General features: G+C 40.9%; 5 protein-coding genes across 6 annotated transcripts; 1 reads left to right on the forward strand and 4 right to left on the reverse strand.

Annotated features, from left to right (window-relative positions):
- The first annotated feature begins 25185 nt into the window (after positions 1-25185).
- Positions 25186-36318, forward strand: LOC141596544 (eukaryotic translation initiation factor 4G-like). Of its 2 annotated transcripts, XM_074416748.1 has the most exons (12): positions 25186-25450; positions 26289-26476; positions 26663-26799; positions 26991-27137; positions 27555-27622; positions 27702-27758; positions 28577-29576; positions 29667-29725; positions 30457-30667; positions 30757-32971; positions 35234-35428; positions 35713-36318. In XM_074416748.1, exons 2-12 carry the CDS (start codon positions 26304-26306, stop codon positions 36041-36043), a joined length of 4593 nt encoding a protein of 1530 aa, XP_074272849.1. In that variant the 5' UTR covers positions 25186-25450; positions 26289-26303; the 3' UTR covers positions 36044-36318. The 2 variants fall into 2 exon arrangements, with proteins under 2 accessions (XP_074272849.1, XP_074272848.1); XM_074416747.1 differs by having other exon boundaries at positions 25193-25450; positions 28577-29725.
- A 909-nt stretch (positions 36319-37227) lies between these two features.
- Positions 37228-40520, reverse strand: LOC141596545 (signal recognition particle 9 kDa protein). Its single transcript, XM_074416749.1, has 4 exons — positions 40369-40520; positions 40161-40229; positions 38209-38302; positions 37228-37553 (listed from the first exon to the last, which is right to left on the reverse strand). The coding sequence occupies exons 1-4, from the start codon at positions 40438-40440 to the stop codon at positions 37477-37479; spliced, it is 312 nt and encodes a 103-aa protein (XP_074272850.1). The 5' UTR covers positions 40441-40520; the 3' UTR covers positions 37228-37476.
- A 1640-nt stretch (positions 40521-42160) lies between these two features.
- LOC141596546 (phragmoplastin DRP1E-like) lies at positions 42161-49490 on the reverse strand. The gene is made up of 15 exons (XM_074416750.1): positions 49183-49490; positions 48354-48417; positions 47987-48094; positions 46987-47085; positions 46804-46854; positions 46648-46709; positions 46382-46472; positions 46216-46280; positions 45100-45294; positions 44903-45022; positions 44749-44819; positions 43721-43946; positions 43508-43558; positions 43044-43412; positions 42161-42499 (listed from the first exon to the last, which is right to left on the reverse strand). Exons 1-15 carry the CDS (start codon positions 49321-49323, stop codon positions 42371-42373), a joined length of 1842 nt encoding a protein of 613 aa, XP_074272851.1. The 5' UTR covers positions 49324-49490; the 3' UTR covers positions 42161-42370.
- A 2181-nt stretch (positions 49491-51671) lies between these two features.
- Positions 51672-53005, reverse strand: LOC141594184 (delta(8)-fatty-acid desaturase-like). The gene has a single exon (XM_074414354.1). The coding sequence runs from the start codon at positions 53003-53005 to the stop codon at positions 51680-51682; it is 1326 nt and encodes a 441-aa protein (XP_074270455.1). The 3' UTR covers positions 51672-51679.
- A 1654-nt stretch (positions 53006-54659) lies between these two features.
- On the reverse strand, positions 54660-56020 carry LOC141594808 (uncharacterized). Its single transcript, XM_074414798.1, has 6 exons — positions 55760-56020; positions 55537-55654; positions 55337-55446; positions 55036-55210; positions 54902-54926; positions 54660-54843 (listed from the first exon to the last, which is right to left on the reverse strand). Exons 1-6 carry the CDS (start codon positions 56018-56020, stop codon positions 54660-54662), a joined length of 873 nt encoding a protein of 290 aa, XP_074270899.1.
- Positions 56021-71554: the final 15534 nt, after the last annotated feature.

The raw sequence follows: 71554 nt of genomic DNA on the forward strand, positions 1-71554 counted from the left end.
TGTGTAGATTTCTCATAATGAAGCTTCAAAGACTGTCACGCAGGAATGCAATGCTGTTTTCTGAAATGACCTGTTGTCACTCAAACCTGCATAACTCAAGATTTAGCGGTTCTTTTTGAGTAATTCTTTTTGGCAGAGAAAGCTAACATCATTAGCTTTAATTTGATGTATGTTAGGTATTTTTAACATTCCTAAGCTATGAGATATGATTTTTCAAAGTCACTGCAGATGTGCAAGGGGGATGCTGAATGTTGGTTTCTGACCTGCTCTTAGTCAAAAAATTATATCTCAAGTTCCAGGCCCCCTCAAGGGCTAATTCCTTTTGGGAATAGAAGTTAACATCCTTAGCTTTCATTCAAGCCATCACAAGTCATTTATTTCAACCTGGATCAAGAGATACAAATTTTTGAAGACAAGACTGAATCCTAAATGTCCTGACAGCATCAATCTCTGAACTCATCAAAGGAGCTGGCCTGAATTTTCAAAGAAACTATCCAAATTATTTATTCAGCTTATTTTTCTCATCAATAAGAGCCTAAGCTACCAAGGAGTCCAGGGAAAGCGATACTAATTAAATTCAGAAGGTCCTCTAACAAGTGCATGAATTCAGAACAGTCCAGGGGCAAACAACTTGTTCTTGCTTTATTGATTCAATCTCCTTGCTCTATGTTTTTGAGTCCTAATATCTAAATAAGGATGTTGAGGGGGCCCTGAAGGTCCTTACCAAGGCAAAGGCAATTCTAAAAGAGAGCCACACACAGTCCTCAAGAAGACAGTAATTGTTTTGCCATTTCAGGAAAGGGACAAGGCTACTTTAATTTTCACTTGTCTGAATTTTTCAGTAGGCTGTTTTATGCTGTTGAGTTCGTCCTCATTAGGAGACTTTGCTAAAGTTTCTTAACTTATTTTGTAAGGCTTTTGAGCCCTAGATGCTAGCTTTAGTTTCAAGGGTCAAGATTAGATGTAGAGCTCTATATAAGGAGCCTTCTTTCCATTGTACAAATTAGAATTTGATAAAATGAAAAAATCTTGCTTTGTGCAAAAACCCGTCTTCCTTCGTGGAGCTTACTACCTTTGTGGAGTAACCTTAATCTCGACCTGTGTGGCTAGATTAAGTAGGAAGATTAAGTCTTTCATATCTTTACATTTACTTGTTCATTAAAATCAGAAAATCCGTCTCACAAAAACAATCTTTCTCCTTGTTTGTTTATTGTTCTTATGGACAAAAACTTCAGTTTTTATTGTTCATATTTATTCTGAATTTAATCCACTCAAATCATCGTAAGTTGCAAAATATATGCTCCAGATGAGATGATTGATTGATGAACAAATGATGAAAGAATGAACGAAGAAGATGACAATTTAGAGAGAAGAAATGGGAGCGAATTATTGTAGAAATGTAATGAATTTTATTCAGTCCAAAGTAAGTATCATGTTGTTACAATCATTGTATATATAGGCTAAGTAATCCAATCTCTAACTAACTACCCTAACCACTTTGTAACAACTTTCTAACCACCTTGATGGTTGTTAGAGTAACTAACTCTATAACAGATTATATTCCCATACCTATATTTGCCTTTATTCATGTTTTTTTTTTTTTTGCCAAAATCCACCCATGTTCACACCATTTCAACTGTTTGTGATAAAATAAAACCCCGCGCATTATAAGGCCAAGTATTTGAATGAAAAATAGCGTTAAAATGCCACTTCCATAACCACCAAGTAGTTGTAAAAACAATATTCCAAACTATGCCTTAAACTCTGGTCCCAACCTGCGACAAATTTTGCTCATATCACAAATGAAATTTCCAACATAAAAATTATTTTTATCGATTCGAACCAACAGCTGATCCCATATGCGAGTTAGCCTCATGGTACTCTAATAATATATATGGCGGATATCCTCCATAGGGCAGGAGCAAAAGATCAAGTTATTAGGTTATCCTATTCTAAGAATGTTACGAAGTCATTGTAGCATAAATGCCATGACATACTTTATTGATAAGATCAAGTTATTAGGTTATCCTATAATTTTGAATGTAAGGATATTTGAACATATTGAAATTTTCGATCTATTTCAAGCGTAAAATGGTCATACTCATTTTCGGTCTTCTCAAGGGTGCATCTATTGAAATCATATGTTGTTTGCTTTACTTCTATCATACCTAATTTTGGTTAATGGTTGTGATCCAGGTTTATCATACTATATTAGCTCATTTTAGATAATCGTTATTTTAAAGTAGTTATTTTGAATCAACTCAGAAAACTAATCAGTTAAAGTCAAGTAATTTCGGACAATTTGTTTTATTTAAGGTCAATATATACTTCGACATACACCAAGTTGGCCCAGGGTTATGCAATCTATTCCTGCTTGAGATCATACTAGGGTTAACATATTTGGTCTAATTTAGGTCTTGAAGTACACTATAAAAATGTCGGGTCAAAATCAACTCGATTCAGAATTTGACGTTGTTAATGTGAGCTTAATATGTCAGTTCAAACCACAAACCATGTCAGAACCCGTTGTTGACCTAAGTATGAAAAAGGCAAGTATATAGAATACAAAATTATCACTTACCCAGTTACAATATATTCCTATTCCTCCTTTGTTTTCACTATAATGTTTTTGTACCGAAGATGTCTTAGTTTAGTGGTTAAGACGGAGGTATCCTGGACAATAGGTTTCAGGTTCGATTCTCCCTCCCCTATTGTAATGCCGACTAAGTGCGTGCTTCGTTGAACCAAAAAAAATACTATAATGTTTTTGTTTGACTTTTTAAGGTTAAAGTTTTAAAATTTGAACGTAAAAATACTGAAAAATATAAATACTTTTAAGATGATACAAAAAATATTTACACATAAGATATAGAGTAATAGTTAGAAAATTATTCAAATTTGGATTCAATTCCGGATGGAAAACAAGTATGAGCCAAATAACAACCATGATACGACAAGCATAAAATGCGAAAGGATGACGGAAGATGCCGAAGATGTGAAGGCTAAACGCAGTAAGTAAACTATAAAACCAGTTGTACTGGTTGTATAGAGCAGAACTTGAGTTTTATAATGTGTTTAGTTGAGCTTAGATTTATAGATTATTACGAGCTTTATTTGAAAGAATCCGAGCTCCATTATAAAAATACTAAACTTAAAAAATTATAATAAAACTAAAAAATAATATATATGAGCTCAACTAGATTTTAATTTTTGATATCAAAAATTAAAATATTAATAAAAAATTATAGAAACTCGAAAAGAATACACATAAACTCAATTAGATTGGTTATGGTTGTACAATCCTCTTGCACAACCAGTTGTATAATACGGAGTAGTATTTGTGGGCTAAACGGGCCAAATAATATCTCACTTGTATAGATAGAACAAATATCTTGTTATTCCCTAGATATTTCACTTCTATCTTATTTAAAATATTTGACCGTCTTAAGCTTGAACGATTTTTTAAAATATGGATCAAAAATAAAGTATTTCTCGTTTTGGGTTAGTTTTGAAAATATTTGTGACAAATATCTTCAAAACCAACCCAAAACGACAAATACTTTATTTTTTAACATTATTTTTAAAAATGAGACTATTAAGCTTAAATGGATAATTCCGTCTTATATGAAAATTTGTGAGTTTTTAAAATGCAAAAGCGTGAATTTTGTAATTAATGGGCTGTAGTGACATTGTTACTCAAACCAAATTGTTCGGCCCAACATCTAAAATTTAAATTCATGTCTTCATCTCAACGTACCCTCCAACCATTTTACTCAATTTCATGTATAACACCAATCCAATCCATTAATACTTGATATTCGCCGTTTAGTTTAACAGTAATCAAGTTGGTTTCTTTGTGAGACGGTCTTATACCAGAATTGTGTTCATAAATAACTTGGTATATATGGCGATCAATTCCAACACCAATGGACAATCAAGTCTCTTGTACAACAATCTTTAGAGAAACTTAACTTACACACAAGTCGACGACACTTAAGAATGATATTTCTAAATCTACATTTCAAGGGAGGCCATGTGCTCTTCTTCGAGTGATATTTCTAAATCTACACTTCCGTTTCCTTCACATCCTGGGTGAGCAGTTATCCTCCCATCAGTCTTATTTTCAAGTCCCATACGAACAGCTACTGCCTTACGTACCGAGTCCAAATTCAAGGCCATAAATATCGAACCTAGCTGATCCACGCACCTATCACCACTCCATTTGGGCCTTTAATGTCGCCTTCTAAACTTGAAAAGCCGGTAGTAGAAAGTAGTTGTGCAATCAAGTTCAAAGTGGTACGGATGGACATATCATCTCGGGATTTTATACCGTCATTTAAACGCATTGCAGCCCAATTATAGTCATGACCCAACAACTCATCCACCTTGCTAATCACCTTCACTTGTGATATGTGATTTCCAAACACCTGGGGCAACTACATGGGTTAGCCTTGCCCCAGGACCCTTGTTACAGTCGATAAACACGCTACACGCATGTTCATCATCTGTACAAGTCTCGGTTACAGAGCGACCAACTAACGGGTAGAAATGAACAAGGGCGATTGAAAGAGATTCTTTTAGACTATATCAATAATGTTAAGGATTATGGAAGAAGTTGATTGCTCAAGGGTATAATTGTAAAGAAGACCTCTTTGTATGGGATGAATTCCTAACATACATATTTCAAGTGGGTTTAAGTAAATAGGCTCTTTTGCTGCTAATACATCATGCTTTGGTTTTACAAAATATTCTGAGATTAGCTCCATTTTTTTTTTGTTGTTGGTTTATTTGATTATGCAAATATTATGCTTTTCTTGGGAGATATATAAAGGCACAGCAATAATTGGAGCAACAGAAATAATTTGCACCCAACACTAGTACATCCTGTGAGTTGGCCACCACGTGGTTATTACACCAGGATAATAATTGATGCCAAAATGTAAGAGTTAGTCTTGCTGAAGACGGGTCGGAGCAAGTGATGGGTAATGCCTCTCACAAAATGGATAGGGGGGACAAGGTGGGGGCACCCTCATGTGCTTTCCTCTCTCCTCTATTTGGGTCATTTGTGAGAGGAAATGGTATCCGTCACTTCAAAGTGACGGATACGTGCCGTCTTCAATGAGATTTTGTGAAAATGTAAATACACAATAATTGAGCAACAACCCGGTTTTTTTGGTTAAAAGAAACTGAACTGAATTGAATGGAGTTGAGTTAACTGAACTGAATTGAATAGAGACGAAGTAAAAGTTTATTTGTGAAAAAATTAGCTAACTGAACCGACCGAATAAAGTCGAGCTGAACTGAAATGAGTTGAAATTCAGTAAGAGGATTATACATCTGATGTACTACCTCCAATTCTATAGTTTCTGAGCATTATAATAAAGTTTTTGAGTTTTGTTTTAAAGTTTCTGAGTTTCACTATGAAGTTTCTGAGTTTATTCACTTAAACATTAAGCTCTAAAAAATTACAATAAAACTCACAAACATTACATATAAGTTTAGTTAAATTTGAGTTTTGACGAAAAAATATTAAAATCTAACTTATAAACTTTATTATGCTCAAAAAAATACACATATGCTCAAAAACAAATAAAGTTTGAGATAATAAGCTCAAAAAAAAATACATATATGCTCAAAAAACAAAAAAGTTGGAGGTAGTACATCCGATGTATGTTCCTTTTTCTCGTTGAAATTAAGCCAGAAATAATAGGGCCTTAGTCTTTGTTTCGCGTAATAAGCTCAAAAAAAATACATATATACTCCTAGGACTGTTCATCGGTCCTAAGCACTAAGCAGACCGAAACCGGAATGACCAAAAATTATAAACGGGATTGGATCGGATTGAAAAATTTGGATCCAAGATTGGAGCGGACCGAAATTGGACTTACTTGCCTACTTACGTTAAATTTATAAGGGAAAAATTATTCATACCAACTCTCCATTTTCTTGATTTGGCCACAGTTCCCATATGCCCATATTAACGAATGGCATTTACCAGTTTCCATCATCTGTGACAGGAGACTCTCCACGTTTGTCAAAAAAAAAGACAGGAGACTCTCCAATGCTGCTTCCGAAGTAGCCGAAATATCTACAATTTGGGTATTATCCTTTGTTAGTCTATAAACTGTTAGTCATTAGATTATATCGTGTATATTCTCCGTATCTTCTTGCCTTGCTCGCTACTCTACATATCTTCCTTGTATCTATGTTTTCCTTATTTCCTTGTATAGTTTAGGTAATTAGGTTATTTACTTTCCAAGTCTTGTATTTGTATACACTATAAATATTGTAATTGCATATCAATGAAAGACACACAATTCATAACCAATACTTTGCATATCTTACATGGTATCAGAGCTTGTAAGATCTGTCTTCCCCAAATACAATCAAATTTTTTTCGGTCCTTCCTTTCCTTCAACCCGGCAACCACCATGGCTCCCCATGGCAACCTCATCCCTAATCCCAATGATCCACAAGCCCCTTTCATTGATGTTAACCTATCTCAATGTAAGGAACTCACTCCCCTCACATATTTCAACTGGAAAACACAATTATCTAACATCCTATTTGGCTACGACTTACTCAAGTTCGTAGATGGTACTCATCCCGCACCTCCTGCCACCATAACCGATGAAACAACAAAAACCACAAAAGCAAACCCGGCCCTCAACTCTTGGCAACGCCAAGACAGACTTATCCTCGGTTCTCTTATTGGGACCTTACCCACAAACATTGCTTCCCTCCTCACCAATGCAACTACCTCTCGCGAAGCCTGGTTAACCCTTGCCAACACCTATGCTAACCCTTCTCGCGGCCATATTCTCCAAGTTAAAGACACCCTCGATTCCTTTTCCAAAGGCAATCTCCCCATCTCCGATTACATGACCCAACTCAAATCATACACGGACAAACTCGCTGCCCTTGGCAAACCTATGGATGCCGAGGACATTATTGCTAAGGTTCTTCGCGGTCTCGATAGCTCGTATCAACCAGTTATCGATGCCGTAAGAGCCCGTGACACTACCATCTCCTTTGACTCCCTTCATGAAAAACTAATCAATCATGAACTTACCATAAAACAAACCAACACTACTTCTGTCCAGAATACACCCTTACCCGCCACTGCATTCGCAGCTCAAACCCGACCTCCCCATAACCGTAACTACTACCGTTCCCAACAACAACAACAACCACCACTCCTCCCTAACCCCACTGAACCTCCCTTCAACGACACCCAAACACCTTTCAAAGGCCGATGCCAATACTGTAAAAATCTTGGTCACTATCTCACTATTTGTCGCAAATTCAAGCGCGATTTTCCGAATGTCCAAATTCCCGACCTTCCCCCTCCAAAGTCCTCTCCTCGTCCCAACTCTCAACCTCAAGTGCACACTGCTGCATCCTCCCAACCATCGTCCTCTAGGCCGTGGATTGTTGACAGTGGCGCGAGTCACCATATCACCAACGATCTCACGACCCTTTCATTGCATTCACCTTATGATGGCTCTGGCGATGTGATCATCGGTGACGGTACCTCTCTTTCTATCTCAAATATAGGTTCTTTTAATATACATACTCCCACTGCTACTCTAAAATTTTCTAATGTCCTACATGTGCCCCGTATTTCTCGTAAAATCTTATCGGTTTCACAATTTTGTCGTGACAACAATGCTCAAATTGAATTCTTGTCTTCTTCCTTCTTAATTAAGGTCATTCCAATGGGTCAAACAATCCTCCACGGACAGCTTGAAGACGGCGTGTACCTGTGGTATCCGCCATCCCCTCAAGCACACTTCAGCACTCTCACTACCTCCGTCACATGGCATCACAAATTAGGGCATCCTTCCAAGTCTATTCTAGCTTATTTACGTAGTCAATTTTCTTTAAATATTCCTGCACTTTCTTATTCCAATTGTAATGCCTGTGACATTAATAAAAGTCATAAGTTAGTTTTTTCCGAGTCATCACTTTCTACCTCTCGCTCACTTGATTTAATATTCTCGGATGTATGGACATCACCCGTTCCATCCTATGATAAATTCAAATATTATGTTATCTTCGTTGATCATTACACTAAATATATATGGTTTTATCCTCTTAAAAATAAATCCGACACCGAACTTGTTTTCAAACGGTTTAAGGCACTTGTCGAAAAATTTTTTGATCGACCAATCTTACGTTTCTTCTCCGACAATGGTGGGGAATTCACTAAACTCACTCCCTTTTTATCTACTGACGGTGTCTCTCACCTTACATCTCCTCCGCATACACCGGAACACAACGGTTATGCAGAACGTCGCCATAGACACATCGTTGAAACCGGTCTTGCACTCTTATCTCACGCCCAACTCCCACTCCAATTCTGGCCTCACGCCTTTTCTACTGCAGTCTATCTCATTAATCGTCTTCCCACACCATCACTTGCCAATGCTTCCCCCTACCTAAAGCTATTCGAAAAACCTCCAAATTATTTCAAGTTACGAAGCTTCGGTTGTCTATGCTATCCGTGGCTTCGTCCATATGCCTCCCATAAGCTCGATGTTCGCTCAAAACCCTGCATATTCGTGGGTTACTCCGCCACTCAAAGTGCATACCATTGTTTAGACCCAACTACGAATCGTCTTTATACGTCTCGACATGTAAAATTTGTTGAAGACTCCTTCCCCTTCTCTCGTCTCACAAACACTACCCCTGTGTCTCCTTCTTCCACTGCTAAGTGGTGTGAAATAATGCTCCCACTTCTCCCTTCCCCTCCCACAACTGAACCCGGCATTCCCACCTCCCCTGACTCCACCACACCATCTACTCCTATCTCGCCAACACCCTCTTCCCCTGTTTCTCCCACAAATGCTTCCCCTGGCTCCCCTCTGGATACACCGCCTGCCTCACCTACACCCAATAACCCGACTGTCTCCCCTTCCCCTGCCCCTTCGACCCCCTTCACTCCTCCTCCACCACCTCCTCCTCCTCCCCCTCCTCCCCCTTCTCGTACAGTAACCACGCGTCTCCAAAACAATATCCGTAAGCCTAACCCTCGGTATGCTAAAACCGCTACCCTCTCAGACCTTCACTCCTTACCTACCTCCGCCAAACAAGCCCTTGCTATCCCTCATTGGCGTGCAGCTATGGAAGAGGAGTTCACAGCTCTCTCTAACAATAAAACTTGGACCCTCGTCCCACCAAAATCTGACCGGAATTTAATTGGTTGTAAATGGGTTTTTCGGATTAAATACAATCCCGATAATACAATTCACAAATATAAAGCGCGTCTTGTTGCAAAGGGCTTCACTCAACGGCCAGGTATAGATTATTCCGCTACTTTTAGTCCGGTTGTCAAACCGGCTACGGTTCGTCTTCTACTCTCTCTTGCAGTTTGTAACAATTGGTCTCTTCAGCAATTAGATGTTAATAATGCTTTTCTCCAAGGTTCTCTTACTGACACGGTTTACATGGCGCAACCTCCGGGGTTCGTTGATGCATCGTGTTCGTCTCATCACTGTCTACTGTCCAAAGCTATCTACGGTCTCAAACAAGCACCCCGTGCTTGGTACAATGAGCTAAAGACGGCCTTACTGGCCTACGGTTTTCGTGTATCACCTGCAGACCCTTCTCTGTTTCTTTGCACTACTTCTTCGTCTCCTATATACTTACTTGTCTATGTTGATGATATTATCGTTACAAGTCCGTCTTCGGATTGTCTCTTGTCCTTTATTTCTACTCTTGCAGCACGGTTTTCCCTGAAGGACTTAGGTCCTCTATCTTATTTTTTGGGTATCGAAGTCACCCCTAACAAAGCAGGTCTTCTTCTTACTCAAAAGAAATATGTTCTTGATCTTCTTGAGCGATACAAAATGCACGAATCCAAGCCTCTCCCTACTCCGGTTGTCTCGCATCCACCACTACTGCGTACTCTTGGCTCTCCTATTTCTAATGTCTCTGATTATAGGGCTATTATTGGCAGTCTCCAGTACCTTGCAATTACTCGTCCTGACATCTCCTTCACAGTGAACAAATTAGCGCAATTTATGTCTTCTCCTACTGACATTCATTGGCTAGCGGTTAAACGGTTGCTTCGTTATCTACATGGGTCTATCGACATTGGGTTGCAATTGTATCGTGACTCTCCTCTTCATCTTCATGCTTTTTGTGATGCGGATCATGGTGGGGATAAGGCTGATTATGTCTCCACATCTGGTTATATTATCTATCTTGGTCGTAATCCCATCACTTGGTCTTCTCGGAAACAGCGCACTCTTGCTCGTTCTACTACTGAGGCCGAATTTCGTGCCATCGCGGACACCACGGCTGATCTTGAATGGGTGCATGCTTTACTTCTTGATCTTGGTGTCACTCTGTCTGCTACTCCAGTTATTTACTGTGACAATCTTGGTGCTACGCATTACTCGGAAAATCCCATTTTTCATTCTCGTATGAAGCACGTTGCCATTGCTTTTCATTTTGTTCGGGAGCGCATCAAGTCTCAAAAGCTTCGTGTTCAGCATATCTCGGGCACTGACCAGCTCGCTGACCTTCTTACTAAACCTCTGTCTCGTCTGTGTTTTGCTACACTCTGCTCCAAGATTGGTCTCTCCTCCGGATCGTCCATCTTGCGGGGGCGTGTTAGTCATTAGATTATATCGTGTATATTCTCCGTATCTTCTTGCCTTGCTCGCTACTCTACATATCTTCCTTGTATCTATGTTTTCCTTATTTCCTTGTATAGTTTAGGTAATTAGGTTATTTACTTTCCAAGTCTTGTATTTGTATACACTATAAATATTGTAATTGCATATCAATGAAAGACACACAATTCATAACCAATACTTTGCATATCTTACATAAACTTCATCCAAAATTACAATCTAAGTACTTAAGGGCCAATCACAATTTCCGACAAATGGGCTGAAATCTTTCTCGAGCACTGAAGTCAAACTAATGGGAAGACCCTACTCAAGTTTGAAGTTTTTAATTCGCAAGAGTTATGAGTCGATACCTAATCACTTGTGTAGGAAATACGAACTTTTATCACTCGCAACAAACAACTTTGTTAGACACGGCTTCAAACTACCCTCAGCCCCTTAGGTCTTAAGCTTCAAAAACATAATGGCAAAATGTGATGGCAGTTTGTTTTCTTTCCTAACACTTCCATTCATATCGGCCTTGAGTCTCGATCATTTATTTACCTTTGATTAAAATACTCCTAGACAAAACAGAAAAAGTCGATAAACAACAGCGAATGAGCGACTGACCTTAAGAGCAGACTCCCATCTGTAATGTCATATCTTTCCCAACACTTCCATTCTTTGATTTTGTGTGGGATGTGCAGATTTCTGTTAGTTATCTTCATTCTTTACATATGCGAGGAAGTGAGGCCTGAACAAATATAGTCATATCGAGTTCGGTACTAGGGCCCTAGCTAGTACCAAAACGGACATAGACACTGATACTGATACGACACGGATACGTGACACGACATCCCATAAAATTTACGACACGAGACACATTATTTAAATTTAATAAAATATAGTATGTGTTTATAGTTGTAGACTTTCTGTTTTATTTTTGTAAAAATATGTGATGTTCAATTTAAATTAGTGAATGTAAAACTTAGCTTTCATTCTCATTTCCCACCCATACTCATCTTTTAATTAATAATCTCTTTCGACAGCTTATTTCTCATCTAAAAAACATCACACCCCAAATGTGTCAAAATACCATGAACATGTACCCAAATACCATGGACACGTGTTGGATACGTGACCAAGTAAATGAAGAAAATTAGACACAACTTTAAGGTGTCCGACATGTTAATGTTAGAGATGATACGTAATTGAGCTTCTCATTTTGTGCGTGAACAGGTTAACAAAGGGTTACTACGTGTGCAACATATATCGGCCAAAGATCAGCTTGCCGACGCTCTCACAAAGCCTCTTGCTCGTTCTAGCTTATATCCTACTTTGCACAAGATTGGTCTTTCCTTTGGAACGTCCGTCTTGCTGGAGCGTGTTAGAGATGATACGTAATCTATGATTATGATATTATTACGATATTGCATGCATGTAATATTTACTTCATATCTTTGTATTCTTAGTATATACCTTGTGTATCATATCTTTTATATACTTTGTATCTAAGTTTTCGTAGGTTAGTGTTCTCCTTAGCTTTGTATAAATACCTATTGTATTCTTCAATATTAATCAAGTTATTCTTATACACTTTCTACAGTTAAGGCGTATGTCCGACGAGTATCGATATCGAACACGGTGTTGAACACGGGACAACTGGTTAAGAGGAGTGTCTATGCTACCGAACTAGAGCCTAGAAATATGAGTTCAAACCACAACCCATGTTAGAACCCATTTCTGACTTAAGTATGAAAAGTGCGAAGTATATAGAATACAAAATTATCACTTACCCTATATTCCTAATCCTCCTTTGTTTTCACTATAATGTTTCACTTTGACTTTTTTAAGGTCAAAATTTTAAAATTTGAACGTAAAATATATTGGAAAATATAAAATTTTTAAGATGATACAAAAATATTTACACAAAAGATATAGAATAATTTTCGTAAAATTATATTTCCAATAATAAAATAAAATAAAATAATATCTAAATGCTAAAAAGCAGAATTAATGTGCTCTATCAAAAACTATAAAAAGTCGATAAAAACATCATGATGGTATTAGAACCAACTAGTATTGGTGCCCGGTCTCGCTCGGGCTACCTTTATTTAGCATTAAAATTTATTTCCAATTAAATAAAACTACGTACTTTAAAGTTGTGTAGCTCATAAATTTATCATTAATATACTTGATGGGGCATATTCTGCACCCGCTGACCGAGTCAACATATTGAGCAAGGTCAAAGCTAAAAGACAGCAAGTCAACATATTAACAGCCTAACCGACAAAACCTGTCGGCCTGTCACTTGGGTCTCGGTCTCGGCAACTAGCCGGCCGAGAGGCATATCCGCGTACTCGCATCCAGTCCCCTCGGCTTGGAGTCAACCAGGCCTGCCGGCCCGGCATGGGTCCCTCGGCCGAGGGTAAGATAGTCTTTCCACCTGCTAGCCACTTGGCCACTTGGCCACTACGTGACAAAAGGTGAAAGTCTATAAATACTCCACTTCTCTAATTGAGAAAAGGATCCAAAAATCATCTTAATCTGGTATAAACTCCCTTATCTCTCTACAATATACTTTGCCAAGTTAACACACAACTTATCTCTTTAAGTTTACTGACTTGAGCGTCGGAGTGAGTACGCTCGGTACCAAGCCGAGCCCTCAGTTTGTTCATCTTTACAGGAGAGAGCGAAAGGAAGAGACAAGCAACGACGTCATTCTACAAGCTTAAGTGGTCATAATTCTGCTCCGGAATTACACCCGGAACAATTGGCTCCGTCTGTGGGGAAAGATACTAAAAGCTAGTCACCTCCCTTACAAAAAAAAAACAAAAAAACTCATTCAGCAAGCTAAGAAGATGTCAAAGCAACAAGAAACTGTGAGTGAAGGAATGGCATTCTACCAGGATGACACGTTCCATAATTCCGAGATCGGGCAGTCCCCCACCGGCCAAGTCACTGAGCCGGCGTACGGGATGCCAAAAGAGCCAGAAACACCGCTGCCTACCGGCCAAGTCACTGTCATGGGACATGTGGTCGATGCAGCCAAACTAAAGCTATTCCTGGACACGATGGGTAGTACGCCGATCACCCCGTCACGACGACGGTGACGCAGCGCATCCACGAGGTGACCGGGGCCCATAAAGTGACTCGAACAACTTGACCGGAGCGATACATGGAGCTGGGCATGCTAGGACGCCAGCAGAGCCCGTGGTGCCAGTGGCAGACCTGAGTCCTTCCCCCACTCGCGGGAGGACATCGTCGCCGCGGCAACAACGAGGCCACCCCCGAAAGAATGAAAGAAGTCCGACTCACCAAAGTCGGACAACAAGAAGCCCTTCCCGCCAGAGGGAGAGAAGCCGGACTAAGGTTGCGAGGAGCCGATCGCCGCGTGTCATTCGACACGTGATCAGACAGCCCCTCAGTGCCTATGTCCTCGAAGTCCCTGTGCCGACTAAGCTGAAGCTGCCGCCCTTATCATACAAAGGGGATAGCGACCCAACCGACCATGCCGAGGCTTTCGAGTCGTACATGTCGGTATGGGAGCAGCCTGATGAGGTGTGGTGCCGAGTCTTCCCAACGACCCTGCATGAGATGGCTCCGAGTTGGTACAAGGGGCTACCTAATGGCTCGGTATACTGTTATGTCGACCTGAGAGACAATTTCATAGCCCAGTATGCTTGCAACAAGAGAAGGGCCGTGGAAACATCATATCTCCTCACTATCCGACAGGGAGAGGACGAGTCCCTCCGAAGCTACGTGAAGAGATTCGACGCTAAGGTTCAGCAGATCCGAGAGCTGATCACTGAACTGGCGGCCTTCACACTGATGAAAGGCCTCCCGAAAGGCGAGTTCAAAAACGAGCTGATCAAGTGCGAGGACCTCAACCTGGACTCCGCCAGAAAGATGGTCGACCGAGCCGTAAAGGTGGAGGACTATCACAAAACCTGGGTAGGCCACAGTGAAGCTGGGCACCCAGAGAGGAAGAACGTAGATGAAAGTAGCCGTGACGGGAATAGGTCACGGCCTGAGAGATTTAATAGGAAACAGCACTCGGCGGGCGCCGGGGGGAGTTCGGGACCGTACAACCGAAGCGGACAAAGAGTCTCACCCCCTGGTCACCTCTCCGGCCGAGGTCTTCACCCTAAGCAAGAATGATGGGATGAAGTGGGCAAGGCCCCCAAGGCGAGGGGACGGTGACGCAAACCAGTTTTGCGAATACCACGGCCACACCGGCCACAAAACTGACAACTGCCGACATCTGAGGACCGCCATCGAAGAGCTAATCCGAAAGGGGAGCCTCAGCAAGTATGTAGCTGGAGGCCCAGGAGCAAGCGCCGATGGGGCGAATAGAAAATCAGTATTCCAACGGATGGGAGTGATCCAGGTTGTCATCGGGGGAAACGAGAACGGTGGGTCAGCTAATGGGCACAAACGGCACCTAAATGAGTTGTACCAAGCCATCACCTTTGTGCCCAAAACAGCGATCCCCGCTTCCACCATCCCCGATATAACCATCGGAAGGAAGGACTATGAAGGAGTCGTCGCCCCGCACAGCGACCCGCTCATAGTCCACCTAGATATAGCCAACCACTTGGTCAAAAGGTGCCTGATTGACACAGGCGCCTACACGAACATCATGTTCAGGGAGTGCTTTCTTAATCTCGGTCTGAAGATTGGAGACCTGAGCCCTGCGCTAACCCGCTATACTGACTTCTGCGGGGCCGGCACTGGTACCCCGGGGGCCAATCGGGATCGCCGGTGATGTTCGGCCAAGCGGATGCGGCTAAAAATGTTTTATCTGAGTTCGTGGTTATTGATGGTTCGTCTGCCTACAATGTTCTCATAGGCCGAGTCACTTTGAGCGAGGCCGATGCGGTGATGTCCATCCGGGCCCTGACATTGATGTACGTCTCGGATCGGGGGGAAGCACAAAAGCTCGTCTCCAAGGACGAGAGAGATGAAATAGTCAATATCCAAGTGTCTGCCAGGGGGTGCAACATGCAATCCCTCAAAGTGGCGAAGAAATCGGAGAAGGGGAAGAGCCCATCCTTGCAGCAGGAGGGCGATCCGATGAACACTAACGTCGACATGGTCGAAGGAGCCGAGACCGAAGAAGTGGAAATTGACCCAGGGCGCGCCGTAACTGTCGGTGTCGGCCTGGAGCCAAAATTCAGAGCCGATCTCCTAGACCTACTGAGGAAGAACAAAGATGTCTTCGCATACTCAGCCGCCGAGATGCCAGGCGTGAGCCGGGAGGTGATCGTTCACAAGCTGAACGTACTCTCCACCGCTCGGCCTGTCAAGTAGAAGATGAGGAACTCCTCGGCCGAGGAGGATGAGGCCATCAAAGCTGAAGTAGACAAATTATTAGCGGCGGGCTTTATCATGCCTTGTACTTACCCTGAGTGGCTAGCAAATGTTGTAATGGTGAGGAAGTCGTCAGGGGCGTGGAGGATGTGTGTTGATTTTACCAATCTTAATAAAGCATGCCCTAAAGATTGTTATCCCTTGCCTCGAATAGATAGTTTAATTGACGCAACGGCAGGCTACACTATGCTAAGCCTGCTAGACGCCTTCTCAGGGTATCATCAGGTATTCATGGCCGAGTAAGATATGCCTAAATGCGCATTCATCACCATTCACGGCACATACATGTATAAAATGATGCCGTTCAGTTTGAAGAACGCTGGCGCAACTTACACTAGGCTGGTGGACAAAGTGTTTCAAAATCAAAAAGGGCGAAACATCGAGGCTTACGTCGACGATGCTATTGTAAAAAGCAAGTCTGACAGCGAGCACTTGGCCGATTTGAGCGACACATTTTGTTCACTAAGGAAATATGAAATGAAGCTTAACCCAAAGAAATGCAACTTCAGTGTCCGGGCCGGCAAGTTCCTCGGCGTGCTTGTCAGCGCCAGGGGAATTGATGCCAATCCAGAGAAAGTCCAAGCAATACTAGACCTACCGGAGCCGAGAAATCGAAAAGAGGTTATGACGCTGACCGGAAGGATGGCGGCTCTCGCCCGTTTCATCTATCGGTCGGCCGACAAGAGCACTCCGTTCTTTAAAGTGCTAAAAGGGAATAAAAACTTTAGCTGGGGGGAGGAGCAGAGCACGGCTTTCAAGCAACTGAAAGCCCACCTTCTGACACTACCGACCCTGTCCAGGCCGACGCTGGGGGAGACGCTATATCTATACTTAGCAGTTACCTCGGCCACAGTCAGTGTCGTAATCGTCAGGGAAGAAAATAAGCAGCAACACCCAATTTACTTTATCAGCCATACACTGCTGGCCGCCGAAAGAAATTACCCACTAATCGAAAAGGCAGCCCTCGCCGTCGTCGTTGCCGCAAGGAAACTGAAACCCTACTTCGATGCGCATCCCATGACGGTCTTAACCGACCAGCCATTGGAGAAAGCGTTAGAAAAATTCGAAAAATCCGGCAGACTTATCAAATGGGCAGTGGAGCTCTCTGGCTTTGGCATTCAGTACAAGCCGAGACCTTCGATAAAGGGGCAAGCACTTGCAGACTTCCTGGCCGAGTGCAACGTATCAAGAAGAATCACAACCCGGCGTGTGGGAAGTGTATACCGATGGGTCCTCCACGGCGAACAGCTCAGGAGCCGGCATCCTTATCATCAGCCCTAACGGAAACGAGTTTGAGTACGCCTTGAAGTTTTCCTTCTCGGCCTCAAATAACGAATCCGAATATGAGGCGGTGATAACTGGAGTCGAGTTAGCTAGAGCTGCCGGGGCGGAGCACATTGTGTTGAAAACAGACTCGCTCTTAGTAACTAATCAAATCAGAGGGGAGTATGAGGCTCGAGACGATGGGATGGTAAGGTACCTGGAAAGGGTAAAAACCGACACCTCAAAATTGAAAACTTTCCAAATATAGTGCATCCCCAGGTCTGAGAACAACCGAGCCGACGCTCTCTCAAAACTTGCCAGTTCAAGCATCAAGAATATCAGTCGAACCGTGCTGGTGGATATCAGAAATGCTAAAAGCATCACTGAGACCGTCGGCATGGTGGGCGACATCGAAGCCGAGACGACGTGGATGACTCCGATAATGAAATACAAGCTGACAAAAGAGTTCTTGGGAGGACCGCGATCTGTCTCGGAAGATAAGAAGGATCGCTGCAAGGTACTTAGTGTTCGAAGGAGAATTATACAGAAGGTCCGTAATAAGACCACTCTTGAAATGTGTCGGCCCAGCCGACGCGGAGCTTATACTGACAGAGATTCACGAAGGCATCTGCGGACACCACATGGGGGCGAGAACGCTAGCCCACAAAGCTCTCCGAGCCGGCTACTTCGGCCTACCATCTTTGAAAGATTCCGGGCAAAAACCAAGAAGTGCAAGAATTGCCGGATGCATGCTCCGTAATACATGCACCTTCCCGAGACCCGCAACCGACTTAGTCCCCTACCATTTGCACAGTGGAGGATGGATTTATTAGGACCATTTCCGACGGCCTCCGGAGGAAGGAAGTACCTGATTGTCGCCGTTGACTACTTCACCAAATGGGTCGAGGCTGTCGCGGTACCTGCCAAGACCACGGCGGCCGTAAGAAAGGTGATTTGGGAGAACGTTATAACTCGTTTTGGGTTACCCCAAGTCATTGTATTTGACCGCGGCCGAGAGTTTTGGAGCGACATGATAATGAATTGGTTGGAAGAGCTCGGTATCAAATTTGCATACTCCTCCGTCTGCCACCCTCAGAGCAACGGGCAGGCGGAGGCAGCTAATAAAACAATACTGAACGGGTTGAAGAATAAGGTTGAAGATCTAAAGGGAAGATGGGCTGATGAACTACCCGGCGTCCTGTGGTCACTTCGAACCACAGAAAAAGAAGCAATAGAGTACAGTCCATTCCACCTAGTCTATGGGTCTGAAGCCGTCCTGCCAATTGAAGCAGCGGTGCCGACATTCATAACACAAACCTTTGACCCAGTCGAAAATGAGGAAGGCCTGAGAGCCTCCCTAGACCTGGTCGAAGAAAGTCGAGACACGGCACGGCTCAACTTGGCAGTGTATCAAAACCGAATGAGAAGAGCATACAACCGTAGGGTCCACAAAAGGGACTTAAGAGTAGGAGATCTAGTCCTGAGAAAGTCGGCCACAACAAACAAAGGAAACATCCATGGTAAAATGACGGCCAACTGGGAAGGACCCTACAAGGTGGTTGAAGAAATGAGGGGGACATACCTGGTGACGGACATGGAGGGTGTGCCTCTAATGAACCACTGGAACACAGACAACCTTAGGAAGTATTTCGTATAGCGGCGGAGGTGTCCGAGACCGTTGTGGGCACCCCAACGCGTGATTATATCTTATGAAGAGTGATCCAAGTTTTCCATCGAAATGCTTGTCCCCTCCGTAGTCGTACCAAAGTAGACGCCACGGCCAAAGCCGGGCAGTCACTAGTAGACGCCACGCCAAAGCCGGCGATCACTACAATGGCGATTGATACTCGCGAAAGCGACCAACATGCTTAAGAACGTATAAGTACTGTTGAGAAACGCAAACCGATCGCCTCGGCCAATCCGGAGTGGCAGAGGAAGCGATCAATATGTCTATAGATACGAATGCAGTCGAGCCGTAACTTCGATTGCCTCGGCCAAAGCCGGGAGTGACGGGGAAACGACCGATATGCTAACATGTTTACAACAGCAGTTGGGAAGCGCAAATCTGACCGCCTCGGCCAAAGCCGGGAGTGGAGGAGGAAGCGATCGACATGCCAACATGTTGCTGAGCAAATTGGGGAACGTAAACCTTTGCCTCGCTACTGTTCAGTGCGGCAGGGGCACGACCAATATGCTAAAAACGTTTAAGTACAGTTGAGATACGCAATCTAACTGCCTCGGCCAAGCCGAAGGTAAAAACAAAAAAGCGCTCAATATGTTTAAAAACGTAAGAAGACAACTGAATGGAGGATGAGATCAAAGCCTCGGCCAAGCCGAAGGCAAATAAACAAACTTTATTAAAAATGTTTACAAGTGAGGCAAAACAAAGTCGACGGCCGTCCCCATAGGGATAGCCTAAACACAACCTACCAAAGTTTATCAAAAAAGAAGGAACAACAAAAGATTAAAACATTAAGACTTGAAGCGCCAAAAGGATGGCAGGGAGGAAAGGCTCAATAGTTGGCCCCCGAACAGCTGAAGCTATCCGAAGGGCCGGGTGAATCTGGTGACGACCGCCCGTCTCCCTATGTTTGTTGCTGCTCGCCACCCAGCGATGAGCAAAGCATCCCCAACGGTGGGCGGCCCAGAGGACGGCTTGGCAGCTTCACTTGCCTTTGCCCTCTCAGCCTCCTCTCTGGCCTCCTTCACCTTAGCATCACGGGCCGCCTTCTCCGCAGCCTCCTGAGCGGCCTTCGCCGCCTTCGCCTCGGCCGCGGCCTTGGCCTCCGCAGCAGCCGCCTTCTCATCCAGAAGCCTGTCAAAATCTTGCCACGGGAAGGTGCCTACAGGAAGGAGCTCTTTAATCGCATCCCTGGTAGCATCTTCAGCTTGGTCCCGTGCACGGCACACATGTCGGGATGATGACGGTTTCAAGCATCTCAATATCCTTCTCCCTCTGAGCAAGGATAGCCTTTGTGCCCTTGTGCTCCTTCGCCTCGGCCGAATGCAGGGACTTCCATCTTTCCCTCTGCTCAACCATGGCCTGATAGCCGCCCTCAAATTTGTTCCTCTCCTCCCGCAGCTTAGCGGCGTCCGCCAACGCAGACTCAACCTTAGCTCTCTCGGCCAGGACCCACTTCTCAGCTTCCTTCTTAAGCTTTCGCTCAGCGAGGAAGTCCTTCATGGTGGCCAGAAAGTCCTTCTTCGTCCTCTCGGCCTCCTTCTTAGCAGCGGCAAGCTCAAGCCTAAGCCGTTCAAGCGCAGGGGCAGTTTGAGCCATGAGCTTTTCTTGCTCGACAAGATGAGTGCCGGCTTGTTCAGCCCACTTCACCAGCCTCTTGGCCAACCTTAGGCCGTCCGCCCTGAGCTGAACGGGGGAAACCTTCTCGGATGAGGAGTCAGCGGTGACATTTTTATCGCCCGTCTGCACAGGCTGCTTCTCCAATTGCCGTTCAGTGAGAACGACAGCCGGCGACGGCTGATCTATAAAAAATCCAGACAAAGCGTCCATGTCAACATTCATCGACATATCAGAAAGCCTGTCATCAGGAATGCCTAAAGAACCTGCTAAATCCGAGCCATAGGTTAGATCCATACCAGTCTTAGCCTTCTTGGACAGAGGGCCGGCTGACCCCTTTTCTTTCCCTGCCTCGGTAACAGCAGCAGCAGGCGATGTTTCTTTCCTTTTACCAGAGGGAGGAGGACCCTCCAGAACGGTGACGTCTTCGTCAACATTGACGACCGCCTTATCCTTTTGGACTACGGGGATTGGAGATCGAGTGGGGGTTGACGTCGTAGCCGCCGTAGACGTTGTATTCTGTCTCCGGCGCGGCACGTTACCGCCAATCTCCGCTTGAGTCGCCGCTACATCCATTGCCTTCATCGCCTGCTCCATGAGTTCGTGCGGGGCCGGTCTTCGATCACGCGGCGCGGCCTTAGGGTGCATCTCAACAACTCTCCCGTCCTGGTCAAGTCCCAACTTGTTTAGGATGGAGACGGAGAGATCACGGCCAAATCGATCTGCAAGAAACAAAGTCAACAGTTAAGCAAAAGAAGTAAACCAAGGCTCAAATACAGAAGCATAAAAGCAAAGGTGGGCCTCACACCGACCCCACTCACCCTGGCTGAGGGCCGGTATGAGGCCGACGTGGCAAAGCGGCTCGTCTTGAAGGACGATATGCGTCAGAGGCATCCATCCCTTCGGCGTGCCATCCCTCTCAGCCTCGAACAGGCTCATTGCCCGCACTTCGTCGTCCTTAAGATAGACCTTCTTGGCGTCCATATTAATCTTATTACGAGAGACATATCTTTCATGCTCCCCCTGACTCTCACACCGCAAATTGACGCGGCGCTGGAAGGAGCGGGGCAGTGGATAGTCCTCCGGAACCTCGACATATACCCACCGCCCCTTCCAGTCCTTGCAAGATGTCAGCTTAGAGACGGTCAGTAACCCGGCTCGGTCTGTAAGCTGTACCACCCCGTGCCGCCTAGGGTAGTCTGCCGAAGATGGTGGAGCCGGCGGAAGAGGTTCACCGTTGGGGCCTCCCCTTTAAAAAGACATAGCCATACGAAGCCAATAATCGTCCTAATGGCCAACGGATGCAGTTGTGCCACGACGACATTTATGGCTTTGATTATGGCCGCGACGTGTTCATTAAGAGGAAATCGGAGCCCATACTCCAGATGTCTGATGTACACGCCGATACAGCTATCGGGAGGGCAACAGACCGCCTGATCACCCACAGGGATAATAATTCTATACCCCCTGCCGAAGGAGTAATGGTCTTCAAAAAGTTCAGGCCCGGAGACACTTGCGAACTTGTTCGTCCAAACACGATCGGGTTTAATCGAGCAGGCTTCGCCGTGCCACAAGAAACGCGGCCTCTCTGCATCAGAATGGGTCTTTTCGTCATCATCATCATCAAAACCCTCCAAAAATTTCTCATCAATTTCAGGAGAAGACGACAAGCGACCCCCGAACCCTATCGGGGTGACAACCAGTGGCTCCTGTTCATCAGGATGCGGCGGTTCACCCCCCGGAGTTGAGGTACTAGGCGGAGCATCAGCAGCAGACATGGTGACAACAATTAATTAACAAGTAAAAAGTTGGGGAAGAATTTGTTTGTTTACCTTGGAAGAAAGTGTTACGCCGAGTAACGCTTCGAAAATTAGAAAGAGAAAACGCTTCGAAAACAAGAGAGAAGAGAATTTTTTGAGAAAAGGAAGTTTGTAGGTCAAAATGAGTGGCATACTGCTATATTTATAGAGCAAAGCCCATTCAGTGGACCAATCAGAGCAAAGCCCATGAAGCGTCCACCAATCAGCACCAGGCCACGTGTCAAGCATGCAACCACGGAATGTCAATCGACATACAGTGACAAATCTTCTTCGAAACACTCCTTGGTATCTACTTGCTAACGGCCAGCTGATCAACAATGCTTGGCAGCACCGGCCGGGGGCAATCAAAAGCACACGGCACTCTCAACCTTGGTCTCGGCCAGCGCCATTTTCTTTTCCACATTGGATGTCCATTACACAACCATGTGGAGGGGGGATATGGTACGGCCCGAAGTAACCAAGCCGAGGAAGAAGTTCAACATGCGCAGAATACGCTCAACACTCATCGAAGGTCCATACCACGGCATAGACTACGCTGGGGGCAAATTGATGGGGCATATTCTGCACCCGCTGACCGAGTCAACATATTGAGCAAGGTCAAAGCTAAAAAAGACAAAGAAGTCAACATATTAATGACCTAATCGACAAAGCCCGCTTTATCACTGTCACTGGGTCTCGGTCTCGGCAACTAGCCGGCCGAGAGGCATATCCGCGTACTCGCATCCAGTCCCCTCGGCTTGGAGTCAACCAGGCATGCCGGCCCGACATGGGTCCCTCGGCCGAGGGTAAGATAGTCTTTCCACTTGCTAGCCACTTGGCCACTACGTGACAAAAGGTGAAAGTCTATAAATACTCCACTTCTCTCATTGAGAAAAGGATCCAAAAATCATCTTAATCTGGTATAAACTCCCTTATCTCTCTACAATATACTTTGCCAAGTTAACACACAACTTATCTCTTTAAGTTTACTGACTTGAGCGTCGGAGTGAGTACGCTCGGTACCAAGCCGAGCCCTCAGTTTGTTCATCTTTACAGGAGAGAGCGAAAGGAAGAGACAAGCAACGACGTCATTCTACAAGCTTAAGCGGTCATAATTCTGCTCCGGAATTACACCCGGAACAATACTTTTGTTACATTCGTTATTACTACTGTTACTTACACTATTCCCGCCGTAATTATTGTTACTTTCAATACTGTCGCATTAATATTGATAATTTTGCTTCTATTACTTTCACTACACCCGCTCGCTGCCAATATTGTTACTTTAACTATTCAAATGAGTGATTACTATCATATTACTATATCCAATGTTAATACAATTCTTTTCACTAATAATAGAGTTACTTTTACTATTTGGGCATGCAATTTTAAGAGATTTATATATTTATATAAATATATTACATATATGCATTAAATCAAATAGAAATAATCATGAAATATTAATTTTTTTGGAAATCTAGCTTGATTTATTTAACTTTTAATAGTTTCCAAAATATAACATCCTTTATATTATATTTATATATGTCAAATAATTAACATCTTTATACTAATTAATACTATAAGTGGATCATGTTTATTTTAAGGAAACCATATTCCGGTGTTATCTAAATTTATACTTCAACCAAAACTATATAATATTTACATTGAACTCATTTGGTCAGGTTTATCACACAGTGTTTTCGATTTAAAACTATATACTATAATTAATTTTAATTACACTGAAATCCCTTAATTTCTGAAATATATATATAGTATTGACTGATTATCACTAGTCATTTTTAAAGTTACAAACCAACTATATTTATCTAGCGATACACCATCATTCACATAATAAAATTGATAGAAATTTCCTTTGAATTAATGATGTGTCACAAGGAGAGTATAATGAGACACGAGATAAGATACAAAATGGGATAGAAAATCCGCCATCTTTACATATATATGACAAACTTCTTGTTAGTCCCCAAGCTATCTCTTTTTATCTTATCTACCATATTTGACCTGTTTTAAATTTAAGACGAATATTATCGCACAAATTCACATTTTTGAGCGTGAGATTAAGGGGCAAGTGAGAGGAGCAAGTGATCATCAGCTTGTGACCGTCATAAGAAAGACCGACTGATATTACCATCTTAAACAATAATTTGTCGAAGATGAAGTGTTGCTTGGCCCATAAGTTAGCTTGAATTAGGTGTTGGAATCCGAATCAAACACATACTCTTAATAGCGAATAGGGCCCATAAAGGGCGTGTGCAAAACTAGTACACGTAGTACATAAAAGCAAAAGCGAACCTTTTCAACTAAGTCGGTGTGTACGTTAACTAGGAGGCACCAACATACAACATACGACCTCAGATTTTTTTCATAGACCATCGTCATCATTCTCACGTGACGTCACTCTCATAATCTTTGCCATTTATACCGTAAATCTCTTGTAAAATCGTTTTATAATAACTGTTTTTCTAATAAGTTCACTAACGTTTTGTTCTTTTCAGCTAAACAGAGTTAAACTGAATTTTATAAAGCTAAAATAAAGTAAGAGGAGTTAATTTATGAAGGAATGGGCTGAACTAAAATGAACTGAAATTAAATCTAAAAAAACATGTCGTAACTAAAAAAATTACAAAAATATCTTTTTCACTTTTATCACACTCCTAAAAGTATCTTTAAAAAAAAAGACGATCCTACCCTAAAATTATTACCTAATATTTCCTATTCAACTAATTTATTAAGATTTCAATATTTTTTTTTTAAAATATTTATTATTTTTTTAATAATATTTTAAAGAAGGATGAATAGATCTCCTTAAGAAAACCCTCACTAAAAAGAGGGCTATTGACTCTCTCTACCTTTTACAACCCTTACTTTTCTCTTTTTTCCTTCCTCCAAATAACAACACCACATCACTCTCTTCTTTCTTTCTTTTCTCTCAAACAACAAACAGACAACACCCTTCTTCCTTCTCTGTCTTCTTTCTCTCTCTACAATTTTCTTGAACCATGGTTTTTTCCTCTTAATTCTTCTAACTAATTCTCCCACTTTCTAGTAATTTTCTCTATTCACGTCTTCACTTTCAGGTAATTTCAATTTCTATTTTAATTTCAGATTTTAATTTAATTGTTAATTGTCATTATAATTCTGTTTCTATTATGAATTGATTTTTTTTTTTATGTAATTTTCAGTTGAAAGATTTGATTTTGTTATCTGGGTATTGAAATTAATTTGATTTTGATAATTGGGTATTGATTTTTATTTAAGATTGCGTGTTCATTAAGTGTGTAGTAATATATTTAGCTATAAATTTATTATTAATTTTTTGATTTTGATGTAATTATGAGTTGAAAGATTCGATTTTGTTATCTGGGTATTGAAATTAATTTGATTTTGTTATCTGGGTATTGGTTTTTATTTAAGATTGCATGTAAAATATTACTCCCTCGGTTCGGTTGAATTCCATACGCTTGTTCAATATATGTGAGGTAGATTTTAATCAAACGTATCGAATTTAGTATTCAACCGAACGGAGGGAGTAATATTTAGTTGTGAATTTTATTTTTTTTGTTAGTGTTTTGGAAGTTTTGATTCTGTTGAATTACCTAAGAGAAGTAATTGACTTTTTCGTTCGAGGTATGAAATTTAATTGAATTTGCGTATTAGAGATGACAAAGTTTTGATTTTGCTAAGCACAAATTCATATTTAAGACGGTGGTATCCGTTTTAGCGGAAAAACGGGTTTAGTAGATAAGTGGATACTCTCTGTCTCAATTAGATTTAAATGACGGTCTAAAAGAATAAAAAAGGTAGACAAATAATTGAGACGGACGGAGTAATAACAGTTTTGTGACGGAAAAAAGTTTGAATTTCAGGCAAGTGTATTAATTTTGATGTTGTTTTTTGTGTGTGGTTGTTATAAAGAATTAGCAAGAATATATGTCCCAAAATCAATTAAAGGGTGATAAGAAGGAGTTGCAGTACAGAAAAACAGGTGTTGTTGGTGGTGGTCGACATAATAACAGCTCTGATTACCAACAGCGTCCTCTCTCCGGCGGCAGCGGCACCGGCACCGCCTCTTCTCTCTCGTCTAACGCTCCTGCCAGTCGCAGGTACTCTTAATTATTTAATACGAGTATGAAATATGGCTTCTCCCCTTATTCACGTCTTTTCTTATTTTGCATACATTGATTTTATTTCTGGCAGATTTTATTTTAGTGTTTGATTACAATGCAGTTTGTTAATTTGTAATATTTAGTAATGATTTGTAAATACGTTCTGTTTTTTTGTGTTTTTAGCTTCAAGAAGCCTAATAATGGACAAGGTGGGCATTCAAGAGGAAATTATGGACATCTGAATTCATCATCAGACCCTAATCCTACTACCGGGCCTCGACCTGTTGAGAATGGCAGTCATGTACAATCTTCATTATCTGGTAGGTATACAATTGGTTAAGGGGTACTCCCTCTGAGTCTATTGTGCGCTGTAATCGCACAATCTACAAGAGTCGTTTTGTTGTTTGATTTTTTTTCAAAGGTATGAAACCTTATATTCGATTATTCGTCATGGTCTTGGAGTCTTCAGATAATTCAATGTAGCGATAGTTATAAAAATAATTCTTGGCAGGGGTATCCCACAAACCAGCTCAGGCTGCCATCCCTAAGTCAGATGATACTTCAAGCCAAAAGAGCAGTCAACCCGTTCCAAAGACTCTGCCATCTCAGCCGTCCTCCATGACTTCAGATTCCACCTTGCCTTCAACCCCTTCTAAAGGTGTAAACTTATGCTTTGAATTGTGCTCTTTTTGTTTTGTTTCGTCTGGCAAGGAGACAGCATTTAAAAAAAAGGATGATAGTTGTTCATTCGTTTGGTAGTTCCATCCTCAATGCAGTCCAGGACTTGCAATTCTTTGGTTATAGAATATGAAGCAATAAAACAAAATGACGTGTTAAATAGTCGGTGTTTTTAGTGCCCTTTGGCTTGTAAATTGGCAGTCCTTCAATGCACAATTCGACGTAATTTTCATTATGGGTCGCTCGAAAGCGCCTCCATTGTTCAACGCACATGCAAGATTAAATACTCGTGACCTTACCTTATGATAGACGGGAGCCTTTTAAGGCATTGGGGTAATAATGTTAGTTGTTCTTATTCTTTCTTCTTATTGGTTTCATTGTCCTTCCACTCTATTAGGGGATGCAGGCAAGGGCTTCTCTCTTCAGTTTGGATCCATAAGTCCCGGTTTTATGAATGTCATGGCGGTATTTTACTTCCTGAAAATTAGACTCTACCTTTTTGTAACTTTCCTAATGGTGATTCTAAGCCTGGTTCCATCTGTAGGTACCAGCAAGAACCAGTTCCGCTCCACCAAAGTTGGATGAGCAACAGCAGAATCAGGTCTTTTTTTTTTTTTTTTTTTTTTTGTTTTGTTTGTTTTTGCTTCATTGTTGATCCGTAATCTTGCTTTCTAGCAGTGGTCAAATTGGCTTTTTTTTTTTTTTTTTTTTTTGTATAGCTAAAAGAGTTCAGGGTCCATGTAGTTCACTCCTAGAACTTAGTTGGTAGCCATTTTAATGTCGCTGCTATTTTTAAATGTGGGAAAGTACATTAGTAGGACAGCAGGACTTGCAAAATAAGTGAATATCTTACAAAATTCTTAGCAAGTACACAATTGCTAGGAATTAAAAAAGGTCATCATTCAAATGAATGCTAAATTTAACTGCACCTCCTTGTGGTTCTCTTAATAGACACCGCTTCATACCTGTTCAGTTGAGAGGACAAGAGAAACAACATTTTAAATGCCAGCGATAAGAGTGCATACTTTAGAGAATCCTCAAGGCCTTTTATACCTATGGTCAGTGGCGGACCCGTAATTCTTTTTTCCAGGCGTTCCCTTGAAAATATTGAAGATGTCATTAGACCAAAACTTTAGATTTTATTTTATCGTTGTCCATGGCACCCCAGTCCTTGTACGTAGATCCGCCAGTGCCTTGTGTTGGAGTCTGTTAAGAGGCTGGAGATCAGTTATGGAGTATGATTTCATTATTGAATTATATAAAATAGGTCGTCAAGAAGAGAGACAAAATTTTCAGATCATGGTGGTAGACTGGTATAATACGTCATGAACACCGGAAGTTAGCTTGCTTAACATCTTGTTTCTTGGCGTGGTAGCTATTGATCAGTTCTCTTAATTTTTTGAACTTAATGGCCTGCAGGCTATGCGGTCGGTTTCAAGGGCTTCAGCTGCAAATCCGGCACCTTCTGCTCCAAAGCAACAGACGCCTAACATGGATTGTTCTACTGAGAAACCAACTCCCCAAGAGCCTCGGGTAGTTTCAAAGGTCACAAGGGAGGTGCCTGTGGCTTCTGCGCCTTCTCCAGTTCAAACCCAGAAGCCCACTGTAGTCCCTGTGGCAGGGATTTCTATGCCTATGCCATTCACCCAACCTACTGGCCCCATCTCGTATGGTGGGCCCAATCCACAAATGCCTTCTGGCATGCGAGCTAATTCACATCAAATGCCAATTCAGATGCCATTGCCTATGGGAAACCCAACTCAGATTCAGCCGCCAGTCTTTGTGCCTGGGCTTCAGCCCCATCTTATGCCGAATCAGGGAATGATCCATCCAGGACAGAACTTTGGGTTCAGTCCCCAGCTGGCGCACCAGCTACCCCACCAACCCGGAAGTTTAGGGATGAACGTGCCACCTCAGGTAAATCAGCAAGCTGGGAAATTTGGCTCTGCTCGCAAAACTGTGAAGATAACCCATCCTGAGACCCACGAGGAGTTGACACTTGATGATAAGAATGGTGGATCGCCAGGCTCTCGGGTGACCCATGTTGCACATCCCCCTTACACGGCTGCACGTCCTGGTAGCTTCTATTCCAATTCTTATACCCCTGGCTCTCCTTTCACTCCACCACCAAGTTCTGTTCCGTTGACTAATACCTCTCTAGCTCCAAGGTTCAACTATACTGGTCAAGGCCCCCCTGTTATGCCATATGTAAACCAGGCTGGTTCTACTTCTATATCTATCAACATGGGCGTGGCTTCTATGCCTGGCCGTCCCGAGTCATTCAACTTGGACTCGGCTAGGAGTGCACCTCATGTTAGACCGTCAACCCACTCATTGTCTGCTACGGTACCAGTGACAATTAAACCAGCGGTTCCCTCTGCAGGAGACTCCAGTGTCATTGGAAAAGCTGATTCTGGGAGTAAGGATCTCAAACCAAATCCTGCTAGCTCTTCTCCACCGTTGAATTCTGGTTTTGACTCTACGAAACAATCTGATGTTTTTGTTCCAGTTTCACTCAATGTTCAGAAAGAGACCGTGATCGACAAAGAGACTCCAATGGCATCGCAGGTACTTCTTTTTTTCTCTCTATTAACTTGTCTGGTACTGTTCTTTTCTTATGGTAATAGACTAATAGTTCTAACAATAGTAATAAATAACTCCTGATAACCTTGCAACCCTCTTCCAACCTTTTGGACCCAAGTGTGATAGTTTACCCACAGACAGTTTCCAACACCCAAATAGGCAAGTATACATTCTGCTTGTTGAACGGGTGGTTTATTATGAGTACATAAGGAGCAACTTATTGTTGGGTACCTAGGGTTAATGTGAGGGCTGTATGAGATAATGGTGGAGGCTGATCTCCTGGCGCTTCTCTTGTTTGTGGGAGGAAAGTTATGTCCAGGTTGGTGAAGAGTGTGGTTAGTGGAAAGGATAAAGTTGAAAAAACCAACTCCATCTGCTTTTGTTTACCTGAAAAATTCGCCTTAAGTGATACATAAACTGTTGATCGACATAGGGAATGTTTGTTGGATTACCTTTTCTATTAATTTCCATGTTCTTGTATTCTTTAGTATTTTATGGGGCCCCAAAATATGCTCCTCTCTCTCTCTCTTCTTTTTAGTATGCATTTCATCTTTGTGTGCAATATGTGCTGAAATTATTATGATAAACATTTGATGCTATTGAATCAAAGGGTTACAAAATCAATAATCGTGGGTTGATATTTAAGCCGTTCAGTCTTAAATAAATTTATTTGCATTGTGCAATTCTGTGCACTGTCTGATCCGAGTGTGTTACAGGATCAACCTTCTACAGAAGTTGATAGCCATCTGCAGTCTGTGACCAAACAAGGTGAGACTAACCATTCCAAGGGTTTCCAGTCGGATAACCATTTGAAGGCAACAAATATCGTCACCAAGCCTGAACAACCCGATGAAAAGAAGAAAACTGACCGTGAAGCAAGTGCTCTGGAAGCTGCTGTGGTTGAGGCAACCACCGCTGTTGATGCTGGTAAGGCCTACAAACTTAGCCACTCCATTGAGGAAAAAAGAATCTCCCAGGTGAAAATAAATTGATTTCTGAAAATTTCACTTAACCAGGTATTGAAGAGGAAATCATGGAAGACGAGAAAAGAAATGTCAAGTATTCCGTGGAGCCAAATAAGGTGAAGAATAATAAGGGGAAGAAGAAGAGAAAAGAAATGTTTCAGAAGGCTGATGCTCTTGGGACAAATCCCGATCTATATGGGGCCTATAAGGGTCCCAAGGATCATAAAGAGACTGAGGAAAGTGTTCTCTACAATGATATGAAGGAAGTGCCTGGCGCTAAATTGGAAAATGGCCCGGTGAAGAAAATAGATGAGCAAAATAAACCGGAGCTTGAAAACTGGGAAGACGTTGCCGACGGATCTACGCCAAAGTTGAAGCCTTCTGACAATGGCAATGCGACACCTGGAGGCTTCTATAAAGATGATGATGATAATGGAGTAGCAATAAAAAAGTACTCTAGGGATTTTCTTCTTACTATATGCGAGCAATGTATTGATCTTCCAGAGGGTTTTCAAATAACACCTGATATTGCTGATGTCTTGATGGGTTTAAATGTTAATAATTCTCGTGACTATGCTCCTTCCGGGAGGATCGTTGACAGGTCTTCTGGGGTTGCCCGACATGATCGTCGTGGTAATGGTTCTATAGAAACGGATAGGTGGAGTAAACCAAACCCTCATATTGTGGCCCGTGATCCCGGGATGGATCTTGCCTATGGTACTAATATGATGGGTTTCCGGCCAGGCCAAGGACTCAATTATGGTGTAAGGCCTCGTGGACAAGGGCCTGTACAACATGTCGGTGGGAATTTACCTGGGCTGATGCATTCCATGAGTTTTCAGGGAACACAAAGGAATAACTTTGAGGGCGAACGTTGGCAACGTGCTACAAATTTCAATAAAGGTGGTTTGATGCCGTCTCCTCAACCGGTAATGCACAGAGCCGAGAACAAATATGAAGTGGGTAAAGTTAGTGATGAGGAACAGGCAAAGCAGAGGAGGTTAAAGGCTATTTTCAACAAGCTGACCCCACAAAACTTTGAAAAACTCTTTGAGCAAGTTAAAGAAGTTAAAATTGACAATGTGGTGACTCTAACTGGAGTCATATCCCAGATTTTCGACAAAGCTTTAATGGAACCAACATTCTGTGAAATGTATGCCAATTTCTGCCATCATTTGGCTTCAGAGTTGCCTGATCTCAGTGTTGATAATCAGAAAATCACTTTCAGACGGCTTTTACTCAATAAGTGTCAGGAGGAATTTGAGAGAGGAGAAAGAGAGGAAGAGGAAGTCAACAAGGATGAAGGTGAAACAAAACAATCTGACCAAGAAAGAGAAGAGAAAAGGTTGAAAGTACGAAGGCGTATGCTAGGTAACATTAGGCTGATTGGGGAGTTGTACAAAAAGAGAATGTTGACTGAAAGAATAATGCACGAATGTATAAAGAAATTGTTGGGTAACTATCAAAATGCGGATGAAGAGAATATTGAAGCCTTGTGCAAGTTGATGAGCACTATTGGTGATATGATTGATCATTCCAAAGCCAAGGAGCATATAGATGCATACTTCGACATCATGAGGCAGTTATCTAATGATATGAAACTATCTTCACGAGTAAGATTTATGTTGAAGGATACAATTGATCTTAGGAAGAACAAATGGCAGCAAAGGAGAAAAGTTGAAGGGCCTAAGAAGATCGAGGAAGTACACAAAGCTGCTGCCCAAGAAAGAATGGGGCAAGCTAGTCGGCTAAATCGTGGACCAAGCATGAATTCTTCACTGAGAAGGGGCCCACCTTTAGAGTATGCTCCAAGAGGTTCCACGGTGTCTTCTTCGATGGGCCAGGGTGGCGGCTACCGAGGTGTGGGCTCCCAGTTTCGTGGCCAGGATGCACGGATCGACGATAAGAGTGAATTTGAGAACAGGACACTTTCAGTGCCTTTGCTCCAACGCTCCTCTGGCGATGAGCCCATTATGCTCGGACCCCAAGGTGGGCTTGCAAAGGTAATGTCTGTTAGGGAGCAGCTATCAGTCTCAACTGGCACCACAGCTGATAATTCTTCATTTCATGGGGATGCCAGAAGAGGGGTGGCTGGTTTGAATGGTTTCAGTAACTTATCAGATCGTGGAACTAACCTCTCTCGGGGTGATAAGTCCAATGGCCAAGAACATAATTCAACTGCTGCACAAAAAATGACGGCTGAAAAGGTGTATCCCGAAGAGCGTTTACGAGAAATGTCAATGGCAGCAATAAAGGAGTACTACAGGTGAGCTCTTCCCTGCATTGGTTCTCTTTTTTATTATCTCAATTATTAAACATGTCTTTGTATTGGCAAACTATTCCTTGCCTTTAAACTGCGTTTGCTGGCTGAGATTGCCTGCTACTTGATGACTATCTATGATTAGCTACCATCAGATCAAAGGAATACTCCCTCCAACCCGATTTGTTCCTCCCATTTGGTTTAGGCACGGCTCTTAAGAAAATGAATTCATGATATCTTATTACAAACTCACCTTATATTAGACCACCAATCTCACCAACCTCAACCACACTCCTACCAAGTCACCCTCACACTCCCACCCCACCAGCTTCGATTGCACCGACCACCACGGGGATAGCAACGACGACCAAATAGATATGGACCAAAACTAAAATAAATAATTAAATTTGTTTTTGTAGTATGTATTGTTTAGGATGATAAATAAGTATTTTAATCCCTTAATTTTGCCATATAAGGAAGGTTCTCAAATGAGAGGACAAAAAGATATGGACCAAAATGGAATATGAGTGGAACAAATTGGATTGGAGGAAGTATATAAGTACACTAGGATGTCAGTTGATTAAGGTGCTGTTATATACTTGGTTTTAAAAAGTGTAAGGTGACGATGGCCCGACGCGAAGGTGCGGGCTTCAAAAGGCACGAGGAGTTTTGTTTTTGCACACAAATTTATATTTTCCAAATGAAATTGGTGCAACGATACCCTTATTGGAGTTCTAAGAGGGTCAACATGTAAGGAGTAAAACCTAGGAATAATGTGATATAGAAGTATGCCTTGCTAGTTGTGTGTTATTTGCACACCTAGGTGTTTTGGCTAATGCCTCACCACTAGTTTTTTTTTGTTAAGGACATTCCCCTTTTCCTTCCTGGTTTTCACTATTGGGCCGTACTATTTTGACTAGTGATTCTAAATCTGTTAAATGTGATAAAGGGTGCACCACTTTTGTACGAGTCTATGAGAAGAAACCTAATACAGGTACTGGAGAGTAAGAATGACCAATGATATAAAGCCAGAAGAATTTGTCGATCTATGGGGACGACATGGCCTCTCGTTTTGTTTGGGTTTTGCTGCTTTAGCATGATTTCTCCCGGAATGTTCAGCTATGCAATTGGCTTTTTAGAAGAGGAGCAAATTTGCCATGCGGTGCCCTCTTAAGGGGCCATTGGTTGATATTGAGTAGCATGGGATTTTGGGTCTCCCTGGGAAGTGAAAAGAAGGGGTGTGGCTTGGTACTTTCGTTAGCCTCTACCCCTTGTAGAGTTGTACGGAAGGATGTAATTTCCCTTGTTTGGGCAGAAATCGGGCCAAAGGGAACTTGAGGGATCCATTTTACTTTCCAATAAGCCGAATGATAATCCTTCCAACATAGGAAAGAGGAAGGAAAATGCACCCCCCTTTCCATAATTAAAGGGTTAATATAGAAAATTGAACCTCTAAAATGATGAGAACAATCCGTCCCGGTTTTGTTACCGAAACCAGTCGAAAACAATTTTGAGTTATTTAATCCAATCTGGTTTCTAAGATGGTGATTGTGGCTTGAAGTGTCAGGCTGCTGTCTACCAGGGTTTGGCTATATCCTGAACTTGAAAGGCCATTAATTTGTTCTGCTCTCTATTCTTTCTGATTGGTAAACTAATTATCGAGCAGAAGGATTGGAAAGCAGTCATTTGCCTTGCTTACTTCCCTGACTTTGAACTGCTTACCATATCTTAGTCTATAATATTTCCTCCTCGTGTCTTTCGATTTGTGTGTTTTTTTCCTGATGACGCAGAAATAGAGAAATTGTCACACTTTTACTTGTTGAATTGTTGTTGGTGAAATTTCGTTTATTGTGTAGCTTTTATTTGTAATGTCAATTGAACAATGCAATTTTCTTCATGAGTCGTCTGGAATACCATCTTCTACATTAGTGTTTTTAACACTAATGCTGTCGCGTACTTCTGCCCCCTCTAGTCTCTACATTGCCATATGTAGACATGTAGTCTTAGTAGTGTGAACTAGCCAACACTTCAGACAAAGAAAAGGTTGGCATAGAGTCATTCTAGTGGCATGTAATTTGAAGTAATTTTTCCGCAGACTTCTAATTCCCCATCTTATTCGTCATGTATAATATTTGAGATTCCTACATAACGATCAGGCCTACCCAGTGTCCTAGTTGCATGCTGCATGAAAAAAAAAGAGTTTCTTTATAAACTTAGTTTATCATCTCTGTTGCTCATTTTGATCCATGTTTTTTTGTTCACTTTCAGTGCGAAAGATGTCAAGGAAGCTGAATTATGCATCAAAGAGTTAAATGCCCCAGGCTTTTATCCAACAGTTATATCAATGTGGGTTACCGATGCTTTTGAGAGGAAAGACATGGAGAGAAGTGTCCTGACAAAACTGTTAATTAGCCTCACAAAGCCTCAGGAAGGCACGTTCAGTCCACAGCAGCTCATTCAAGGGTAAGAGTTCAGTCCCCGACTTCCCTTACAAACCATTGTTTTGCTATCCCATTTTCTTTTTCTCATAACGTTTACCTTTGAGCACTTCGATCAATTGTTAAGTAAATGATTTAGCTTAACCCGAGATCTCAAAAGTTTGATTCCATTATATTTGATTAATATAAAGCTTAGGAGAAATTTTTTGCCTCTTATGGTCCTATCTGTATCATATTTGGACTAAACCGGGTGGTGCAATCCCAAAAAAGTGTGTCCTCCTGATCATAGCTATTATTCTCGTTTGATAGGTTTGAATCATTATTGACCGACTTTGAAGAAACTGTCACTGATGCGCCAAGGGCACCCGAGTTTCTTGGTCAGATGTTTGGTACACTCGTCTTAGAAAATGTCTTACCCTTGCAAGACGTGTGTAGACTAATACACCGAGGTGGGGAAGAGCCGGGTCGTCTTTTGGAGGTTGGATTGGCTGCCGATGTTCTTGGGAGCATCCTGGAGATTATCAAGTCTGAGAAAGGCGACGCCACATTGAACGAGTTTCGTACAAGCTCTAATCTTCGGTTAGAGGATTATTTACCTCCAGAACCTCTTAAATCCAGGAAGTTGGAGATGTTTTTGTAGGGATTTTTTTTGAGCTTTTTACCCTACTTTACATTTGTGGTCGGTTTTGCTGATGTTCGTTATTTTTCCTTTTATCACTGGTACGGTTTATTTCAGCATAAACTTAATTTGGTACATCTTTTTCATGATGATTACTGCTGTTTCCTAATTAGTACCATTAATTAACTTGTTACTCCAAACGACTGTGTATATTTTGCGAAGTTTTTGATGAAGTCGTTTGCTCAGTGTAATTGTGATTAATATGGACGTTATGGAAAATTGGTTACCTTTCTCAAGCTTGGGGTTGCTGGTGTTGTTTCTCGACATTGTAGCCATATTATTGAAATGTATATTTTCCAAGGGGTTGATATTATATGCAAAGGAAATAGATATGGTTTGTTGATTGAGATTTGAGAACCGAAGCTATCAATCAATAGCCCAGAAAAACATTGGTGCTTTAGTTTCTATCTTGGATCGACGGGAACTAGTTTTGGTGCCCAACATTCGTGGCCCTCTAATATTGTTGTGTGATCGATCAATTTTTTGGAGCAACAATTGGATAGTTGACTGTCATATTTGGAATTCGGAACATTGGATAACATGTACTGATATTAGCTGCCTTTATGCGCATCACTAGAACAGGGCAATAAAAATGAATATGTACTGAGATAAACCGTAAATAATGGTACTGTGAAAAATATTCACAAATACTTGTATAATGCAGTTTTACACAAATTTACTGATAAGTATAATAACGGACAAGAATCTTCGACGTTTTGAAGAGCTGAACAACATAGAGCTGATTGACGTCTTACGAGTCGTTAAGGAGTGGAAGTCATTCAAACAAGGCATCATGCTACGGTCGTGGACGGCTAGGAAGCACTTCATGTGGTGGTTACTGACTGGTGGCATGTCCATGTATGAATGTAGGAATAAAACTTCCCATCTTGTTAGTCTCTTGGTTGTCGGAAAGGGAAGATGGAGGTTGGCTCGGGAACGGGAATGGGTGAGAAAATTGATGGAAAAGTGTTGATGTGGTAGGAAGTAATGATGGGGGATGAATGGGTGACGATGGTATGAAGGGGACGGGATTCCGTGGAATGGAAACGGGATTTGATTTTCATCAGCTGACGCGGAAGATTTATTTGAGCGAAAGCGATGGCAAAGAGTACATTTTAAATAATAAATCATTGCAAAAACAGGAGTAGAAGTAAGTCACCAACACCAACCATATCACATAATCTCAAACTACATGTCTAGGTTTCAAACGATTAGAGGCGGAACTTCTCGGAATTTTTCATCACCACCACTTAAGTAGCTCAATGCAAAATTCGCACAGTCGATAGATGCACGTTACTTGTGTGCTACGAAAGAGCAAAAAAAAAAAAAAAAAAAAAACATGGTTAAATCACTAAAAACCCTAAAATTTAGACAAATATTTTGTGCTTGATATATCATTGTTTTCTTCCTCTTCCTTTCTTGGATGGTTGTGCCTCCACCTGTTCCTTCCCAGTTACTTCAGCTATATCGACTGCATAAACAAAAGATTTGAAGCTTCCCATCAGCTAAAGCCCATCTAGACAACCTCTAGAAAAGAAGAAACTCACAACTTCACAGAAATGCAGCGTCAAACGGCCGAGAAAAAAAAAATTAACGACGAATGTTATTTCTCTCAACATTTATCAATCCCCTCGTACCCTTCCACAAGACCACAAGGACCAAAAAAAAAAAAAACGCGAGCTCCAACACAAGGGTCTAAATATTGGAATTCAAATCAATCGACGTATCCTAATATCTGATTAATGTGACATAAATGAGACCACTTCAAAATGTGGTTCGACGACACCTTCACAAGCATTACACAGAGGACTAAGGAGTTGCAGCCTAGATTTATAGTATGTCCAACACTATTGACTCGTTGATTCTAAATGCAACAACATGAAACGAAAACATCTCAAGTTCTCAACTCTCAAGTTTTTAATATGTTTGGATGAACCAACCAGTTTCTTGTTATTTTTTGTACTCTTATAGTCCTATCGATAAAACATAAAAATCTTGTGCGCATGTAAAGTTCATCTTTCCAGTTGGGAAAGAGTGGCAGTGCCATCACATAAAAAATCAATAGCATAACACAAATATAAGCTATATTTATCATATTTCACAAAATGAATGGGCAGAATTTGTACCTTCAGGACCTCGAGCCATCAGAGCAAAGAATATATTGTTCAGCTTCTCCATCTTCTTCGCATCTTGAGCTTGATCGGTTTTAAACTTGAGGCACTAACAAATGTTTGAAGAAGGAAGTGAGGCTACAAAGATCAAATCAATAGCATAGCATACTCAGGGGTTCAATAAGTCAGATAACATATCCAAACATCATGAGGTCTCAAAAAATTAGCTAGACTACTTCTCCTTACATGATAATAAGCTACTCCGTATATGAGTAACGAACACACGGTAATTATGGAAGAAATAAGCAAGGTTTAGAGTTTTACAACAAGTTCTCAGCTTGAAACATCAAGTGTTCACCTCAAATTTTCAATTGTCACCTTGTCTAACTGTTTGATGGTATAACTAGAGTCTTAACATTTCAGAATATCACAGATTGTCGTAGTGAGCATCAAAATCCTGCTACACGTATATTTGCAATATCCCATGTAAATCTAGGTAAAGAAGACCTTTTTGAGCAGCACAAGTTACTCCGTATCTAAAATTATACTAGTTCTCTCCACTCCCCTGAACAATATCTTCGAGCTAGTACATGTTACTTGCTCAACTATATCAGCAAAAAGATTCTGAACGGTTACAACTTATAATCTCCTCCAAATTTCTAAACTGTCATCAAGATTTCCCATGATCACCAAATATATTAAAGCCAACAAAACTTGTAAAATTCCCATGGCTTGCAGAAAAAAGCTTGGATGAGGTGTTACCCGACAGATAAATAGATGACACAATATCATGTTTCTATATGACTCTACTCTTTAGACATACGGCATCCAGAGATTCGCCTCTTAAACTCAATCTCTAAACCTTAATTGTTCTGCCTCTTCACACAAATTAAAAAAATGCCGAGTCACAGCTAGTCCTCGTCCAATTTCGCTCCCAATTCCATGTACCAAGATCCTATTGAAAAATACTAATGGTACGAGTTAAAATTGCTCAAAACCATTAACCATCAAGCCCCACCATTGCTTAATAATCACCCTTTTGTCACTTAACATCTACAGCATCTTCAAATATATTCATGTCAAATCTTAACTCAAATACTCCAGTTGATCGAATATCCCACACACAAACATATAAACTCCAAACCCGACATTAAAATACTCCATTGACAAGCCCTCCTAATTAATTTCACTTCTAATTTTCGTATTGACTGGGGTGTATGATGCTGATAGATATTGGGAGACCCAAAAGCTAACTCAAATAAACCAGTTGATCGACTAGCACACACAAACAAACACATAAACTCCAAATCCCCACATCACAATACTACATTAACAACAACAACAACAACATTACCCTAGTGCCTCAATGGCTCCCGCAAATTGCGGGGTAAGGGGTAAGGGGGGGTCGGATGTACGCAGCCTTACCCTTGTGTTAGCAACACAAAGAGGCTGTTTCCGAATGACCCAAACGAAAATTGAGTAGAGAACTGCATTGAAGGACCGCTATTTCACAAAAGAAAGAAGCACAACCACTTTAGTGAGCCATTTTGATTTATTCCATTATAATCCATAACCAAAGAGTAATTAATTTCACTTCTAATTTTCATATTGAGTAGGGTGTATGATGTCGATACAGATAATGTGAGAACCCACCCGAAAAGCTAGCTCAAAGGATGGTTAGAGCACATTCCTATACAAGTCCCACACCTGTATGACCGATACACCTGATGTACCTCGGAACTATCGCCTCTAATTACCCTATATAGTACTATATTCCGGGACTTTCCCAACAGAAGTACAATTCACACTACAATTTGATTTACACAGATGATCTTGAAGCGAATTTCGCAAAGATCGAAACTTTATGCAAATCTCAGAAACATACAAATCTAAAACATATCAAAATACAACAACTGTACAAATACTAATCAAAACAAAAACAACTTGATATGGTAATTTATCAATACCTGTTTGTTATCAGTAACTTTAAGAACCAATTTACCATCACAATGTCTGTATTTCATCGAATAACGGGTCTGCATTGAAATTAAAAACCCACAAAAGTATAATTACAAAGAATTATACCCAATTAATTAAGTAAACTATAAAATTGAGAAATCCAGAATTCATGATTAAACACAGAAAAAAATTGGGCTAGTGTTAAAAGAAACTTACTGATTCAACATCGGCGCGAAATAATTGGACGGAGCGTTCGACAAATTCATCCCAAGACGTGATGTAAACCATGGTTTTGTGAGGAATTTTTTGAGTGAGATGAAGAGTCAAAGAGGCTGTGTATTGTGTTTGTGTTGGGGAGTTAGGACTTAGTAAGACAAATAATACAAAGACCGGAAAGGCCGTCTTTTAATAAGTTAACGAGGGGTTTATTGGCACATTGAGTGTAGATATGGTAAATGGGCCAATTTGGTAGGGTTATTTCACGCTTGCAAGAATTCAAGTCAGATGGAGTTGGATCAGGTTATTTTCGGGTTTAAGTCGATTTCGAGTCTATTATTTTCAATTTTTTTTTTTTTTGTTATTTTCAAGTTATTGAGGATAATAATCCGTATCTAATAATAAACATTCAGACGAGTCAAATTGGGTCGAATCAATTCGAGTTATAGGTCAAGTTCGGATGTAGGGAGATTATTCAAGTCGGCTCAATTTTAACAAGTCTAATTGAATGTGTTAGGACTTTTTTTTATTGGTTTGCATATAACTATAATGTGGTATATAGAATGTTTAAAATACATCATCATTTATTATAAAAAAAAATATTATTATTATGCAGTAATAATTCCTTATAAATTAGTAGTATTTTATTTATTTGTCATTGATTGTTTATATTTTGGGTGGTGATTTTCGCAGTACGCATTTTACTCATTACAGTACACTGTTGACAATTATATCCCTCACATTTCCCATCCCATTTTCCTTCTCTAATTTCTCTCTATTCTATTCCTGCTAATTTCACACCTTCATACCCATTCTCCTCTATTTTCACACCATCCTATTTCCGGTTACTGGCGGAGGAGGTTCACCGGCGTAATACGTCGCCAGCGGAGTTGTGTTAGAGTGGTTGCGTGGGGTTGGGAAACCGAATGGTTAAAGTGGTTGCACTGCTCCCCGGCACGGACTATGCCAACCGACCAGAACGCTGGTGGTGGGGGTTGCAAAAGTGGGTCAGGGATGTGTGGTGTGTGGGGTTGGTGTGTAGTTTGTTAGTTGGCTGTGTAGTTGCAGTGTTGTATACTACATTTCCTCCTTGTACTACACTTTGCAGTTTTTTTATAAATGTAGTACGTAATTAATTTACTCAACTTAGCACCATTGCCATCGACCCACCAAACAACACCACCATACAGTGGACTGGCAACTATTTGCCAATGTCTCCGGCGATATACGGTCGCGGTATGGACAATTTTAGTATAACACAATTAATAATTGACTATTGAATTTACCCTTTTGTAACATAAAACCCTAATTAAAAAAAAAAATTATAACAAAAAACCAATTTATTTATTAATAATGCACTAACAAAAGAAATACCTTCTCTATACTCGAATTATCGTTCATAATTGAAGAATTTAAAAGGGGTTGAAGGAGGTTAAGGATTTAACAAAAGAGAGAAGGGAGAGAATTAGCTATGAAGTTTTTTTACTCAAGGGTAGACAAATGGAAAGTTTAAGATAAAAAGTAATATAATGAATAAAAATCATACTGCGAAAATAAACTACGTATATTTTTATTTAGTTAATTCTGAGCATGAATAAGTCAAATAGTTAGCTGTCTTGTTCTCTTAAACCAATTAATTTCATCAATTTTACAGAAAAACTCGATGATTTATAACTCGTTTAAATATAACCCCTTTTGGGCTACGGATTTATAACCCGTTTAGATACGACATGAATCTAAATCGGACATGACTTGGTTTGTTTACCACGTCTATTGGTGAGGAAAGATAGTCAAAAAGGCGAAGTATGAGATCAGTAATTATACGCGTGGTATAGTAAATCTCCGACTTCATACAAATACTTGTTAAGGACTGTCTCACCATGAGACAATCTTCAACTACTCATATAATTACATGAAAAATATAAAATATCAACGAGTAATAAGGACCGTCTCATACAAGACTATATTACACCACCACCTGTTACCAGCTCCTTTGTACACATCACCGAGCCCATGATACCGACTCAATCTCTTCTCTAGCTGCCTTGTACAGTTCAAGCCGTTTCGCACATTGTTGCCTTCTCTCCATCACTGTAGGGTCTTCGTCCAATATCTCCCCTAGCTGCTTAGCCTGGAAGCGAAAAAAAAAACAGAATCTCAGGAGCCACGTCTCCTCTGAGGAACTACTAATATGCTAAAAAAGATGGAACTTGGAACTAATTGGCTATTCCGACATTCGGTTGCCACCCGAGTTATCCAAAATTGGACTGAACCACATTGCTAAGCTGTGTAAAGTAATATATACTCGCATATCGTATAGTCAGGGGACTCAGGGCCTCTTTAGGCTGTACAAAGATCTTACGTTGGGTGAGGGGAGTCGTATGTACGCAACCTTAACCCTATGTCAACAACATGGGGAAGCTATATTGGAATGGGCAATAGTAAAAATTGAATCGAAAATTGCTCTTAGTGGTCATGGACAAAGTGGCACAGTTGCAAGTATGCAATCTCGAAGATGTGGAGCGCCCCATTTAGTACATATCATCAAGGCCTAACAAACGGATTCCAAGTTCTTCAAAAATAATGATATTCCTCTCAGAAGTCACGTCTGCTATCCAAACTCAGAACCCGTATCTATATGCAATGGTGACATTATGTATATAAGGGAAGCATACCTCTCTCTTGCCAATTTGTATGTAGAAACGATTTAGCAGGGATTGTTTAGCCTCCTTGACCTGGCAATGTACAGTTGCCTTGGGAATGGTATTTTTCAATGTATCAGCAACCATGCTTATATATGAGGAAACGTTTGATGCTATTCTTCGAAAATGTAACTCCGTGTATCGATCCATGTTAGTAGAAGTTGGATTTCCACCCTTCTCCACTTCTTGAGGAAGTTTCCGAAAGAACTCTACAGTTAGGTACGAAGCTTCCATTTCCACTAACCTGACAATTGTCTTCCTGCTTTCGTCACGGAACCTTTCCAAGGATTCATTTGTGGCTCCGGCTATCTCAGCTTGCAAGGATGGGAAACGCCTCAGCTCCTGTTCATGATTAAATTGAATGATGATAAATGCCAATATGCCATGGAAAAGTAACTACAGCATTAGATACAGCACCGCTGTACACGCAAATTCACCTTAGTTTCTGCAATGGATTTCCTTACGAGTTCCTTCAACACAAAGTGAACCTGGAAAACAGAACTGTTTTTTGTAAAAAAGTGAATTTACATACAAATTTACAGCATTTTGCTGATTATAGTCCAAACCCACTCGTCTTGGCGAGTATTGGTAAAAGATCATTTGATAAATTAAGATACTGATGAAAGTGGTATACAAGAAGTAGCACTTACAGCATCAACAGTTGCTTCAGCAGGACCTCTAAAATAGTTTAAAGCACCTTCAATCAGACGACGGTAACCTTGCTCAGGAGCTATGAGATGTGGCTGATAACCATCAGCCTCAGAAACCACCTTTTTAACATTCTGCAGAGAAAGATACCGATCAAATGGAAGCTTTCTCAAAGCAGCAGGAAGCTGGTGGTCAAACACCCCATATATTCGATCGCCTCCAGGTCGCCTGAAAGTAACTAGTCAGGTTAAGCAACTATCAAAGCTTAATGGAGTTTTGGCAGTGTAGGAAAAAAATAAATCAATCAGGATATCATAGATGTTCACATAACAAAAATGCAGTGAGTTATTTTCAAGGTTGAATTGTTTTTCGATGGAAAATGAGTTATATCGAAGCAATATAGATCTGATATAGGCCAAGAGGCCCACAGTTTCAAACAATTACCAAGTCTACCATTGATAATGGAAGTTCCACCAATAAAGATGGTGGTATAGCAGCTAAGTCTCTATATGTAATCCAATTGGTCTTAGACGAATACAATATTGAGATCTATTCCCATAGCTTGAGCAACCTGATGAAGCAAATCAGCAGCCTCCAATTCTTTTTGAGTTTCCACGGTTTCTGGACTTAATTGCTATCCATTCTCATTGCATCCATCTTGGGGGCGGAGATTCACCCCCTTTAGAAAACACGATAGAGAATAGAACTTTTAATGTGTCCCATAAAAGGTAGTGGTTTAAAAGCAATTGTCATGAAAGGCATAACAAGGCTAATTCTTGAAACAGGTAGTTTTACAGACTAAATAGCTCAACAGTACGAATTTGTATGATAGCTAGACTCCTCCATATCTTGAATAAGAGAAAAATCCCAAAAACACGATCATAAACAGAAACATAGAATCAGTCAACAACTCAACTACTCAAATTTCCTAATAATAGCACTTTAGGTTCCAAACAACTCAAATTTCCGAAAAGAATTGCCCTTTATATGTTAGTATCCACTTGTTTGAAGAACAGGGCAAGAAAATTACCCTCCATCAAGGTGCTCCTTGAATACTTTATCAAAAGCACGGCAAAGTTCCAATATTGTGTACAACTGAGCCTGAGATATCACACAAGCATTACTTGATGAATATATCAGTATTACTGCTAGCATTGTACCCCAATTCTGAGAAATTTACTCACCCCAGCATCCACGCCAACAGGTCTGCCAAGGCGATCCAACTCAGCTTCTAGCTCATCAATGGTCTTGTTTATCAGTGCAGTAATACTTGGAATACGGGCTCTTATACAAGACTCCAAATGCTGAAGCAAGGAGAGATTATTTAATATTTAGGAAACTACAACAAACTATGACCAAAACCAGTAATTAACAGTTGTACCTTTGACAGTAGTTTTGCGAGATACTCTGAACCCATCCTATTAGATAAGTGTGAATATTCTGGACTAGTTGCAAAATACTCACGCTCCTTGCGTCTTGCAGCTGTCATTTCAACGTTCCTGTTAATTTCTGCCTGTGATCGGTTCACTATTCCCACCCAAGGGTGTTGAAGTCTGTAAGATCTTCCTTCAAGAACCTTGCATAGAGAAGTGACAAAGTGTACAGAGATCAGGGCAGTAAACATGTTTTACAAAATATGAAGAGTGACTATATCATATAGCATGGATGAATTCATAAATCAGGCAATAAGCTATTTAAAAACTGTGATATGAAGAATGCGAAGAATACCATAGCCATGAGCTTATAGTCAACAGTGCTAAATGACCAATGCTCATGCCTCATATGACTATAATTTGAAGCATAAAACATGAATCAAGTGGGGTCGAATGAAAAAATATAATTTTGATACAGCGTGAACGGAGCCATTTTCATGTTCGATTTTCGGGAAGTACTAATTGGAGGAATTCCAAAATTGCAGTGGCGTTGGATTTGGATGTTGCCCATGTTGGGTATCAAATGTAAACTGTCTCCGAGTAAATGTAAAATGATGCCATTTGTGTGATCTTTACTGCTTTACATTGGACTATTGGAGCAAAGGTCCACCATTCAATTATGTGATCATGTACACTGACAGAACCTATTCTCATTATCAGAAATTCATTTCTTCCCTGGACGTCAAAGTATGACGTTTCTACAGATTTGTTTCTAATGTGTGCATTTTTCCTTCTTAGATCCCACCTCACACTGTCCTCGCTACCTCAGCATAATCAGATAAGCAAACTGTGTCACTTTATTAATAAATTAGTTCGTATTAAATTTTTTTAAGGGAACTATAGAGTATAGTTCATTTCTGAGTTCAGCAGTTTGGCTTCAGGGGGGATTGGCCAACATTGACCATAAGTTTTAGAGTAATGTATTTGTGGCAGTTTAATATGAAGAATGAACCAGGATAACAATAGGGCTAATTCCCTGATGATGGTTATGACGGTATGTTACAGATTATCAAACAAAAGCAAGAAAAATGGAGTTGAAGGGCAGAAGGCTAAACCAAACATACATCTAGAGCATTAGTTCCTTTGTCCATCAGATCCAATTTTGTTAACACACCAAATGTCCTATCACCTGCAGCATTTACAACCGTATTTTAAGTAGTAGTGAATACAGCATGAATAGTTTGATAAGATGTGCATGAAACATAAAGGCACTGAATGACTGAAACATACCACTGGGATCCACTTCCTTGGCAAGCTTGATAGCATCTGATGTTGCAATGTCTTGATTAGCAGGAGATATTGCCAAAATAATGCAGTTGGGCTATAGCAAAGCACAAGCTTAGCATGAGAAATGATTAAGCTTAACAAAACTTTATGGAATTGTCGACATGGTAAAGCCGCAGACAGTGAAACTCCAGCATAGGTTGTAACGCGTAGAGAGAGACGACAGAAGGAGAAGATCAAGATTGAATTTTAATGACAAAACGCTTTATTACCTTATCCACGTAAGTTCGAACCATGTCTTCAATATCTTTGACAATACTCTCAGGCTGTCCATCTGAGTTCAGCATGGATAAAAAATGGTGTTCATATCATGATCACTCACAAAGTCATACATTGCTAAAACTTCCTCTAACAAGATGAGAACTCACCTATAGCAACCTTTGTCAAACCGGGTAGATCAATAAGGGTCAAGTTGACAACTGCCAAAAGCATTGACATATTTAGTTACACAGATGAACTTGCACAAGTCACAAGAAGGCAAACACTGGGATAAACAGTATATTGGGATAAACAGTATATTGTCAAATAAAACATTCCGGACCATTACCTACCATGAGGTGAGTAGATGCTGAGATGAATAGGAACAGGCGAAATTTGTCGGGACCCTGTCACTCTATCTGTTTCATCTTGAATCTCCTTACGAACAAGGGCTAAGACCAGCATATTAAAGAGGAGAAGATATCATTCAGCAAGTGACAATGGCTCTTTTACAACTTTTATAGTTACTAATTTACTATCAATGGAAAAGCACAACACATTCAGCACGGTCTTACTAATACAGGAATGTCAGGGCAACAAGAGAAGTCACCAGAAGTAGAAATGTATCATTCAGAACTGACAACAAAGATGAATTTCTCCTCATGTATCAAGTTCCAAGAGGAAACATGAATTTCTTATCAAGACACGATATGGGTACTGACAACAAAGCACGGATATGAAGCACCACATAATTGAATTCACAATCTCCGAAAATCGGAACTTTCGTCAACAAGGATAAAAAAGCTTCATTAACTAGAAGGGATAAAAAATGAGGACATGTTGGGGGAGTGGCCTCACCATAAAGCAATGCACGTTTTAAGATTAAGAAGAAGGGAGCTTTTAGCTTAACAAGGCTTTAAAATAACATTCTTATTTGCAACTCCTCTAAAACTTTAACAACAGGCAGGTTTTAACCGTAGGCCAGTGTTCCAATCTTTTGTCCACATCATTTGCTCAACAAACCACAAACATCAACAAGGTCTTACCTTCCTAGAAACTTAAAAACCTCTACAAGTTATAGCGGGACAAATATTTTGAAAACAATTTAAAAAATTAAAAGTAATTTGCACCAGCGAGTACTAACAGAATTCAAAAACTACCGTCTCACATACATAATACAGACCCCACACAAAAGAGAGAGAATTTGATATGCATGTCAGAGGCAGGTGGTTGCAAAACTCGCTACCAGCCGTTGAAGCGATCTATTTACCCTCGAAAAAATAAACTAGTGCTCGTAGTATATATAAAAGTAATGCAGCATTAAGGAAATAACAATCATGGTGAATTGTGTACCAAAATCAGTGAAAGGACGCTTAGGCAAGTGAAGAAACTCGGCATACTCCTGTGTTCCTTCCTCTGTCTTATGCAGTTGCAACACCAATGGCCTCCTCGTCACAATTCCTAAAACAATTATTACAACAACATTACCATAGTACTTGAAGTTCTCCCGCACATAGTGGCTAAGGGATTCCTGAATGGCTTAACATGAATATTGCATCGGAAATTTACACTAAAATCTTCTGTCCTTTCAATCAACAGACATAATAAGAGTACAATTTAGTGAGTCATTTCTGTACATTCATCCGAATTCAGAACCACTACAGTAATAAAAAAAATGAAATAGCTCAAAACTTTCAGGAAAAAAGAGGTGCAGACTAACCAGATCCTCGAGGAAGAAAATCACGCCCAACAATACTCTCCAGAACCGACGATTTTCCAGAACTCTGCAATTTTCACTCAAAAATTCAAACAAGTTTTTCAACAAACCAAAAAAAAAACTCAAACTTGAACCAGCGGCAGAACCAAGGGGCTAGAAGGGGCGCTTGCCCTCTCACCACGAGAAATTTTAAACTTTTTGATTTTTTTCTAGATTACCTAAATTGCTAGGTACTCGACTACTCGCACACCTAGCCAATGAAAAGGCTCCTTTTTTATTTTTATTTTACTTCAATTAAGCTTAGTTATTTATAGAACATGTTGATAACACCAATTTTCTAATTGGCTGAAGCGTATGATGAAGTAGTACTTTCGGTGGGCAACAATACTCTCAAGTCTCAGGAACCAACAATTTTCCAAAACTCTGCAGATTTTACTCAAAATTCAAACAATTTCTTGAACAAACCACAAAACAAAACACACACACAATCGAACGTCTAAAAATCAGTGGCGGAACTGCCAGGGCTAGCAGGCGCGCTCGCGCTCGCCCTCTGTCAACGAGAAATTTGAAACTTAAAACATAAAATTCTCGAATTTTTCTTCCAATTAACCTAATTAGTAATAGTAATTACATCACACAAATATATATGTAAGGCGGTCGTACACAAGTATTTTGTAAAACGAATATTTCGTTAACTACTCACTCATTACGAGTAACATATTAGCGTAAACCGTCTCACAAACACTAACTAATTACTTCAATAGTACAACTCTAACAATAAATCCTGATTCAGCCACCAAAATAGGAAAAAAAAAGAAAGAGAAACAGTAACCTGACCACCGACGACGGCGACGGAAGGAAGAGCTTCCCAAAGAGAATTAAAAGCGGTGTCGCCACCGCCATGATCACCGAGAACAGTACAAGCTCTCTGAATTCTGTTGACTAACCCTATCAAACTCTCCATAGTCGTCATCTTGAAGCTTCTGGAAGTTCACGGCGAGGAGAGAGAAAGCAGCGGTGGCGGTTACGGTGGAGTAGGAGAGAGAATGTGAGAAAATGGAATAAATAAACGAGAGGATAAAAATCAAGAGAGAAAATGAATGTTTTAGGACACGTAAGCAAATGAGTCGTGTTCTGGATAGGTCGTTGTCAATGTCAAGTCTTAAGTCTTTCGTTGTTTTGTTTTGTCTTTGTTGTTTCAAAATTTGTTAGTCGTTGTTTTGAGGTTTTGAATTTAAAAACTTGGTGAGTAAGGAAAGCCCAAAGGTAATCCAAAGAATCGAGAAAAAAAAATGCGGATTTGGATTATAGATATGGGCCGTATATTTTTGATTTTTTTTGGCAATGGATATTACAATTCACAAACATCAATACATATAATTATACACAAGGAACTTCCTAATAACTTAATAAGTAGATTATACATCTGATATAATACCACAAGTTGTATAGTTTTTGAGCGTTATTATAAATGAAAATTGTTAATAATCACCTACTATTTACGGTATTTTACAAATTACCACCCTGTATTTGATTCATTACAAAATACCACCTACATAAGAGTGTATATATCCCAACTCACACCGTATTTCACTTCCGAACATATTTTTACTTATTTTCCAATTCGGTTACTAACTAAACTAACAATTACCTTAATTAACCCACCAAATCATACCCCCAAATCAATTTTATCTCTCTTATCAAAACAAAACCACTGAGTATACCTTGCCCCCAACTTACGGTTGAAAATCAAAATCCCAAATTAAGAACATCTACCATCATTATCATCAATTTCTAGGCTTAATTGATGCTACATCATCACTAAGCAAGCCCATCATCAAGTGCATCATCAATCATTTACGTCTGTGTCTTTTTCATTCTAGAAGGTACCAAATGTTTAAGCTTTTACCTTTCTTAATTCTGGGTTAATAAAAACCCTAATTTTAGTTAAGTTAGGAATTTTTATGATTAAATTATTGGTTTTTGTTGTTTATGTTTCAATTGTGATTGTTTGCTTCATTGTGTAACATTCGTTTTTGACTTGAGTTGAAACTTTTGTTTCAGACAAATAATCATATGAGGGTATAAAATCAGTGTATGACTAATTATTCATTAATAGACTCTTTCTTGTTTTGTTGCATTACTAATCTTATAATGCTATACAAGAAACTACTATACAGGAAACAAAGTGGTGCTTACGGTGGATGAACAACGGAATGCAGAGTCGATGAAACTGATATTACTATCTCATATTGCTTAGCTTGTTGATGTCGCTGATGATGATTTGAACTTGATTAGTGAAGGTGCAGCATAGATAAGATAACGATGGGGGTAGTGATGAAGGATGTTCATATTTTGGTGTTTTGACGATTTTTAATCAGGAAAGTTGGGTTGGGTAGAAGGTATACGGAGTGTTTTTGCTTTTGATGAGAGTTATAATGATTTTGGGGGTATGATTTAGAGGGTTAATTAAGGTAATTGTTTGTTTAGTTAGTAACCGAGTCGAAAAATAAGTAAAAACATGTTCGGAAGTGAAATACGGTGTGAGTTGGGATATATACACTCTTATGTAGGTGGTATTTTGTAATAAATAAAATATAGGGTGATAGTTTGTAAAATACCGTAAATAGTAGGTGGTTATTAACAATTTTCACTTATTATAATAAATTTTTTGAATTTTGTTTTCAAATTATGAGTTTTATTATAAAGTTTATGAGATCATTCACTTAAGAATTAAACTCAAAAAATTACATTATAACTCAAAAAAATACATAAAAGGTCAATTAAATTTGAGTTTTGACGATAAATTTAAAATCTAACTTATTAACTTTAATAAGCTCAAGAAAAATAAGATTTGAGATAGTACATCCAATGTATGTTTTTTTTCCAGAACTTCTTATTTCTCCTCAATGGAAAAATGTCCTTACTTTTATTCTGGGTCCATTTTTCCTCTCTTTTTCTGACATGAAACTGGTTTCTTAAACAAGAAATCGATTTCATACAGGGAGCTCCTTATTTGGAAGGAACTTCTTATTTCTACTCATTGCTATTGCCCTTACTATGTATCATTGAAACACTGCTCTTTAGGATTTATAAATTGATATACGACTTTCTTTTCCGTCTAATATACTTGGCACAAAAATAATTATACCTCCAAATATATAAGAGCATTGTACAACCTAGTAAAGAAAAAAACATTAATTTTTTTTTTCCTATTAAATTTATTTAAGAACATCAACATTAATAATTAACTTGCACAATAGTACAATACAGAGTATTATCCAACTCCTTACATGATAATGAAGTCGTTGAACGATTCCGACATCCTTTCATATCAATTTCTTAGGAACCGGATGAACATAATTTCGAGCTTCAGAAGCCACAACACAGACGACGTCTAGTGTCATCGCACTTGCTTCCCAGAAAGAATTGGCACAATTATATGGCAAATTGTGCTTTTCACAAAGTTTTTTAACCATTGGAGAAATATTCCTAAGTTGGCATCTAGGCATTCTAGGAAACAAATGATGCTCAATCTGAAATTGCAAACCACCGTGAAACCAATCCATCCAGGGCGAGCAGGCGATATTGAGACTCCCGCGTGTCTGCTTCTCCAACCAGTCGTTCCCTACCGGAGGCTCTATGTACGTATCACAACATACGTGGTTCATGATAATTTGAAAACTTTGGATCCCGGCAACAATAAAAGTAACAGCCACAAACGCGATCATGGAAACCACGTCAGGCAAACTCAAAACGAGAAGTGTAAACCAAGTCCAAAACACAAGTAGTCCTAAAAGTTCTTGGACACGATAAAACACATTGTTCTTCCTAGACAACAATAGGTTAAAAGATTCGACAAATTGAAGAACCCGAGCAAAGACAATGGATAGAAAGAATGTGAAATGTTGGTAACTTATCAATTGCCTAGTAAATGAATCAAAATCCATCTTTTTCTCGTAGAAATGAGATGTTAAAGAGGAGAAGGACTTTGACGTTTGCGCAAAGACGGGTAAAGATTGTGTGATTGGATCATATTCAAGCGAATTTGTAGCAATGTGATGAGCATTATGTCCTTTCTTCCACCAACTAATGGAAAGTCCTGCAACACAATTCGCGATAAAGAGATTCGCAAATCGATTCCATCCAGGAGTTACCATCACTTGATAATGAGCTGAATCGTGGGTAATCCACACGAATTGAATCCACGAGAGACCGAGCAACCCGCCACAAGAAAGATGAACCCAAAAACTATCACTAGTTAAAACTCCATAAATACTGGCATAAAACAGCATTACTGCAATAATCATTGTAATTAAAATACCATGACCTTTATTGTCAAAAAGACCCAATTTTTCGAAATCCGACCATAAATTTCTGTAATCTTGGGACATTTCAGAAGGATTATAATCTTTTATGTGATACCCAGTAAAGAATTTATCAAGATATAAGTGACAAGATTTTGGATGATATGCAAGAAATACATTTGTTACATCTTGTCCTGCAAAATAGAGCAAAGGTAGGTCACCACCAGGGTGATTATTGACCCAATTAGTCACATTATATATTTTGCCACTAATTGATATCCAAAGATCATCTTTTTTGTTGTGTACACTCAACTCATCTTCTGAAATGTACTTTAGTGTGTCACCCATATTTTATTTATCTTTTTCGGTTTAATACGAGGTATAATAGCAGTACAATATCGTGTAAAAGAAATGGAGGGTACGAAATTTTGACTAATGTACACCTCTGTGTCAATTACTATGCTAAGGCTCTGTTAAGGTTGAACTGAACAGAACTGAACTGAATTTAATAGATCTGAACTGAATGGAAGTATAAAGTTAATTTGTGGAGAGATGAACTGAACTCAACTGCTAAACTGAACTGAATAAAGCTTAACCGAACTGTGAATATAGCTTAATCGAACTAAAATGAGTTCAAATTAAGTTCAAAAGTATAGGACCTAAGGTTTTTTCGGGGAATATAAGTAGTAATTTTGTTATTGTTGAAACGAACTAATTTTGGGTAAGAATTTGTGTTTTGTTTCAGAAGAATTGTGAGTCTCTCTTATTCCACCAATCAATTTATAATTGGTTTTTGTCGTGAATTGTGGATTTGATCGCATCTTAGATCGGGCACATATTAACTGAGCAACATTTAATTAATGTGACTCCCATCTCACGTTTTTAATTTAATGTCGACTGACAGATCCTCCCATATCCCTTCCACCCACCCACAATCCCAAACTACATGAAGACAAATCTCCACGCAGTTCAAACAACAAGGGCAATTATTATCCGTCAATTCCATACGGGCTCGGATATTCTTCTTGGTAGCTATCGCATCGTTACATAGCTGCCAAAAAAACACTTTGACTCGGGGTAGCACCGGTGATTTCCAAATTTTACTTCAAAGCCACTTCTCCTTCTCATAGTGTGACTGCCCCGCCTCATCTCGATAACACTTCTCCGTCAAAAGCCGATATGCCGATTTAACCGTATAGTGTCCATACCTCTCCGGTTCCCAACACCAATCATCTGTCGGTCTAGCATCACTAATACAAATACTTAACACCCGAGGGCTTTCAAATGGAAGGAAAGTATTATTTACCTTATCCACATCCCAGCCATCACCATTCTCATTCAGTAACTCGGCCACCCGCATATCCACATTCGTCGTACCCCTTGGGGGATAAAACCTTCATCGAACTCGTCCCGGGTATCCATGGATCAGCCTAAATTCTCGTACTCAACTCATCGCCTATCTGCCTTCTAGTCCCGAGTCGAATCACCTCCCTCCCCTCCCATATCCCCCGCCAAGTAAAACTTGGACACGCTCCAAGCTCCGCCTCCATAAAGTCCTTGCCGTAGAAATACTTACCCCGCAACACCCTAGATATGCATCAAGCAACCATCATCAGTCATTAATCTCCACGCTTGTTTTCCGAGCAAGGCCAAGTTGAACTTATCGAAATCATGAAAAACCATTCCTCCCCGGCTCTTATGTCGACACATCTTACTCCACGCCATCCATGGTATCTTCCTCCTCCCATTATTCGATCCCCACCAAAATTGTAAGACAAGAGAGCAAAGTTCGTTGCAAAAATTAGTAGGTAGCCTAAATACACTTATCACGTAAGAAGGAACTGCTTGGCCTATAGCCTTTATCAGTATCTTCTTCCCCGCCTTGCTGAGTAGCTTTCCCCGCCATCCCTGCAACCTCTTACTAATCTTATCCCGAATCACCTTAGAAATCACTTTCTTCGATTGCCCCACCACTGTTGGCAAACCCAAATAGCGCTCCTGCTCATCCACCTCCCTCACATTCAACACGGCCAGTGACTCGTTGCCTACGCTCCAATGAAGTACCCCGGCTGAAAGAAACAGTAGTTTTATCGAGACTAACCTGTTGCCCTGACGCAAGCTCGTAATCACGGAGTATATCTCGAATGGCAGTAGCTTCGGATTCCTTAGCACGTGTAAAAATTATACTATCATCCGCAAAAAATAAGTGTGAAACAATCAGAGCATGGGGCGACACACGAATACCATTCAACACCCACGTTCAACTCCCCTACGTAACAACCCCGATAACACCTCTGTACACAAAATAAAAAGATAAGGGGAAAGCGGATCACCATGGCGAAGACCTCGTTCCGACTTAAATTCTTCCGTCAAATTACCATTCGTCGAAACTTTATAAGATACTGATGTCACGCATGCCACAACCTGATTCACCCATGCCACCTCAAAACCCATGTGGGTTAAAACAGACTCCAAGAAGCACCACTCAACTATATCATATGCTTTAGGCATATCTAATTTAAGCGCCATATGACCCCCATTACTCCTCGCATTCTTCATATAATGGAAAAGTTCAAAGGCAACTAAGATATTATCCGTTATAAGTCAACCCAGTGTAAACGCGCTCTAGGTCTCAGACACAATTTCCCCTAGAAACCGCTTTAGTCTATTATCAAGTACCTTAGATACCAGTTTATAGACAACGTTACACAAGCTAAAGGGGCGAAAATCTTGCATCTTATCAGGAGCTTTCTTTTTTGGTATCAAAACAATATTAGTAACATTCATACCTTCCGAAAATGGAGCTCCATTAAGGATGTTAAGAACAAATCGAGTCACTGAGGTCCCAATAATATGCTAGTAGGTTTGATAGAAAATACCATTTATACCATCGATGCTCGGAGCCTTCAATGGATGCATCTGATTTAACTCTTCAATAACCTCCTCCTCTCTATAATCCTCCCTTAGCCCCTCATTCATCTCCTCCGACACTCTTCCCTGCACCCCAGACATCAAATGCTCAAAACCCACAGATCTCGACGAAGTAAAAAGATCCTTAAAGTATCACATCGCACACGCTTCCAGCCCCTTCCTATCACTCACAACACGGCCCCGCTCATTAACGAGATTAAAAATGTGATTTTTCTCCTTCCTCTGACTCGCTTTTTGATGGAAAATTTTGGTATTCCTATCAGCGTCTCTTAGCCATAAAACCCTAAATCGCTGCTTCCAGAAGCTTTCCTCTTGTCGAAGCAACTCAGCAATATATTTGACCACCTTTCGCCTCTCCTGAACCTCCCTCTCAGAGCGGCTTCCTTCATTCAAAACTTTAAGTCTCTTCCGCTTCTTTTGAATATCCCTCATGTGTAATACTACGATTTTATGTGTCTTAGAGTACTCTATTGAGTGAGGCTTACTCTGTCGAGTAGGTAGCTTTTTATGCAAAACAGTACACTGCCTGTAGGGTACTCGATCGAGTAAGCTTGGCACTCGATCGAGTAAGGGTCACTCGATCGAGTAAGTCTGACGGGTGATTTTTGACGGGTTTGTTAATAATGCGGATTGATATTTAAAAATTTCGTTAATTTTTCTTAAAACACTTTTTCAATCTAAAAACCTTCAAGAGAAGATTAAGAGTTACGTTGAATCATCCTCGCCACATTATTAGCAAATCCCGGAGCTAGGAGTGTCGGATTTCGTTGTTCTTTACACCATTATGATCCTTGTGTCGAGGATAAGCTTTACATATAATTTTTATAATGTTTTGTTAAAGTTGGTTAAACCCTAATTGGGTGATTTGGGATTTTGGTGGTTATGTGAATATGGTTGTGATTATATGTATATATGTATAGGAGGAGGATTCGTTGAGGAGAGATTCTGACTTAGCTGCTTGATCATCTATCGGTGTTTGCATTCCAGGTAGGGTTTCCCTACTCAGTATTAGTTACATGATTGTGTGGTGATTGTTGTTGTGACTATTGGTTAAGTATATTGTTGGTTGACCTGGATGGTTGTTGATTTCATATTATTGATTGGTTTGTATCTGTCTCTGATCTTCGAGGCGCGTCCTTGGCTGAGTGGGGTCACTTGCGGGAGTGACTTCATGCCCTTGATTCGCCTTCTGTGGAACCCGCCACAGAAGTGATGTGCACATTAAGGAACTTGGGTTTATCGCTCAATGAAGATGAGCGGGGATTTGGTGGATACGGCTGCGGACCCCCACTGGCGGCGTGGAGTACTTGTTGCGATGGGTACTCTGGCAAGGCTACACACTTTAGTGTGTAGTCAGTTATGTGGAGATTGGAGATGGAGACTGGGGATTGTTTGAGCTGTTTGTGTACTTGTTTCATTGTGGCATTGTTTTATGTAATTAGTACTGACTCCGTTAAATGTTTTAAAAAATGTGGTGATCCATTCGAGGATGGTAAGCAGTTGTTGAGCAGGTAAGAGACGATGCGCTTGGGTTAGCTGGGATGAGTCACCACGATGCAGTCTTAGAGTCTTCCGCTGTTTTTGGACTAGTTGTTTAGTACTTTTGGTTTGAGAACATTTGTATTTTACTTTTGTCAGTTTTGGGATTTGGACATGTACTCACTTTAAACTATATTGCTATTTAAGTATGTTTATTTATTGTCATTTGATTATTATTGCCTCGGGTAACCGAGATGGTGACGTTCTCATACATTAAGTGGTCATGGTAAGGCACTTGGAGTATGAGGGTGTCACAAAGTGGTATTAGAGAGACAATCCTGAAACCCGTAACCAATGAACCTAAAGAACATAGAGAGTCAAACTAAAATGAACCCGGATAGGAGTTGTAGGAGCTAATGCAAAGGATTGGGAGACTTCCTAAAGTTGCGAACTCGCTCTACAATTTTGAACCGGTCACATGGGATATGTGTCGGGATCGTTACATGTTTATCTTGTGCTTTGTGTATCTATATAGTAATGCGTGGTGTGAATCGGTGGATGTATGCATGTGGAGGATGGGAGATATGAATTGGAAGATGATGATGATATGAATTGTATGTTGAATGGTTGAAAAACATGATGTTTGATTTATAATGTGGCATATTAGAATTATGGAAGAAAGGTGTTTTGTCTATATATATGAATCGATGCGTAAGTATTATGTATGTTGTTGTTGTCGTTTTGCTTAAGAGTATAGAAAGTGGGAGTGTGAGTTGAACATGCGAGTAGTGTATACGAGTCTGCATGACTCGATCGAGTGGGGAGCACTCGATCGAGTAGGTGAGAGGCTCGATCGAGTGGGTGTGACTCGATCGAGTAGGTAGTTTTCCGTTTCTAGGCAGAAGTGAGTTTTTGGGCGCTCGATCGAGGAGGTGGTGGTACTCGATCGAGTAGGGTCGGCTCGATCGAGTGGATAGTCAGCTCGATCGAGTATGTTTTTGGGAGCTTTCTGGTCAGGTTCTGGAGTCGAGGCACTCGATCGAGTAGGAGGGGAAACTCGATCGAGTGACCTCAACTCGATCGAGTGGGTTAAGGGGCTCGATTGAGTAGGTTCTGTACAGGTCGTATGCGTGTTTTGAGATGTGGTGTGTGTGTTTATGTTTGCCTCTCTCTTATATAGTTTCAAGATGCCGCCAAAGAGAACCGCGTTGTATGCTAGAGCAGAGAGTATGATCGTTGATGATATCGTAAAGATGTTGGAGCACCAGGATGCTCTCACAGAGGCTTTGAAAAGGGTGGGAAAGGATAAAGATGTTGATCACTCCAAGATCAACATTCACATAGCGAGGTTCAACCCTAAGGAGTATATGGGGACACGGGCGCCAATATTACTGGATAATTGGCACAGAGAGATGGAGAATATACTCAATCTGGTTCATTGTCCAGATGAGCTTCGAGTGGAACAAGCTGCGTTCTACTTGAGGGAGGCAGCTGGTGAGTGGTGGGACAAAGTTAAGGTGAGTGCTTTGGAGATCTACCTGAGACAGGGGTTACCTGCGATACCTTGGGATGAGTTTAAGAGGGCGATGAGGCGTGAGTATGTGTCTGAACATGTGCGTAGTAAGCTGAGGGAGGAGTTTGATGATTTTAAGATGACTTCCGAGATGACAATTGCTGAGTACTACCACAAGTTTAATGAGAAATCTAAATATGCTGAGGACATGGGGCTGAGCCAAGAGAACTTGGCATTGAGGTTTGAGAAGGAGTTGACCTCCAAGATTATGGAGAAGTTACCGGTGCGAGCTCTTACTGATGTGAAGGAGCTCTATGAGCGTGCTGGGAGGGCTGAGAGGTTGGTTGAGATGGCCAAGGAGAGCCGAGAGAGAGAGCCTCTGAAAAGAGGAAAGCTGAGAGTGAGAGTGGTGGTCAGTCCAGTTACAAGAAGGCTGGCCATAACTAGGCAAGAGCATATTCATCGGGTTCAGGGTTTAGTGCTGGGGCTTCTTATGGGCGTGGCCGCGGGAGTGGTGGTAGCAGTTGGGGTATGACCTGTTATAACTATGGCGGTATGGGCCACAAGAGACATGAGTACACCAGTGCTGTGAGTGGGGGTTTCCAGAGACCATCATAGGGGAGTTTCTCCCATGGTCCTTCGCAGAGCTATGCTAGTAACAGGTCGGCTGGGTCGTGGAACAACAGGGGTGGTCAGAGTAACAACAACGATGGGGCTAACCGCAATGGCGGTAATTCATACCAGAAACCGGCGACGAACACCAACAACAACCAGGGGTCGGCTGCTAAGCCGTCTACCTCAGCTAGTACTGTCTAGGGAGGTGGGCAGAAGACCAGTGGTAAGCTGTTTATGATGGAGAAGAAAGCAGTTGAGGATGATGCTCACGTTATCACCGATACATTTCTTGTCAATGAAGTTTTTACTTTTGTTTTGTTTGATTCGGGAGCGTCACAGTCGTTTGTATCGTTGAGTCATGCTAAACGGTTGGGTTTGAGTGAGTATAAGTCTATAAGAGAGGAAGTTTTTATACCTTCAGGTGAGTCTGTACTTTGTGGGCGGTTATATAGAGGTGTGTCTATGATAATTGGGCAAGTTGATCTACCTGTAGACTTGTTAGAGTTTTCTTTAGAGGGTTTTGAGATGATAGTCGGGATGGATTGGTTGGGAAAGTATAAGGCTAAGATAGATTGTCATCAAAAGATGGTTTCTTTGAGAGGTCCTAAGGGGATTAGTGTGTTATCGTGGGTTTGTTGTCAAACCCAAAGTCAAGTTGATTGCAGTAGTGACCTTGAAGTCTTATCTGAGGAAGGGGTGTCCGTTGATCTTATGCCATGTGAGAGACCATAAAGTGGAGAGTCCGGCAGTTGAGCAGATACCAGTGGTGGGAGAGTTTCCAGATGTCTTTCCAGATAAAATTCCGGGGTTGCCACTGAAGAGGGAGATAGATTTCAGTGTTAAGCTGAAACCGGGGACGAGGCCAATCTCTAAGGCACCATACCGTATGGGTCATAAGGAGTTGGAGGAGCTAAAGAAGCAACTGGATGATCTGATTGAGAAGGGGTACATTAGACCTAGTGTATCACCGTGGGGAGCACCAGTTTTGTTTGTGAAGAAGAAAGATGGGAGCTTGAGATTGTGCATCGATTATAGGGAGCTGAACAGAGTGACAGTAAAGAACAAGTATCCTTTGCAAAGGATAGATGATTTGTTTGATCAGTTGAACGGTGCATCAGTCTTTTCCAAGATTGATTTGAGGTTGAGTTACCATCGTCAGGTGAAGATTAGGGATGGGGACATACCAAAGACAGCTTTTACATCAAGGTATGGCCACTATGAGTATAATGTGATGTCGTTTGGGTTGTCTAATGCACCTGTAGTGTTTATGGATTTGATGAACCAGATCTTCAGCCAGTTCTTGGATCGGTTTGTGGTGGTATTTATAGATGATATCTTAGTCTTTTCTAAGACTAAGGAGGAGCATGAGGAGCATTTGAGGATAGTGTTGCAGACTTTGCGAGAGAATCAGCTGTATGCAAAGTTGTCCAAGTGCGAGTTCAGTTAGAGGAGGTTGCCTTTCGGGGCATGTGATTTCAAAGAAGGGTGTAGTTTGTGGATCTTGCAAAGATTGAAGCGATTACTAAGTGGGAAACACCAAATAATATGGCAGAGATCGGGGAGTTTCTTGGGTTTAGTAGGGTACTATCTATCGGTTCGTGAAAGATTTCTCCAAGATAGCTAGACCTATGACAGATTTGATGAGGAAAGAGAACAGGTTTCGTTGGGATGAGAGTTGTGAGACGGCGTTCAGGACATTAAAGGAGCGTTTGACCACAGCTCCAATCTTAGCATTACCTGAAGGGAGTGAGAACTTTGAAGTGTATATAGATGCTTCAAAGAATGGGTTGGATTGTGTGTTGATGCAGAATGGGAAAGTGATTGCCTATGCTTCTAGCCAATTGAAGCTTCATGAGGAGAACTACCCTACACATGATCTAAAGTTGGGTGCAGTTGTGTTTGCTCTCAAGATTTGGAGGCACTATCTTTATGAGGGCGACCTTTAAGGTGTTTTTAGATCACAAGAGTCTCAAGTACATCTTTACACAAAAGGAGTTGAACATGAGACAAAGGAGGTGGATGGAGCTGATTGGGGATTATGACATGGATATCATTTATCTTGAAGGGAAAGCTAATGTGGTTGCAGATGCCTTGAGCAGGAAGAGTGTGCATTCTCTATGCACAGCTATGTCTTTGATGAGGCTAAGAGATGAGGTGTGGAAGATGGGGATACATATGATACAGAAAGGGGATGCTAGAGGGGATTTAACAGTGGAGCCAGACCTTTATGATGATATTCGCAGGAAACATGTTTTGGATCCCAAGATTAAGGAGTGGAGAGCTGGAGTAGAGAAAGGGACGGTGTCTAGATTCTCTATTCATACAGATGGTAGTGTGAGATTTGATGGTAGATGGTGTGTTCCTAATAATGAGGAGTTGAAAAGGATAATCATGACAGAGGCTCATTGCACACCATACTCGGTACATCCAGGCGGTGACAAGCTATATAAAGATTTGAAAAAAACTTTCTGGTGGCCGGGGATGAAAAAGGAAACAGCTGAGTTCGTGGCTCATTGTTTGACATGTCAGAGAGTGAAAGGGGAGCAGCGACGATCACAAGGTAAGATTAAGTCTCTTGAGGTACCTGAGTGGAAGTGGGAGTCCATTTCTATGGACTTTATAGTTGGTTTGCCGAGGATTCAGCATCGTAATAACATGATATGGGTTCTATTTGACCGACTGACGAAATCAGCTCACTTTGTGCCGATGAAAGATAATTGGACCAAGATGCAGTTGGCTTTGGCTTATAGGAAACATGTGGTTCGTTTACATGGGGTGCCTAAGGATATAGTGTCCGATAGAGATGCGAGGTTCATATCACGGTTTTGGAAAGAGTTGCAGGAGATGATGGGGACTACCTTAAAGATGAATACTGCATTTCATCCTGCGACAGATGGCCAGACGGAGAGGACCATCAATACTTTAGAGTACATGTTGCGAGCTTGTGTTATAGATTTTGGTGGTAGCTGGGAGCAGAGGTTGGATTTAATTGAGTTTTCTTACAACAACAGATACCACACCAGTATTGGCGTGGCACCATTTGAGGCTTTGTATGGGAGGAGATCTAGGAGTCCGATTTGCTGGGATGATAGGCTGAGGCAGTTGTGTTGGGACCACAGATGGTACAGGAAATGGTGGAACAGGTTAAGCTGATTAGGAAACGGATGAAAGCGGCCCAGGATCGACAAAAGAGTTATGCTGATCTACATCGTCGTGACATAGAGTTTCAGGTTGGGGACACGGTTCTTTTAAAAGTCTCTCCTATGCATGGGGTCATGAGATTTGGTAAGAAGGGCAAGCTGAGCCAGAAGTTTATAGGACTATATAAGATCTTAGATCGTGTGGGTGAGGTTGCTTATCGGTTAGCTTTACCAGCTGCTTTGGATAGAGTGTATAATGTGTTTCATGTGTCTCAGCTGCGGAAGTATGTTAGTGATCCATCACATGTGTTAGAGGTAGAGAAAATCGAGCTGGATGAGTCTTTGTCTTATCTTGAGGTGCCTAAACAGATTTTTGATCGAAAGGTTAGGAAAACTAGACATGGTGAGACAATGTTGCTTAAGGTTCTTTGGTCTAACCACGAGGTTGAGGAGGCTACATGGGAGGCGGAAGAGGCTATGAGGGAGCGGTACACGTCTCTGTTTGATCAGGTATGTGTGGTTATGGGGACGTAACCTTGTTTCTTTTAGGGGGTAGAAGATGGGCGAATAGAGTTCTGCATGTTTTATGTTGGTTTTGGTATAGTTAATAGTTGTCTTGAGTCGGGTTGAGTTTTGTTTTGGGAGGTGTGTTTTGGAGCTTGTGTCGAGTTTTCTTTATGCTGTTGTGTCGGGATGGTGTTAGTGTGTTTTTCTTTTGTTGTGGTTTGAACTTCGGGGACAAAGTTCTTTTTAATGAGAGAAGACTGTAATACTACGGTTTTATGTGTCTTAGAGTACTCTATCGAGTGGGGCTTACTCTGTCGAGTATGTAGCTTTTTACCCAAAACAGTACACCGCCTGTAGGGTACTCGATCGAGTAAGCTTGGTATTCGATCGAGTAAGGGTCACTCGATCGAGTAAGTGACTTACTCGATCGAGTAAGTGCTCTGACGAGTGATTTTTGACGGGTTTGTTAATAATGCGGATTGATATTTAAGAATTTCGTTACTTTTTCTTAAAACACTTTTTTCAATCTAAAAACCTTCAAGAGAAGATTAAGAGTTACGTTGAATCATCCTCGCCGCATTATTAGCAAATCCCGGAGCTAGGAGTGTCAGATTTCGTTGTTCTTTATACCATTGTGATCCTTGTGTCGAGGGTAAGCTTTACATATAATTTTTATAATGTTTTGTTAAAGTTGGTTAAACCCTAATTGGGTGATTTGGGGGTTTTGGTGGTTATGTGAATATGGTTGTGGTTATATGTATGTATGTATAGGAGGAGGATTCATTGAGGAGAGATTCTGACTTAGCTGCTTGATCGTCTATCGGTGTTTGCATTCCAGGTAGGGTTTTCCTACTTAGTATTAGTTACATGATTGTGTGGTGATTGTTGTTGTGACTATTGGTTAAGTATATTGTTGGTTGACCTGGATGGTTGTTGATTTCATATTATTGATTGGTTTGTATCTGTCTGTGATCTTCGGGGCGCGTCCCTGGCTGAGTGGAGTCACTTGCGGGAGTGGCTTCATGCCCTTGATTCGCCTTTTGTGGAACCCGCCACAGAAGGGATGTGCACATTAAGGAACTTGGGTTTATCGCTCAATGGAGATGAGCGGGGATTTGGTGGGTACGGTGCGGTCCCTCTTGGCGGCGTGGAGTACTTGTTGCGATGGGTACTGGCAAGGCTACACACTTTAGTGTGTAGTCAGTTATGTGGAGATTGGAGATGGAGACTGGGGATTGTTTGAGCTGTTTGTGTACTTGTTTCATTGTGGTATTGTTTTATGTAATTAGTACTGACTCCGTTAAATGTTTTAAAAAATGTGGTGATCCATTCGGGGATGGTGAGCAGTTGTTGAGCAGGTATGAGACGATGCGCTTGGGTTAGCTGGTATGAGTCACCACGATGCTGTCTTAGAGTCTTCCGCTGTTTTTGGACTAGTTGTTTAGTACTTTTGGTTTGAGAACATTTGTATTTTACTTTTGTCAGTTTTGGGATTTGGACATGTACTCACTTTAAACTATATTGCTATTTAAGTATGTTTCTTTATTGTCATTTGATTGTCATTGCCTCGGGTAACCGAGATGGTGACGTTCTCATACCTTAAGTGGTCCTGGTAAGGCACTTGGAGTATGAGGATGTCACATCACGATCTTCCCAATGCTCACCCCCTTCCAATATTGAAGCTCCTACGCGCAACGATTGATAGTATTAAGCAGCTCGCCATCTCCAAAATCCCACGCCCGTCGCACATCCTCTTCACACCCATCTTGGCCCACCCAAATTTTCCCAAAACGGAAAGCCTTCGGAGCCCTCCCATCAACCTCTCCTCGCCCGTCTAAAATAACCTTAATATGGGCATGGTCCGACCATTCCCTATCAAGATGAAGCAGCTTTGTATACGGAAATCTATCAGTCCATCACCCGGTAACCATAGCAGGATCCAACCTGCATTGACGATTAGCCTCACCCCCTTGCCCATTATCAAACGTAAATTCATACCCCTCATAAGGAAGATCATGCAGACCACATTCATCCGCCGCATCACGGAAATTATTCATTTGACACTGTAGCCTTGTACCCCTCTTCATTTCAGTAGAGTAAAGAACCTCATTAAAATCCCCCAAACAAATCCACGGTAAAGTAGACACAGAAGCTAATATTTGAAGCTGTTGCCAAGACAAGTGACGATCCTGAATTGCAAGCCATCCATAGAACCCAGTAACCCGCCATTTTTCCTCCGCATCCCCCACCTCCACCTCAATATAATGCACAGTCGCAGAGACAACCAAACAGACAAAATTCTTTCTCCACAAAAACGCTAATGCGCCAGACTTACCTACACAATTGACCTCGTAAGCATTATATACTCATCAAACCTACTCCTAAGCTTGCGTATATCAACACTACAAAGCTTTGTTTCGCACAAAAAAACAAAGCTCGGGGCCTCCTTACGGAGCAAATTATATAGACTGCCTACCGCAGCTGGGTTGCCCAAACCCATGCAGTTAAGGCTTAAAAAACTCATTGAGCCCGGCGGGGTTGAGTCCCCTCAACCATCGCCTCGGATGAAAACACACCCATATCGATATAAAGTCTTTTTATCCCACTCTCCCTTGCCTCATCGTCCACACCTCTCCCACTCTTAGAACCGATCATGTCCCCACATCCTTCCTTTAAATTCTGATCCCCATCATCACCATCTGGCCGCAGCCGCCTCCTCCACGAGCCCACCTTCAAACCCATCCCTACAGTCGTATCAACACCTATAATCTCATATCCCATCTCCCCCACCTTCTCCACAACCTCCTCCTCCTCCACATTCCTCGACATCAGCCCCTGCTCCACCCCCATCTCCCTTCCACTCTCTTTCACCATAGCAGTCGTATCCTCCCTTCCTTCAGTCCGCCGCCGAATTTTATTATTCTTTAGCGAGACCGCAATGTTTTGTAATTTGAAGATCATCTTCTCGATATCTAGCTCCTCCTTTTTAGCATTTTCTACCTCAAAGGCAGAATTAAGGTCACGAGCAGCCCCCATGGGCATCGACCCTCGAGTCTTCATGATTTTTCGCGGGGATGCACGTATCCAATCACCAAAATTCATCTCCTGCTCTTCATATGGACCGTCATCGCAATCCTTCTCACCATGGCCCAATAAACCACACCCATAGCAAAAAGTTGGAGGCCTCTCGTATTTAACATCAAACCTAACGAAATCACTACCCCGCATTCTTATAGCTACCGAATCCTTCACCGGGTTTCGAACATCATGTAGTATTCGTAGCCGTATCGCCCTATCTACACCATCCTCATCGTCATCCCCCTGCGCCATAAACACACCTAATTGTCCACCAAGCTTCCTGATATTACTAACATTACTCCTCCCACTAATTGGCAAGTCATAAATCCGAACCCATAATGGTAGATGATACATCGGTACATCCGACAACTTCCCAAACTCGTTAGGTTCGTTAAAACACCATACAGCCTTATCAAAGTGCCGAGGCTGCCCCTCTACTACCTTCTCCTTCTCACGAGCATCAAGAAATTTAAAGACAAAAATTTTCTCTTTAACATCGACAATATTGCCGACAATAGTTTTACTCGAATTCCATATTTTTATCATGGTATCAATGGCTGCTTTCGCATTAACTGACTTCGACGTCCAAATTTTCCCAACAAGAGAAGGATCATGTTTCTGCCGTTCCACCCCCTCACCCGACTCCCATTCAAACACCCCAACAGAATTTCCACCCGCATCACCCATAATTTCCTTCAGAGGCAGTCGATTAGGGTTATTATTCATATAAAAACAATCACCTAATGTAAACGGAAAACAGGTGCAACGAAGGAAAAGAAAGAGAGAAGAACCGTGAAGAAACTAACCGCAAGCACCAGAGAAATCCCCATGTCAAGACGGAGAGAAACATCCCCGAGAGATGAAGGAGAGATCAAAGACAATCCTAGACCGAGATCTCCACAAGAAAAACCCTAGGAGCACTTTTCAGAATTTGACATTACCCGTCTTTAGTTATAAACGGATATGTGCCGTCTATAATGAGATTTTGTGAACCCTTTTTGTGATTAGGAATGTTTAAAGGGGTTTTTAAAGCCAAATTATTTTAATTGGGTAAAATTTAAGAATCTAATTTTGGGCTGACTATTACAATGTTTGGTATGAGAACTCTTATTTTGGAATTTGGAGGATTTTGAGGAGGCTTTTTCGATATTGAAAGAAGTTCTCATTTTATTTTTTTCATTCAATACTAGTTTAATTGAAGGATGATGATGGTGTAATTTGACTTTTTTGTGTACTCAAGTGAAAATGTGCACTAAATGACTACTGAGTGAGTATATTTCTAAGTATGCCCGTTTTTATAATGAATAATAAGGTTATTTTGTACGATTTTAAAAAAACATTGGGTTATCTTGTTATTCTTGTAGAATAACCTAAAATGCAACCATCCATGTAACTGTTTATTTGCTACTTATTGACGGACAAAAGTGACACAATAAAAATAAAAGATCATGTTAATAAGTACTACATAGAATAGAGGGTTACCATAAACATTTTTTCAAAGTATGATTACGAGGGATAGAATTTTGAAAAACCACGAAAAACATTTGTACTTTTTTATGTAATAAACAACCAGTAAGACATCCGTAATGTTGGAATACATTCTCGATCGTGAGTAACACGACTAATAACTTTCAAAATTATATCCCCATCAATTATTTATTCCTTTTTGATTAATTGTATTTGCTACGATATAATTCACTATCCCTACATGAACTAACACTACGCCAAATATAAGCATTAACAACGAACAAAACACAATGGTTTATTGCATATAATAACGATATTAAGATTACTGTTGTCAAACTTTGGCGGAAACCTAGGCGAGAAACTTATTCATTGTTTTTACAACGGTTGTTAGAATAACCGTTGTAAAAAGTGTGATAAACGACAACGATTATTAAAAGAACCGTTGTAAATGACAAAAGACAACGGTTGTTGGCATAACCGTTGTTAAAAGTGTGACAAAAGACAACGGTTATGCAAGAACCGTTGCTAAAAGTGTGACGAAAGACAACGGTTATGCAAGAACCGTTGTAAAAAGTGTGAGAAAAGACAACGATTATTAGAAGAACCGTTGTAATATTTCACACACACACACACACACACACACACACACACACACACACACACACACACACACACACACACACTTATTAAAACCCTTTTAACTCAACTATTCCTAATAACCCTTGAACACAAACCCTCTTTCTCGCAACCCCTTCCTCTCGCCGCCGCCATTATCATGTAAATTTTACTTAAATTTTACATCATAAACCATAGCATCTTTTCCCTCGATCTCGCTCTTTTATAAACTATTTTTCTATTTATTTGCAATAAATCTTATTCTTGAAGGTTTAACTGGGTGAATCAGTATAACTTTATTTAGGAAGTGATAACAACCACTACAAGGTATATTTATTTTATAAGTATGCACAACTCGTATATATATGTGTGTATATATATATATATATATATATATATATATATATATATATATATATATATATATATAATATATATAATCAGGATTTCATGTGAACTATCTTACGGTGCAAACTGTACGAACTTAATAAGAAGCACTAGATACTCTTAACGAAGGGCTGTGATTAAATTTAGAAAACAAACCAAATAACTACTCCTTTACATCTCCTCTCATACCTCACCATCAATACCACTTTTATTGTCGGTGGACCCACAGTACCGGAGGCACCTCCAGAGCACCTTCGTCATTAGCGGATCACCCTCGTCATCACCGGCACTAACTTCACCGTAATGTCTACTCCCTTTACTCGCTCCTCTAATGTTTTGACTCTCCATCAACAGGTTGTCCTTGGAGAAATAGAACCACGACGCCGTCGATACATACAACCTGAATCTAGCACCTTTCTCCTACGAAGACTGAATGAAGAGGGTAGAAGTGAGGGCAAAGTTCGGGAGCGAAAGAAGATTGTTCAAGATATAGCGTGGCTTATTAGGCAAGAGGAGCTGTTTTGGAGGCAGCAGTTGTAATACTACGGTTTTATGTGCTGTTGGGAACTCTATCGAGTAGGGCTTACTCTGTCGAGTAAGTGAGTGTTGCGTGCGAGACAGTGTACTGCTGATGGGTACTCGATCGAGTAAGTGGGTTACTCGATCGAGTAGGGGGCACTCGATCGAGTAAGTAACTTACTCGATCGAGCCAGTGTGTTTTTACGGGTTATTTGCCGGGTTTTGATAACAACGCGAGAAGGTTATAAAAACATATTTCTTCATTTCTTTTTCACTCTTACTTCATTCTAAACTTTTCGCAAGAGAACACAAGTTATGTAGCTTTCCCTTCTCACATTGCTATCAAATCTTAAGGGCTAGAGTCGTCGGATCATTGAGTTCTTTATGCCCTTGAGACCGTCGTATTGTGGATAAGATTCTTGTACAGTCTTTATGTTGTTTCATTGATTTTGGTTGAAACCCTAATTGGGTAAATTGGGGGTTTTGGGAGTATTGTGTTTATTAGATGGTAATGGCATGATTATGTGTTTATAAAAGGAGGTTTCGTAGAGGAGCGATATTGATTAGCTGCTTTGTGACGATCTCGTGATTGCTTATTCCAGGTAGGGTTTCCCTACTCGGTTATTGGTTACATAGTTGTTGTTGATGGTTGTTAATGTTGTTGTTTCATATCGTATTGGATTTGGTAATTGGTGATTGTGTTGTATAATGTGGTTGGTTGTATAATTATCTGTGGTTCTCGACGTGCGTCCTCGGCTGAGTGGAGTCACTTGTGGGAGTGGCTTCACGCCCTTGATTCGCCGTATGTGGAACCCGCCATAGAGGGGAGGTGCTAATTAAGGAACATGGTTTATCGCTCGGATGAGATGGGCGGGGTTTAGTGTGTAGTCAAGTGTGTGGAGTTGTGATGGAGATTGGGTAAATTGTGTTTTGTATCTGTTGTATTATTTTTGTGTAATCAGTAACTGACCCTGTTTAAATGTTTTGAAAACTATGCTGATCCATTCGGGGATGGTGAGCAGTTATTGAGTAGGTATGAGATGGATGCGCAGTAGATAGCTGGGTTGAGTCATCATGAGATATCTAGAATTCTTCCGCTGTGTCTTTAAACATTTGTTTACTTCAGTTGGTTTAACATTTTGGAACAGTTGTATTTTTCATTTAATAGTTTGGGTTTGGACATGTATCGCTTTAAATTTACTTAATAAAGTATGTTTCTTTATTGTCTATTTGATATACATTGCCTCGGATAACCGAGATGGTAGCATTCACATGCATTAGGTGGTCCTGGTAAAGCACTTGGTGTATGGAGTTTTTCAAGTGATCGCATGGTTTTGTGGTTTTCGAGAAGGGGATAGAAATACCAAGTACTTCCATCGAAAGGCGGGGGAAAGGAAAACAAAGAGTAGAATTATCAAGCTTGTGGATGGGGAAGGGTGGGAATTTAAAACAGAGGAGGCGATGGCCGGCTGTGCAGTGAGCTACTTTCAAACGCTCTTTACCTCTTCTAGACCGACGGGCTTTAATGACCTTTTGTCGGGTGTTGCAGGGAGTGTAACAAATGAGATGAATGAAGGCTTACGTGAGCCTTATAGGTCCGAAGAAGTTCTTACTGCCTTGAACCAGATGCATCCTCTTAAGGCACCGAGTGTCGATGGTATGAATGCTCCCTTTTATCAAACGTACTGGCACATTGTAGGGAGGGCGGTGACTAGGAGAGTTATGGGGATTTTGAATGGTGACCCGTTTCCGGCTGATTTAAATAAAACGACTATTGTCCTAATTCCGAAAAAGAAAGCTCCTGATAAGATGGCGGACTTTCGACCTATTAGCTTGTGTAACATGCTTTACAAGTTAGTATCAAAAGTGCTCGCTAATCGGTTAAAAGTTTTTTTGGGTGATATTGTGTCAGAAAATCAAAGTGCCTTCACACCAGGAAGACTTATTACTGATAACGTTTTAGTCGATTTTGAGATGTTCAACTATAAGAAGAATTCGCGTGGTAGAGAGGATCATATGGCACTAAAATTTGATATGTCGAAAGCTTATGATAGGGTTGAATGGGGTTTTCTGAAAGCGGTACTGTATGCTATGGGTATTGATCACTTATGGGTAAACCGAGTGATGGATTGTGTTGAGACGGTCTCTTAACCTGCTAATGTTAATGGCCAATTGTCGGATGTTTTAGTGCCAGAGAGAGGCCTTAGACAGGGAGACCTTCTTTCTCCTTATTTATTTATATTATGCGCTGAGGTCTTCTCTAGTATGATTCGCAGGGCGGTGGAGAATCACTCGTTACATGGGATTAGAGTAGCTATAAACGCTCCGGTTATTTCACACTTGTTCTTTGCCTATGATAGTATTATTTTTGTCTGTGCGAAGGAATTTGAGGCGCGATGTGTAAAGGAGATTTTACGACAGTATGAGATGGTACCATTCACATGCCTCGGGTAACCGAGATGGTAGTATTCACATGCATTAGGTGGTCCTGGTAAGGTACTTGATGTATGGGGGTGTTACGAAGTGGTATCATAGCGACGATTTTGGAACCTGTAACTAATGAAGCCAATGAATCTAGGGAGTCAAAATGAAATGAACCCGGGTAGGAGTTGTTAGGCGCTAATGAAAAGACTTAGGAGACGTCCT

Source organism: Silene latifolia, chromosome 8 (genome assembly GCF_048544455.1).
Source record: "Silene latifolia isolate original U9 population chromosome 8, ASM4854445v1, whole genome shotgun sequence".
In the NCBI taxonomy this organism is placed as follows: Eukaryota; Viridiplantae; Streptophyta; class Magnoliopsida; order Caryophyllales; family Caryophyllaceae; genus Silene; species Silene latifolia.

Coding starts and splice junctions, on each gene's coding strand:
- LOC141596544 (XM_074416747.1), top strand. CDS start 26,304: ATGTCCCAAAATCAATTAAAGGGTGATAAGAAGGAGTTGCAGTACAGA. Junction 26,477..26,662: donor AACGCTCCTGCCAGTCGCAG/GTACTCTTAATT, acceptor TTGTGTTTTTAG/CTTCAAGAAGCCTAATAATG. Junction 30,668..30,756: donor AACCACCGCTGTTGATGCTG/GTAAGGCCTACA, acceptor TCACTTAACCAG/GTATTGAAGAGGAAATCATG.
- LOC141596545 (XM_074416749.1), bottom strand. CDS start 40,440: ATGGTTTACATCACGTCTTGGGATGAATTTGTCGAACGCTCCGTCCAA. Junction 40,230..40,368: donor TTCGCGCCGATGTTGAATCA/GTAAGTTTCTTT, acceptor ATTTCAATGCAG/ACCCGTTATTCGATGAAATA. Junction 38,303..40,160: donor AAGTTACTGATAACAAACAG/GTATTGATAAAT, acceptor AACATTTGTTAG/TGCCTCAAGTTTAAAACCGA.
- LOC141596546 (XM_074416750.1), bottom strand. CDS start 49,323: ATGACGACTATGGAGAGTTTGATAGGGTTAGTCAACAGAATTCAGAGA. Junction 43,559..43,720: donor CTGAAGCAACTGTTGATGCT/GTAAGTGCTACT, acceptor TCTGTTTTCCAG/GTTCACTTTGTGTTGAAGGA. Junction 42,500..43,043: donor TACAAATTGGCAAGAGAGAG/GTATGCTTCCCT, acceptor TTTCGCTTCCAG/GCTAAGCAGCTAGGGGAGAT.
- LOC141594184 (XM_074414354.1), bottom strand. CDS start 53,005: ATGGGTGACACACTAAAGTACATTTCAGAAGATGAGTTGAGTGTACAC.
- LOC141594808 (XM_074414798.1), bottom strand. CDS start 56,020: ATGAGGGATATTCAAAAGAAGCGGAAGAGACTTAAAGTTTTGAATGAA. Junction 55,447..55,536: donor GAGCATCGATGGTATAAATG/GTATTTTCTATC, acceptor CATTTTCGGAAG/GTATGAATGTTACTAATATT. Junction 54,927..55,035: donor TTATAAAGTTTCGACGAATG/GTAATTTGACGG, acceptor GTTGTTACGTAG/GGGAGTTGAACGTGGGTGTT.